This window comes from Saccopteryx leptura, chromosome 3, assembly GCF_036850995.1.
Source record: "Saccopteryx leptura isolate mSacLep1 chromosome 3, mSacLep1_pri_phased_curated, whole genome shotgun sequence".
In the NCBI taxonomy this organism is placed as follows: Eukaryota; Metazoa; Chordata; class Mammalia; order Chiroptera; family Emballonuridae; genus Saccopteryx; species Saccopteryx leptura.
In genome coordinates this window covers 142,466,320-142,538,408 of record NC_089505.1, presented here as the reverse complement: position 1 = coordinate 142,538,408, position 72,089 = coordinate 142,466,320, and the positions used below count along the sequence as shown (strand labels likewise).

Sequence of the window (72,089 nt, the reverse complement as noted above, 5' to 3'; positions counted from 1 at the left end):
AGTGGTCCCCAACCCCTGGGCCGCAGACTGGTACCGGTCCGTGGGCCATTTGGTACCGGTCCTCAGAAAAAGAATAAATAACTTACATTATTTCCATTTTATTTATATTTAAGTCTGAACAATGTTTTATTTTTTAAAAATGACCAGATTTCCTCTGTTCCATTCGTCTAAGACTCACTCTTGACACTTTTCTCAGTCACATGATACATTTATCCATCCCACCCTAAAGGCCGGTCCATGAAAATATTTTCTGACACTAAACCGGTCCGTGGCTCAAAAAAGGTTGGGGACCACTGCTATAAGGTATTTTCCTGCCGAGGAAGAAAGAAGGGCATATTTACCAAGTGTGGAATAAGAAAAGCTTTATTCAGAGCGCATCCTGGGTAAAGTTCTCTGGTCCACGAGAAAGGCCAGAGAAGTTGCAAAGGCTCCCCCACCTGGGGGGTAATTTATAGCTTCGGTAGGGTGGTCGGGTTAATATGACATGGCAAAATTCATTGGCTGACAGACAGTCGTTCTTTTTCAAAATGCTCCTGGGAAGTTTCTTTTGGCAGGCATGGGTGTGGGTGGTTCCAGCCAAAGTTCCCGGACCTGGTTCCTCATGTGACCTTCCCCCATTGCCAACGGACCTCACATTCCGACCTTTTATGTTAGATAGGGGCGCCGCTATTCATCTGGCTACTTCCTGCTGGTTAGAGGCATCGTGGGGAAGGGAGGTCAAAAGGTGATGGCTCTGAGGGGAGTTGCGTATATAGGTGTAGGAACATCTGGATGATCGTGACTCGAGAAACCTCGCAGATGCGGCCCTGTAAGAATCTAAAAAAGAGGAGCAAATATGAGTAATATGCTGATAATTAAAAGAGGACCTAGGCCTGACCAGGCGTTGGCGCAGTGGATAGAGTGTCGGACTGGGATGCGGAAGACCCAGGTTCGAGACCCCAAGGTTGCCAGCTTGAGCGTGGGTTCATCTGGTTTGAGCAAAAGCTCACCAGCTTGGACCAAGATCGCTGGCTCGAGGAAGAGGTTACTCAGTCTGCTGAAGGCCCACAGTCAAGGCACATATGAGAAAGCAATCAATGAACAACTAAGGTGTCGCAACAAAAAACTGATGATTGATGCTTCTCATCTCTCTCCATTCCTGTCTGTCTGTCCCTATCTATCCCTCTCTGACTCTCTCTCTCTCTCTCTCTCTGAAAAAAAATAAATCAATCAATCAATAAAAGAGGACCTAGGGTGGAGCAGCCCAGGTGAGGATGGGTGGCTGCTACCAGGAGTTAAGCAGGTTGTAGGAGGAGAGGTCCTTGTGCAGTTTCTCTTGTGGACAGTGAGGACATTTATTTTTTCTTTCATCAGGCCAGTCTCATTGAACAGCATTGCTCCCTGCTTTAACTCACTCTGGTGGCAGGTTTCCAGTGGGAGGGACAGGAGCAACCGGAGGATCTGCAGGGCCCAAACTTTTGGTGAGCCAGTGAAGTGTCAGGTCCAGTGGTTCCGACTGCCAGCAGTCCTGCATGGGGGCAGGCATGAGGCGAGAGACATGGTACCAAGGTGTCTGCCCTAGGAGCTTGGCTGCAGTGGGAGTAGTCAATATTACTGTATGGGGTCCCATCCACCTGGGCTGTAGGGCGCCAGGCTGGAGCTCCCTCAGAAGAGCCCTGTCTCCTGGTTGGAGGGGACCACTGGCTGTGTTTCATCTGGACCCCCTATGGGAGGAAGGGTCCGGTCCGCATGTTCCCTGAGAAGATGGTGGAGTAAAGACAGAAAGGGGAGGTAGGTGGCAAGAGGAGGAGGGTTGACAGGTAAGTTGTGATTGATTAGGAATGGTCTACCATAAACCAGCTCAAAGGGGCTGAGTCCAGTGGGGTTTCACGGGCTTGCTCTGATTCTGGTGAGTGCCAGGGGGAGGAGGTTCAGCCAGGAGAGTCTGGTCTCAATGGAAAGTTTAGTTAGTTGACTTTTCAGGATGCCATGGCCCCTTTCCACCTTACCCGACAGTAGAGGGTGATAGGGTATGTGGAGCTTCCAGGTGATGTTGAGAGAGGTGGCAACCTGCTGGACTATTTAGGCAGTGAAGGCGGGCTGTTGTCTTCGGCGGTCCAAAGCGTGGGATGATGTTTTCAACAAGAATGGAGGCAGCAGTGCCTGCCGTTTCTCAAGAGGTGGGAAAGGCTGCTACTCACCCTGAAAAGGTGTCAACGAAAGTTAAGAGATAACGGAGTTTTCTTGTGAGGGGGCATGTGAGTGAAGTCAATCTGCTAATCCTGGCCTGCACGTGCCCCCTCAGCTGATGAGTAGGGAAGCAGGGGCGAAGACTCCCTTGCGTAGAGGTTTTGGAACAGACAGCACATGCTGCGTGTACCTTTTCGATAGTCTCCTGGAGGCCTCGGAAGAAAAAGAGTGGTTGCAAGAACCGATAGAGAGCTTTTGGCCCTATATGTAAGGAACAGTGGATATCAGAAAGAAGAGTTTCAGCCTGTGCTGTTGGTAACGCAATTCTATCTCCGAGAAATATCCATCCCTGGTTGCATACATCCCCACCCTTTCTGAGGAGGGTCTGTTCTTCCTCAGGAGTGTAGGAAGGTTTCAAGGAGGTGGAGAGAAACATGAGAGGGGTGGGGGAGGCTCCCAGGGTGCAGTTTTGAGCCCCCATGTCAGCCTGAGCATTTCCCAAGGCCATTGGGTCCTGAGAGGTTTGATGGCCCCTACAATGTACCACAGCGGGAAGCTGTAATGCCTGTAAAAGTTTAGAAATGAGGGTAGCATTGATTATGAGGGAGCCCCTGGTAGTGAGGAAGCCCCTTTCCTTCCAGAGGGCAGAGTGGCTGTGGGTGATAAGAAAAGCATATTTAGAGTCAGTATATAGGGTCACGCATTTTCCCTGGGCCAGAGTGAGTGCCTGCATGAGGGCAATCAGCTCTGCTTTCTGGGAGGTGGTGTCCTCTTGCAACTGTTGAGCTTCTAGGGTGGAGGAGGTGGTGACTATCGTGTAGGCCACCCATCGTCATCTGTCTGGTCCCTGTCTAGAACTCCCATCTACAAAGAGTATTAGATCTGGATCTTTTAAAGGAGAATCTAATCATTCATCTCGGGGTCTGTTGAGGAAATTTATTAGCTCTCTACAAGAGTGGGTGGGTTCCGGAAGTGTCGTTGGAGCTGGCAGTAGAGTGGCTGGGTTGAGTCGGGGAGATGACAAAAGAGTGACCGAAGGGTTTTTGATGAACAGGAGGTGAAATTGTTGTAGGTGAGAAGGACTTAACAGAGAAAGAGATTTGTGCGAAAGGAGGTCGGTGAGCCTGTGGGAGGAGAAGACAGTGATGGGTTGGGAAAGGGTGAGTTTAGTAGCCTCCTTGGTGAGTTCAGTTGCCGCCCCCAGTGCCCAGAGGCAGGGCTGCCAGCCTTTGATGGTGGTGTCCAGTTGTTTACAGAGGTATGCCACGGGGCGGTATGTGGGCCCCACAGGTTGAGTTAACATGCCAACAGCATTGCCATGTTTTTCATCAGTAAAAAGGAGGAAGGGGCATCTGGGATCAGGTAAAGTGAGAGGGGGAGGGGAGATGATGGCATCTCAAAAGGTAAAGAAAGCTCTTTTAATAGTGTTGGGGGATGTGAGAGGTAGGTCCCGTGGGAGTCTCTTTTGCAGCCTCATAGAGGGGTTTAGCCAAAAGAGCAAAATTGGAAATCCAGTGTCTAAAGAAGCCCATCAGACCCAGGAAAGAAAGAATCTGATCTGTGCTGGTAGGTAATTGGAGACTGCGGAGGGTCTGAGTTCGATCTAGAGTGAGACCTCGGGAGGTGGGGGTTAAGGCGATGCCCAGATAGACTACAGACTGAGAATGAAATTGAGCCTTAGTAGAGGAGACATGATATCCCTTCATGGTGAGGAAGTTAAGAAGGGTGGCAGTGTGTTTCCTTGAGGCAGGCAGGGAGGGGCTGCAGAGGAGTAGGTTATCTACATATTTTAAGAGAGCACTAGTCTCCTGCAGCTAGATCCTGAGCTAGCGCCTGCCCAAACAGGTGTGGCTGTCTCTGAACCCCTGGGGTAGAACAGTCCATGTAAGCTGTTGGGCTGCATTAGTGTCCGGGTCCATCCAAGTAAAGGCAAAAAGGAAATAAGAGTCAGGGTGTAGAGGAATGGTAAAGAAGGCATCCGTGAGATCTAGGACTGTGAAGTGAGTGGTGTCTGATGGAATGTGTGACAGTATGTGTAGGGATTAGGGACTACTGGATGGAGGGGAGCTACCACCTCGTTGATTAGGTGTAAGTCTTGTACAAGGCAATAAACCCCTGAAGGTTTTTGAACAGGAAGGACGGGGGTATTGCAGGGAGAGTCCGTGGGGATGACTAAGCCTTGGTTCAGGAGGCGGGTAATTATTGGTTTAAGGCCCTGGCGGTGACTTGCTGAAATAGAGAATTGGGATCTAGATGGGAATTGGGAGGGATTCTTCAAGAGGATGTGAACGGGTGGGTGGTGGGCAGCTACTACAGGGGTAGAAGTGTCCTAGACTTGAGGGTTGACAATGTCTGGTGGAATAGGGGGTGCAACCAGGTTAGGGTGATCTGTAGTAGTGGGAGAGCCCTCGGTAAGGAGTGGTAGAAGTAAGTGGAAAGATGCTATCAGCTGGATAGTGGCTCAAAGACTTTGTAGAATGTCTCAACCCAGAAGGGGTACAGGGCATGAAGGCATAACTAAGAATGAATGCAGAAAGAGGAATTCATCAAAACTACATGTCAAGGGTGGTGTGCAAAGGGGAAAAGAAGGGGTCCCAACAACTCCTATAACTGAGTTTACCAGAGTATGATGGTAAAACAGAGAAGGTAGCCCCATGTCCACAAGAGATGAGATGGACTTACCTGCTATCTGCAGCATTACCCTGGGCTCGGTGAGGGTGATGGGAGTCTTCGAGTCTAGGCTGCGTCAGTCATCCATGAGGCCAAGAAGTTCTAGTGTTAGGCCCGCCTGGCTGGCTTGGCTTCCCATTTGGGTAGCTTGTCCTCCACATAGAGGCGCTGAGGAAGAGCCTGTTGCCCAAAAGGGGCAATTGCTCTGCCAGTGACCGGGCTGCTTGCAGTTAGCCAGGGCTTAGTGGGCGGCCTCGGGCAGGGGCACTGCAGAGCCCAGTGACCCTCTTTGTCACATTTAAAGCAAGCTCCTGGTGGGGTTCCTCTTTACGGCCCAGACTTGGGTTGGGCACCTTCTATGGCTTGCCCCTGTTGCTCTGCCAGCCTCAGGGCTGCCACAAGAGCCTGGGTTTACAGTGTCACCTTTTGCTGCATGCGGGCCTGGTGAACAGCCTCAGCCTTTTCCTCCTGACCATTAAAAACTTTAAATGCCATGTTCATCAGGTCTCAGATAGGTGTTTGGGGGCCCTCTTCTGCCTTTTTAAGTTTCTTCTGAATGTCTGGGGCTGATTGGGAAATAAAGTGAGTAGCTAATACAGTGGCCCCGGCATCGGAGGCAGGGTCTAGACGGGTATAGAGGACCATAGCGTCAGTGAGGCGATTTAAGGAGAGGGCCAGATTTTCCTCAGGTCCTTGAATAATTTCCCTTAATTTGTCATAGTTAACTACTTTTTGTGCTGTGTTCTGCATGCCAGCTATAAGACATTCAATCAGTTGGTCTTGTCGTCTCCTACCTGTTTGTCCCGTCTGGTCCCATCTGGACCCCTAGTTGGGGTTTGTGTCAGGGACTGCCTCTGGACCCGTTGGCATTTGAGGGTTTGAGAGTTGGACCTTATCTGCATGAACTCATGCTGCCTTCTGGATCTGGTGACGTTCATCAGGGGTAAGGGTAGAAGACATAATAACATAGAGATCATGCCAAGTGAGGTCATATGCCAGAGTTCATATTAGAATTCCTTGGTATAGGTGGTAGGATTAGAAGAGTAGGAGCCTAAAGGCTTTTGATTGTAGACAAATCAGAGAGGGAGAAAGGAAGATGAACCCTAATAACTCCTTCCTTTCCAGCCACCTTGCAGAGAGGGCATATAAGGTTGTCTCCTTCTTGTGGCTCAGAACGAGTCCTGGTGTGAGCACTGACTGGGGAGGAGAAAAAGGGACAGGTATTTGCAGGTGAATGAAAAACAGGATCTGGCGAAGGGAGGGGTGGAACCCAATAGGACGGAGGGAGTCATGCAGGAGGGGAAGAGAGTTCCTCAGGGGAGTTGGCAAAGGAGGAAAGATCTGGAGCGGAGGGTTTAGTTGAGGTTTCTCTGGCCAAAAGGACCTGCACCATAGAGCAGGTAGCACAGAGATTAGGACGGGAGTGCAAATGTCAGAAGCTCTGAATGTAAGGGATCTCTGACCATTTCCCAGTTTTGTGGCAGTAGTTCCATAAACTAGTAAGGTGTTAAAATTGAAAGTCCCTTCAGGAGGCCACCTGGTCTAGTTATCCAGTGGGTATTGTGTCCAAGCCACATTGGAGAGGAAGATCAATGTTTCTTCTTCTTTAGGGAGGGATCAATGTTTGAGAGATTCTGGATAAGGCACCCCAGGGTGTTTTTGAGTCAGGTTTAGATTCCTTTGCCCCCATGGCCACCCTCAGCCTTGGAGTGATCAGAGATGTGAATTGGCATCCCGCAACTCCATCTCTGGCCACTGGATGGTTAGGTAGAGTGGGTGTGTCCGGGACATCTCCATGGGCACACACGAATTGAGAACAGATCAGAGGTCCCTGATGCAGCTGCAATTACGGACAGAGAGTCTCAGCGGAAAGAACTAAGGAGAGGCCAAAGTCAGGGGACTTACCGCACCATGTGCTGAAGTGGGTGGGAAGTGAAGTCGAAGATCCTGGTTCTTCCTCGAGAGGGAAGGGGAGAGGAGAGGCTCCGGTGGGCTTCAAGCTCCTCCCAGGTTTCAGCAACAAATGTAAGGTATTTCCCTGCTGAGGAAGAAAGATGGGAGTATTTACCAAGTGTGGAATAACAAAAGCTTTATTCAGAGCACATCCTGGACAAAGTTGTCTGGTCCACGAGACAGGCCAGAGAAGTCACACAGCCTCCCCTGCCCGGGGGTAATTTATAGCATCGGTAGGGTGGTTGGGTTAATATGATGTGGTGAAATTTCATTGGCTGACACACAGTTGTTCTTTTTCAAAGTGCTCCTGGGAAGTTTTTTTTGGTGAGCATAGGTGTGGGCGGTTTTAGTCAAAGTTCCCAGACCTGGTTCCTCACGTGACCTTCCCCATTGCCAACCGACCTCACAAATGCAATACTCAGACCTTCCCACAACCACATCAAAATTACAACTAAGCTACAAAACATCCCTCAATCAATACCCCCTGAGATCTAGCTGAATGAAAGTCCTACAACTGCCCTGGCTGTTTGGCTCAGTGGTAGAGCATCAGCCAAGCATGTGGATATCCCAGGTTTGATTCCCAGTCAGGACACACAGGAGAAGTGCTTATCTACTGCTTCTCCTCTCCCCCTTTGGCTCTCTCTCTCTCTTCCCCTCTTGAAGCCATGGCTTAATTGGCGTGAGTTGGCCTGGGGCACTGAGGATTACTCCATGACCTCCACCTCAGGTGCTATAAAAAGCTCATTTGCTGAGCAATGGTGCAACACCCCAGATGGGTAGAGCATTACCCCCTAGTGGGCTTGCAGGTGGATCCCGGTTGAGGTGCATGCAAGAGTCTGTCTGACTGCTTCCCAGCTTCTAACTTTGGAAAAATACAAAAAAACGGGGGGGACCCAGCAATTCCACCTCTGGGTTTTTATCTAAGAAAACTCAAAATACTATGTTCAAAAGACATACATTTACATGTTCAATGTAGCATTATTTACAATAGCCAAGATATGGAAGCAACCTGAGTGTTCATCAATAGATGAATGGATAAAGAAGTGGTAAATGTATACAATGGAATATGACTCAGCCATGAAAAAGAACAAAATCTTACCATCTGCAACAACATGGATGGATCTAGATAGAGAATATTGTGCTAAATAAAAGAAGTCAGACATGGAAAGAAAAATGCCAGATGATTTCACTTATATGTGGAATCTAGAAAATAAATGAATGAGCAGAACAAAAATAGACTCATAGAACAATTTGATGGTTTCCGGATGGGAGGGGCTTGAGGGGTTGAGTGAAAAAAAAGAAGGGATCAAGAAGTCCAAATCACATAGTAAAGTATAAGGATAGTAAAGCATAGGGAATATAGTCAATAATATTGTAATAAGTATGTATGGTATCAGACGGGTACTAGATTTATTGAGGTGGTCACTTACTAAGTTATATAATGTGTAATCACTGGATTATACACCTGAAACTAATATAATATTGCATGTCAACTATAATTGAAAAATCAAAAAAATTATTTAAAGTAAAAAATTAAAGTATGAAGATTAGAGATTAAAATAATTTTAAGACCAGAGTGACATCAGAGAAATGGTGCCATGAGAAGTGCTCCTGACAGCTCTCCCCAAAATTTCAACAAGTTCTTCAACCAGTGACAGAAAAATCTATCCTCAGAGCACATGGAAGTCCCACACACTGAAGACGAAGGCAGAGGTAGTGGCAACCTCATAGCTGGATCATCAGGCTGCTAATTCAGGAAGGAAAGACTAGGAGAGAGGCTCTGGGAAAATGGACTTTCTTGTTAGCAAATGCTAACAAGCCCTGACTACCAACGAGATTGAAGCCTAATATATGACATCACCATAGAGACTCATCAACTGCAAATCTCTACCTAAGTATGTCACAGGGGCAGAGCCTGGGGTACAGAGCCACAGACCAGGAAGAGGGAGAGGAAAGAAAAAGGAAGAAGATAACCTCTCAAAATCAAGAAAAATCCACAGACTTTATAATTTTTTCCTTCTTTTTGTTTGTTTCATCTTCTTGTCTTTATTATTTTTTTTCTTCCACCTTGGTCCTTTTATTCTCTGCCCATCTTATTCTTTACTCTTCTTGATCTACATTACCCATAAGTGTTACATTTCCCATTTTCTTTCTTTTCTTCTTCCTTTCTCTCTATGAGGGTTACACTCCAAAACCCTTAACTCTCTCTTTCTTTTTTCTTCTTTTCTTTTTTCCCTTTTTCTTTTTTCTCCCTCTCTATTAGTTTTTCTTTTCTCCTTTACTTTTCCTCTCATTCAATCCTCACTCATGAATAAATTATTTTATTTGGGACTCAAATTTTTTCTTTGTGGCATTTTGGGTGCTTTTTACTTTGCTTTTTAACTCATTAGCATTCCCCCCAACCCTGGCTCTTCATTCTATCTAGTTTTTGCTCCACTTAATAAAATAGTATTTTTTTCTTTTGCCTGTTTCCCTCTTATCCCTTTCATTATATCTCTTAGTCAACCATCACTTACAAACAAATCATTTTATTCTTGACCCAATTTTTTTCCTTTTTGCATTTTGTGGGTCCCTACCTCCTTTTTTGCCCCTTTATCACTTCTCCCCAACTCAGGCCCTGTTATAGGTAGTTTTTGTTCCATTTAGCACAATATAATTCACAGTTTATTACAATATTTTCTCAAGAAAGAGGGGAAAGGCAAAAAAAAAAAGAAATAATAAATTTGATTTTTTTCATTTTTTTCTTTTTTTACTTTTTATTCTTTATTAATTCTCATTAGTACTATCAACAAAACCACACTCATATGCCATTAGGGAAAAGGAAATCGAATATCATGGATACAAAAGATGTAGCACAGATAGATGAGGAAAAATCTATGAAGAAAAAATTTAATATATTGGAAACCTTGGAGCTAAATGACAGGGAATTTTAAATAGAAATCCTTAAAATACTCAGAGATATACAAAAAAGCAAGAAAGGCAATTTAGGAAGCTCAAAAAACAACTCAACAAACACAAAGAATATATTACCAAGGAAATTGAAACTATAAAAACAAATCAAACAGATGAAAAACTCAACTCATGAACTGAAAAATGAGGTAACAAGCTTAGCTAATAGAACAGGCCAGAGAGAAGGTAGGATTAGTGACATAGAAGACAAGCAACTTGAGGCATAACAGAGAGAAGATGAAAGAGACTCAAAAATTTAAAAAAATGAGAAAGCCCTAAAGAAATTGTCTGACTCCATCAAAAAGACTAACATAAGAATAATAGGCATATTAGAAGGAGAAGAGAGAAAAAATAGAATGGAGAACATATTCAAACAAATAACAGATGAGAACTTCCCAAGCCCGTGGAAAGAAATAAAGCCTCAAATTCAAGAAGCAAACAAATCACCGAGTTCTCTTAACCCCAGAACACCTACACCAAGGTACATTATAATGAAATTGGCACAAAACAACAACAAAGAAAAAATTCTCAAGACAGCTAGGGAAAAGAAGAATACAACATATAAAGGAAGGTCTATTAGATTATCATTGGATTTCTCAGTAGAAACTCTACAAGCTAGAAGAGAGTGGACCCCAATATTTAAAGCCTTGAAAGAGAGGAACTCTAAAGGCAAGGGAAGTGAAGGCAAAGATAAATGAATGGGACTACATCAGACTAAAAAGTTTTTGCTCAGCAAGAGAAACTGATAACAAAATAAACAGACAGCCAACTAAATGGGAAATGATATTTTCAAACAACAGCTCAGATAAGGGCCTAATATCCAAAATATACAAAGAACTCATAAAACTCAACAACAAACAAACAATCCAATAAAAATATGGGAAGAGGACATGAACAGACACTTCTCCCAGGAAGAAATACAAATGGCCAGCAGATATATGAAAAGATGCTCATCTTCATTAGCTATTAGAGAAATGCAAATCAAAATCACAATGAGATACCACCTCACACCTGTTAGATTAGCTATTATCAACAAGACAGGTAATAGCAAGTATTGGAGAGGCTGTGGAAAAAAAGGAACCCTCATTCACTGTTGGTGGGAATGTAAAGAAGTACAACCATTATGGAAGAAAGTATGGTGGTTCCTCAAAAAACTATAAATAGAACTACCTTATGACCTAGCAATCCCTCTACTGGGTATATACCCCCAAAACTCAGAGACATTGATACGTAAAGACACATGTAGCCCCATGTTCATTGCAGCATTGTTCACAGTGGCCAAGACATGGAAACAACCAAAAAGCCCTTCAGTAGAAGACTGGATAAAGAAGATGTGGTACATATACACTATGGAATATTACTCAGCCATAAGAAATGATGACATCGGATCATTTACAACAAAATGGTTGGATCTTGATAACATTATACAGAGTGAAATAAGTAAATCAGAAAAAACCAGGAATTGCATTATTCCATACGTAGGTGGGACATAAAAACAAGACTAAGAGACATGGACATGAGTGTGGTGGTTATGGGGGGGAGGAGGAGAGGGAGGAAGAAGGGAAGGGGGGGGAGGGGCACAAAGAAAACCAGATAGAAGGTGACGGAGGACAAATTGACTTTGGGTGATGGGTATGCAACATAATTGAATGACAAGATAACCTGGAGATGTTTTCTTTGAACATGTGTACCCTAATTTATTGATGTCACCCTATTAAAATTAATAAAAATTTATAAAGAAAAAAGACCAAAATTATCTGGATAGTTGTTTCTATTGCACACAACTGGGACAGATGTTTCACTTAGCTAAAGAAAATTTATGAGAAATTTACAGTGGGAAAAAATTCACAAGCAAATCTGACTGTGAATTTCTGCATTTATGATTGATGCCAAGAAAGACATTGTAACAGCTTCATGGGAAATCTCACAACTCTAATGCACATTTTGTGCCATTATCAGCAGTTTCAAACTAATTGACGAAGCTTTTGAGGAAAGCTATTAGAATTTAATGATCTGCTTTTTTACCTCCTCAGCTCCCCCCTTCCCCATATACAAGATAAGCCATCTGGAAGTAAGTAATAGTGCAAGTCCGATTTAGGCATCTTTAATGGTTTCTTTTCTGATATGTCACCTTTTCATAATTATATTTTATGTCTTATCAAATGTGTAGCCAAATGTTTAATTATAAAATATCACTAAATCCCTATAACTTATGCATGACCATACCAGATTTTCTTTTGTGGGAGGCTTTTCTTCTTCTGTTCCACTTTGTGCCCTTGTCCTATTCTGCTGATTACGTAGAAGGACCTTCTGAAAAGCAATTTAACTATGACAGAGGTTTTTCTTTGACATCTCATTTTATAAATTTGATTGGAATTCATGGTATTGAATCATGGCTTGGATAGCTTGGCCTAAGTTAAAGCATTATATTCTACAGATATTCTTAAAAACAATCCGCTTGCCCATTTGTGCAGTGGCGCTAGTCTATTTGGTTATGAAATATCTACTTTATTGAATAGGCAGCTTTAGAAGAAACCCTTTAGAAAATGGAAATTCTCTTCATAAACCATAAAAATAGTATTCTCATCAAACGTAGATATTATCTTGGTAAATGGATTTATGTTTTTCAGCTATTCTCTCAGAGTCATTGCTAATTGTGAATTAACTGTGAAAAGGATGAGTTGTTCATTCATCTATTTATTCATTCATTTCTAGGTATTTTTCTAGATACTAGAGACATATACAAGGATTCTGCTTCCATGGACACAGACCACAGTTAACTACTACTTTTTTTCCCCTTACATTGGGAGATCACAGAGCTATCTTTCCCATATTGTTAAGTAATGCTCAAGTGGACACATAATTAACTTCTGAGTCCTTGGAATTTAGAAAGTACTACTGCCTATTTTTTTTTATTTGAAGGCAAAATACTTAAAGTTTCCAATAAGAAGATTAGTACTTACACTTTAGAAAACATATAGTGAGTACTTAACCTATTGCTATTATTACGCACCACCTTCAGTTAGTCTTGTGAGTAAATATGTTGGCCATTTTGGTAGATAGGTGTTAAGGCAGTGATCTAAAAGTCACCAAAAAAAAAAAAGTTTATAAAAAATAACTCCTTTGACAGTCAACCCTAATACAAATTAAAAAATATGTATCACTCATTCACACATCTATTTATTTATTCACTCACAAATACCTTCTATGTGCTCTACAATGCTAGACAGTGGGGATAAAAGACTAAATAACAGACACTCTACTTTTGATGAAAAGAAGCTCACAGACTTGTTAGAGAAAGAGACAAATAAGTTGCCAGTTATATTATTGGAATGAAGTTTGATGAAGTGTAGGGAATAACACATTTAACCTTGAACCCTCAAACTTTAGCTAAGAGCTATGAGTGAATGTCTCTTGGATGTAAACACCAAGAAGTTGTGTGAGTGAGTGACCTTTGTGTAGACACAAAGGAATGCATGTGAACGGGCTTTTGAACATTAGCCTAGAGGTTCTAGATTGCCCCTTCCTTTGTGCTTGTTAATTAGCAAAAGAAAAAGAATGTACTGACCAAATTAGCCCTTTCTCCATATCAGCAAAATGGCCATTAATTATTCTTTCCCTTTATCACCTGGATCTCCCTTCCCTGTAATCCTGCTACCTTTGTTCTGCTTCTGATCAATGAAAACTGAAGAAAAAGAAAATTCAGGTCTTCTTTGCTTCCCTTGGCAGGCCTCCCCCTCTTCCTCTTGACATAAGATTGTGTCTTGAGTAGGTTTCTTCCACATAACACTGGTAGTTCCCAGAAGGTTAGAGTACTACAATGAAGAAGAAGATATTGGCCCTGGCCGGTTGGCTCAGCGGTAGAGTGTCGGCCTAGCGTGCGGAGGACCCGGGTTTGATTCCTGGCCAGGGCACACAGGAGAAGCGCCCTCCGCCGCGCCTTCCTCTCTGTCTCTCTCTTCCCCTCCCGCAGCCAAGGCTCCATTGGAGCAAAGATGGCCCGGGCGCTGGGGATGGCTCTGTGGCCTCTGCCTCAGGCGCTAGAGTGGCTCTGGTCACCTCTGGTCGCAACATGGCGACGCCCAGGATGGGCAGAGCATCGCCCCCTGGTGGGCAGAGCGTCCCCCCATGGTGGGCGTGCCAGGTGGATCCCGGTCGGGCGCATGCGGGAGTCTGTCTGACTGTCTCTCCCTGTTTCCAGCCTCAGAAAAATGCAAAAAAAAAAAAAAGAAGATATTGTCCTTCTTTTTTTTTTTACTGCCATATATATAGTATATGACACTACTTATTTTGCATAAGTCTTAACAGTAGTTTTTTTTTAAGTTTCCTGCCTCTCACATTATCCAACCACATATCACACCTAATGCCTCCAATCATAAAATTCTGTAATCTCATTTTTCCAACTCCAAAGATGCACAGCACAAGTTCTCCAGGCTGTTTTATATGAAGCTCAGGAAGTTCTTTGAGATTTATTTCAAAACAAATGTCAGTTGGTGAAATTCAGCTCCCACCAAAATTAACCACTAAGTACCAAATTTACCATCTTGCCTGAAATAATAAAAAAATAAAACAAGATATGGGATATCAGCCAAGGAAGAACAAGGACCACTAAAGAAGGTAAGCCATCTGATTGCACCAGCTTAATGATGTGAAATTTCTAAGCTGTGATGCCCAGGAAATGAACCTAGATAGAGCCCGAAAAATTCCTTGAGTTGAAGACATAGAGCTGAGAATGTGAGGAGCATGTTCCCTTGAGTATTCAGCTGAAATACTTATCAGTTCTTCTGTGTTAGCAAATTACTCATGGCCAAGAGAACCACTGACAGGGATTAGGGGTAACAGTGCTGGCACCCACACAGAGCTGAGACTAGTACCTGTTCCCACCATCCAAAACATTCAAATGGTAGAAAACCTCATGATTCATGAAGAATTCCATAGACTACACAGAAGAATCTTGACTCAGTTCTCTAATAGTAATACTATGTTAACTGTTAATACAGTAATACTGTTAATACATTATTACTATTATATAATACTATTGTATAATACACTGAGCACTGCTTTAATTTGATCTAATAAATCTTAAAAGCAAAACACCAAATGATCAAACTGTTTCTGATAACACTGAGTTCCAGAACAAAGCTCAAGAATATTTAAAGGAGTAGGGGGAGGTGGAGGAGAGTATAGGAGGATTAAATGGTGATGGACAGAGACTTGACTTCAGGTAGTAAAACACACAATACAGTGTATGGAAGATGTATTATAGAATTGTGTACCTGAAACCTGCATAATTTTGTCAACTCATATCATCACAATAAATTCAATATTAAATTTAAAAATATGTATGTTTAAAAGAATACAATTAATCTTGCACCCAATGAGATGAAATTTTAAATTTCTGGTATCTAATCAAAAATTACCAAGCATGCAAAGCAGAAGAAAAATATAAGCCATAACTAAGACCAATTGACACCAATCCAGAACCAACACATATGTTATTAGCAGAAAGGTGCATTAAACATTCAAAAAGTTAAGTAGAGATATGGGAAATATTAAAAAGACCCAAATAAAAATTTTAGAGGTAAGAACTACAAAGCCTGATTTGAAAAAATATATCAAATAGGATTAATAACAACCAAAAATTTGATTAATCCAAAGATGGCAGAAAACAGGAAAGGGGAACAACAACAAAAAAAAACACCAGAAGAAATTAAAAGAAAACAAATAAAGATGATAAGTTGATAAATTTAAATTTATTTACATTAAATGTAAGTGGTCTACATATCTCAATTTAAAAGCACATGTTCTCAAATTTTATTTAAAAGAAATAATAACCAAACTATATGCTGCCTACAAAAATTAGAAATAGAAACACAAGTAGGTTGAAAATAAAAAGATGGTTCTTTGAGAAAATTAATAGAATTTACAAACTTCTGGCCAGAGTTATTGGTAAAAAAAAGAAAAAAGGTACAATTGCCCATACCAAGATTGAGAGACAACATAACTACAGATTCTACAGATATTTAAAAAATAATATGGAATTATTACGAACACATTTATACCAGTATATTCACTAAGTAAAATAGATAAGACAGCCTGACCAGGCGGTGGCGCAGTGGATAGAGCGTCATACTGGGATGCAGAGGACCCAGGTTCGAGACTCTGAGGTTGCCAGCTTGAGCACGGGCTCATCTGGCTTGAGCAAAAACTCACCAGCTTAGATCAAGGTCGCTGGCTTGAGCAAGGGGTTACTCGGTCTGCTGAGGGCCCACAGTCAAGGCACATATGAGAAAGCAATCAATGAACAACTAAGGTGTCGCAATGCGCAACGAAAAACTAATGATTGATGCTTCTCATCTCTCCGTTCTTGTCTATCTGTCCCTGTCTATCCTTCTCTCTGACTGTCTCTCTGTCTCTGTAAAAAAAAAAAATAGATAAGACAGAAACTAACAAATCTCAAAGATAAAATAGATAACCTAGAGTTGTATATTTATTTTAAAAATATAGAATTTGTAGTTAAAGCCCTTTCAAAAAATAAAGTTTCAGTCCCTAACGGCTTGACTGATTACCTCTAACAAGCATTTAAGGAAGACATAATATATAGTTAATTCTACACAAAGTTATACAGAAAAGTTGAGTTGATAACAATTTCCAACTGTAAGCCATTATTACATTGATATCAAAACCATACAAAAGTAGTGCAAGAAAAAATATCCTATAGCCCAATACCCTACATGAACATAGATGCAAAAATTCTTAAAAATTTTATCAAATGGAATCTAAAATTTGATGAAATGATAATATTATATGTTTCTAGTTATCCCATAAATACAAAGTTGGTTTAATATTCTAAATCAGTCAATATAATTCACTATATGAACAAACTCTTAGCAATATCCATATGACTATCCTAATGGATACAGAAAACCATTTGATATGATCTAGTATCCATTCTCAATTAAAAAGCCTCAAAAAGTAGATGTTTTCTTTAATCTGATAATAAAATTTATTTAAAAATATCACCTAACATTATGCTTAATGGTGAAAAACTCATTACTTTCTACTGAGATCAGGAACAAGAATGTTCTTTCTTTTATTCAATATTGCATTGAGGATCTGGCTAGTGCAGTAAGCAAGAAAATAAAAGAAAAGGTGTTCAGATTGTAAAGACAGAAGCAATCTTTTTATTCATAGATAATATGATCTTCTCTGTAGAAGATATGACGGAATCTATAAAAAAGCTACTAAAACTAATAAATGTGTTAGAAAGATTTCAGGATAAAAGATCAATGTAAAAATATGAAATTTATTTATACACACTAGTATCCAGTAAGCAGACATTCAAATTTTAAAAAGCAATACTATTTACAATAGCCTAAAATACTTAATAACTATTTAATAGGTGCTGGACTCTATGTTATAATGACAAACAGGGGCACTGCCTTCAAGAAACAAATAAGCCCTGACCAGATAGCTGGTTAGAGTATCATCCCTATGCAGTTTGCTGGTTCAATTTCCTGTCAAGGCACACACAGAAACAGAGAGTTATTCCTGTCTTTCTCTCTCCCCCCTTCCTCTCTCTCTAAAATCAATAAATAAAAGTTTTAAAAATAACAAAACAGATAATACACTCTGATAAGTAGAAGAATAGAGGTAAGTGTGGATATTCAATTATTATTAACTTTCTCCTATTACGAAACCTGTTCTATTATCTGAGAATGACCCACAAATAATCTAATAATTCTGTAAACTGGATCAGCACAAGCAAGATTCCTTATGCTATTAGAATAACATTTTTCCTGATGTCCATGTGCCTGTAGTTAAGAGGATAAGTCATTCCTCATTCACATTTGAGATTCTTTTGTCTAATAAAGCAGTTCTCTGGCCCAGAGAAGGGGTCAAAAACCTGTTCTAAAAAACTTCAGCTGCCTATTTCTCTTTGCAATTGCACCAACTGGCAGAACCTGAGAACTTAAAAGTGCACTGAGGCCCCCAATAGCTGAGACATCATTAATCCTATAGGGCTAGCCCGGAATCCTCTTTTGTTTGTTTGTTTGTTTTTTGGTTTGTTTTGTTTTTGACTCAAAGCTGATTAATTAAAATAAGAATGTAATTAAGATTTTAAGTAAAATTTTTCAAATTCTTTAGAAAAAAATAAACCCAAATCCTTAAGCACCCATTTATAAGTACAGTCCTAGGATTATTCTTGTACTCAGTTAATTAATGCAGTTTTTCTAGTGGCCTCTACTAACTTGGTTGAACAAACAAGTTTTATTGAGTTATCATACTGAAACCTGAACATAATGTTGCATAAGTGTTACAGAAAGGCTGCTGTCAGTTTCTAGCTTTTTAAGGTATCAGAGTCAAAATACATCACACTCAAGCCAGAGACCACAAATAATTTAAATGTTTATTACTCACACTGGTATGTGTAAGTCAAGGGGGTTTCCCTGAATGAGTGGTAGGGCCAGCAAGATAACACTGATGTTCCACTGGAGGAGAAAAGAGAAACAGTATGCATGGTCAAGGGGATATATATATATATATATATATATATATATATATAGAGAGAGAGAGAGAGAGAGAGAGAGAGAGAGAGAAACAGAAAGAGAGAGAGAAAGGTAGGGGGAGATAGAGAAAGGGAAGCATCAACTTATTGTTCCACTTAGTTGTGCACCCATTGATGGTTTCTCATATGTACCCTGACTGGGGACTGAGCAGGCAATCTTAAGGTGGAACCAGCACCGTCAGGATGGAGCTGGTGACCTCAGGATTGAACTGGCAACCTCCAACCTCAGCACTCCCAGACCACCCTCTATCCACTGTAGCACTTGCACCATCTACCTCCCCATGATACTTTTTAATGATGCCAGGGCAAACTAAGTTCTGGTGGAGGATAGGGGAGAGAGAGGGGCTGGATGTGTTATCTCACATGTAATTTATTGGACTGCAGCAGAAGTGAGTGCAAAGCTTTTGCTAGCCTGTTGGTTTTCACCTTGGGGGAGCTTCTGGAGAGACTGCCAGTTTCCATCTTGACAAGTATTGAATGATTTAGCCAAATGCAATTGTGCTAGAGTGATTTAACTCTATCTCTCTACAATAAGCAATAAGTAAAGACAGGCATGCTAACCAATCAAACAACATAGTGTGATACAGACAAAAACAGGCATTATGTAAGTTTCCAAAAACCAGTGCAAAGAAGAACATCCTTTCTGAAGCATCACAGAAAGGCAATGCTCTATCAGGGTTGTGAGAAAACTGGGCATTTACCAGATGAACAAGAGAAGGAAGCAAGTTTCAAGAGAAGGATCTGGACTCTAAGGAAAGAAATGTTATGAAATCAATAAGAAGCAGTGAATGACTTGGGGGTGCTGGAGTTCAAATGAAAAGGAAGAGCGGCAGGTAATGATACAGAGAAGTAGGCATCTTATAGGTGTGCCAAAGTACCTGGACTTTATCCATGAAGTAATTCATACCTCTTGAAAAGTCCAAAGAATAGGAGGGACATGGTCTGACTTGCCTTGAAGAGGTTGGACTGACACTGTGGTTGGGGAATAATTGAGGCACAAAATAGAGGGAAGTCAACTGGAAAGTTTCCAGGAACATACGTCTACAAGGAGCACTAAAACATCCTTGAGTATGTAGTAAAGAAAATTACATTTACCAGACTTCCACATGTGGATGGAAGTAATATTTATAAGAATGCAGGCTCTGGAACCAAATGGCTTTGGTCTGAATCTGACCTCCACTGAGCACATGCTTTCAGGGTAAGGAGCATCAGAGGTGCTATAGGAGGGAAGAAGAATGGACAAGTACATCTCATGAAACAGATAAAAATCTTAAAGCATCTCAGATTTAATGGGGAACTCTTGATATACCCATTTCTACTAAGCCATTTCTCTTCTCATCTTAAAGAATAATATGACATTCTTTCAGTTGCTCAAGCAAAACCTTACAAACCCTATTTGGTTCTCCTATACACCACACTGTAAAAATGCCCCCAATTCTTCATCCTTTATGTATTTATGACATTTGCTATGGGACACTGTAGTTTTCACTAAAGACTAAAAAAGTCAGAGGCCATTTTCACACCCCTTGAAGTATGGACTGGCCTTATGAATTGTTTGGTAATAGCAACGTGTCAGTTTTAAGCCCGGGCCTCAAACTGCTTCTGTGTTTCTACTTACTCTTTCATCTCTGCCATTGCCAGGAGAGTGTTCCCAGATTACCCTCTTGGACAGGAGACCTGTGTAATAAACACAAATTACACCTCATCCTATCAGAGTCCTACACCAGCCGACAGCCAGGCACAGTCCAGCTATGAAGTAAAGCCCAACCAAAACCATTAGATCCACTAGCCACCCCAGACTCTTCTTCTTTTATAGCACTGAAGTCTGGTGTTTAATTTTTATGCTACCATATTAGCAATACATAAATTATACACACTATTACCCCATTTTCTTATATGCCAGACATATTAATTATATCACACAAGTCCTATACTTCTACCTACAAAACAGATCTTAAATCCATTTACTTTTTTCCTATCTGCATTGCTCCATTCTAGTTTAAAAAACCTCATTACCTCCCCTGAGCTACTGCTTTCTCTGCTTCCACTCTAGACATTTTATAATCCATTTTTCAAATGTCAAGGAGAGTAATTTTCCCCCAAAAATAGAAACCAGATTACGTCAGTCATTCCTCAGCTTAAAACCCTTTAATATCTTCTCATTGCTCTCAGAATACAATCCAAACTCCTCACTGTGACCTCTAAGCCTTGCATGGTCTGCCTAATATCAGGATGAAAAAGTGGCTTGGGTTATACTCTCAAAAATAGTATCTTCAAAGAAATGTGAAATCAGTTCCTATTTAAAAATCTTGGCTTGAAGAAACATATTTTACTATTTTAATTCATGGAATATTATTTTGGTAAACATACCAAATTATATCAAAATGAAAGTTTCTTTGGTAAACACTGAAACTAAACATGAAGATCTGCTTTTACAAAATTACCAAAAGATTTTAAGGGGGTCATAAGAAGAGAGGATAAAAAAAAGAAAGTAAAGATACATTGGAGGTCCAGTGCATCACACTGAAACAATGGGAGGTTACATTAGACCTGAGACAGAAGTCTACATTTGGGGCCTTTGGATCTAGGGGGTAAAATGTTGCTTTGGAAAAAATATAGACCAGCTTTGCTCTCATTTCATACCAACTGGACAGTGGAGAAATGGGTTTCCCCTATGTAAGAGGTAGTAGCTGCAAGATTAGACATGAAATCAAACTCATTGAGAATGGGCATAGGTAACTGTTGCTTTTTATTTTTATAGAGAACTGTTGGCTACTAAAAAAAAAAAAAGAATGCTTTTGCCTAATTTCTCTGTTTTATACCTGAAGAACTCTGGGTTCAGTAAGGTTTAATGCACAGTGATTAATTTCCATCTGACTTGAATCAAGTATGCTAACCTGACAACTCACCATTCACAACTCTAAACACCTTTCAGGGATGAATTGTCTTGAATTGTATTTTTAAAACAAATAGCCCTCAAGCAGTTGACCTCTAGGATTGAAATAGGTTGAAAAATAAAGGCTACTAGGATGGCAAGATGGTAATGGAGTAGGCAGATGTACCAACTTCCACCTCCCAGAACCAAAGTGGATTACAACTTAATTTTAAGAACCATCATCTGGAAAAAACCAATTTTGGACTAAACTGAGAGGACTCTTTAACCAAGGAACACTGAAGAAGCCACACTGAGACTGGTAGGAAAAGCAGAAATGAGGAGAGGTCTGCCCAGCTCCCAGGAGCAAACGGTAGCCCAGAGAGACTTGTGTGGCGGGAAGTGAGTTTAGCAGAGGGGAGGGCCCTGGGCTCCAGGAACAAAGCCCCAGCTTACAGCCCCAGGGCCCAAAATAAGTGTATGGACACTATTTAGCTATGAAACAAGTCAGGATACTGTTTGTGAGAAAGAGACAGATTTCTCAGACCCAGGATTCTTCTTAAAGGGACAGCACAAAAAACCTCTTTCACAACCACAAACCCGGGTCTCTGGGGGATGGGGAGAGATGAGAGGACCAGAGTGGCAGGAAGAAAGAGTAATCTAGGAGGCATAGGGAGAAACACTTTGAGGGACAGCCACCCTAACCCCCGGGCTGAGTCACCCCCCCAAATCTGAATTGAATATTTCCCCTGGAACCAGCAAAGGGAAGCAGGACAACAGCCAAACAAGCTCTTCTGCAGCACCTAGAGCACAGTCCATTAGAAGGAGGGAGCCTTAAGGAATACAGTATTGAGTGCTAGGGTCTATGGTGTATGCCCCAACCACACTACTGAGGGCTTGATGAAGGGTGGGCACGGAGGGACGCAGAAGCGCGGTCCTGTCAGTGGGGGTGGGAGCTGGGCCAGCCATGACTGAGGCACAGTGTGAGCTCAGTCTCACCTGGCGAGGGCAGAAGGGGTGCACAAAAGTGGTCCGGCCAACTGCAGCCTGCCTGCAATGCCACCTGCAGGGGAAAGGGGAAAGGCAAAAGCCTGGGATCTGCAGAGACTCATGGCTGAGTGTGGGCATGCAGCCCTACCCAGCCTGTAGAGCCGGGGCTTGTCCCCTACACTCAAGTGCAACTCCGCCCACAGGGGCAGGGCAAAAGCCTGGGAACAGATGGAGAACAGCAGCTGAGCGCAGGCGCACAGCCCCACCTGGCCCGTAGAACCCTGGGCTTGTGGCTGACAAAGGAGCGCAGCTACACCCATGGGGGCAGGCAAAAGCCTGGAAATAGACAGAAACCCACGACTGAGCAAAAGTGCTCACCCCTGCCTGCAATACCAAGGCTTGCGGCCCCAGATGTGGCGTGCAGCCCCACCTGTGGTGGTGGGGTGAAGGCCGAGGCTTGTAGACCTGGGCATGTGAACATAGCCCCTTCTGTGGAGGAGAGAAGGAAACTGCAGCAACAGCCACAGCGAGCCAGTGCCGGCAACGCCCACACCAAACACCAGAGGCAGTGGCAGAGGGAATGTTGGGCCTGCAGACAGACCACACCTAGGGAACACAGAGGCCATATCCATTGGACTACAGTGGCCACACCCCTCTTATACACAAATAAAATGAGAAGGCAGAGAAATGCAACCCAATTGAATAAAAAGAAATCCCCAGAAAAGGACTTGAATGAGTCAGATATAACCAAATTACTGGATGCAGAGTTTAAAGTAATGATTGTTAGGATGCTCAAAGATCATAGAACAACAATAGATGATCATAACAAACAACTAAATAAAGAGATAGCAAGTATAAAAAACAACATTGAAATAATAAAAAAGAATCGGTCAGAAATGACAAATACAATATCAGAAATGAAGACCACAATGGAAGGAATTAAAAGCAGGATGGATGAAGCTGAGGATTGAATCAGCGAGTTAGAGGACAAGATAAATGAAGGCACAGAAACAGAGCAGCAAAAAGAAAAGAGACTCAAAAAGACTGAGGAAACTCTAAGAGAGCTCTGTGAAAACATGAAGAGGAATAACATCTGCATCATAGGGGTTCCTGAAGAAAAAAAGAAAGAACAAGGAATAGAGACTTTGTTCAAACATATCATAGCTGAAAACTTCCTTAAATTGATTCAGAAAAAATTCACACAAGTTCAAGAAGTACAGAAGATTCCATTAAAGAGAAACCCAAAGAAATCTACACCAAGACACATCATAATTAAAATATCAAAGCTAAGTGATAAAGAGAAAATATTAAAAGCTGCTAGAGAAAAAAAGGCTATTACCAACAAAAGAGCTCCATAAGGATGACATCTGATTTCTCAACAGAAACACTTGAGGCCAGAAGGAAATGGCAAGAAATATTCAAAGTAATGCAAACAAGAGCCTACAACCAAGACTACTTTTTCCAGCAAGGCTATCGTTTAAAATTGAAGGAGAAATAAAAAGTTTTCCAGACAAAAAAACAACAACAAAAACTTAAGAAATTCATTACAACCAAACCAATGCTACAAGAAATGTTAAGGGACCTGTTGTAAACAGATCAAAGGGGGAAAAGAATATAGCAAAAGAGGAATATAGCTTTAAAGAATAAAATGGCAATAAACAACTACATATCAATAATAACCTTAAATGTAAATAAAGTAAATGATCCGATCAAAAGACATAGGGTAAGGCCCTGGCCGGTTGGCTCAGCGGTAGAGTGTCGGCCTGGCATGCATGGAACCCGGGTTTGATTCCTGGCCAGGGCACATAGGAGAGGCACCCATTTGCTTCTCCACCCCCCCTCCTTCCTCTCTGTCTCTCTCTTCCCCTCTCGCAGCCAAGGCTCCATTGGAGCAAAGATGGCCTGGGCGCTGGGGATGGCTCCTTGGCCTCTGCCCCAGGCACTGGAGTGGCTCTGGTCTTGGCAGAGCGATGCCCCGGAGGGGCAGAGCATCGCCCCCTGGTGGGCAGAGCGTTGCCCCTGGTGGGCGTGCCGGGTGGATCCCGGTCGGGCACATGCGGGAGTCTGTCTGTCTCTCCCCATTTCCAGCTTCAGAAAAATACAAAAAAAAAAAAAAAGACATAGAGTAGCTGCGTGGATAAGAAAACAGGACCCTTACATATGCTGTCTACAAGAGACACACCTTAAAACAAAAGATGCTCATAGACTGAAGGTAAAAGGATGGAAAAAATATTTCATGCAAATGAAAATGAAAAAAAAACTGGCCTAGCAATACTTATATCAGACAAAATGGACTTTAAAACAAAGGCTATAGTAAGAGATAAAGAAGGTCACTACATAATGATAAAGGGAGTAATTCAACAGGAAGATATAACCATTATGACCTAATATAGGAGCACCTAAATATATAAAGCACACTTTGATGGATATACAGGGTGAAATCAATAGCAATACTATTATAGTAGGAGATTTCAATACCCCACTAGATAGATCCTCAAAAAAGAAAATTAACAAAAAATAGCAGGCGTAAAGCACACACTAGATCAACTCAATTTAGTAGATATCTTCAGAACCTTTCACCTTAAAGTGGCAGAATATACATTCTTTTCAAGTGCTCATGATAAATTCTCTAGGATAGACCACATGTTAGGGCACAAAAGCGTTCTCAACAAGTTTAAGAATATTGAAATCATATCAAGCATTTTCTCTGATCACAATGAAACTAGAAATCAACCACAACAGAAAAACTCAAAAATACTCAAACACTTGGAAACTAAACAGCATGTTATTAAATAACAAATGAGTTAACAATGAGATCAAAGAAGAAATAAAAAAAATTTCTAGAGACAAATGATAATGAGCATACAACAACTCAAAATTTATGGGACACAGCAAAAGCAGTACTAAGAGGGAAGTTCATAGTATTACAGGCATACCTCAAGAAGCTAGAAAAAACTCAAATAAAAACTTAACCCTGCATCTAAAAGAACTAGAAAAAGAACAGCAAGTAAAGTCCAGAGCTAGTAGAAGGAAGAAAATAATGAAGATCAGAGTGGAAATAAATGACATAGAGGCTAAAGAAACAATACTGTGGACCAACGAAACAAGGAACTGGTTCTTTGAAAAGGTAAACAAGATTGATGAACCTTTAACCAGACTCACCAAGAAAAAAAGAGAGAGGACTCCTCAAATAAATAAAATTAGAAATGAGACTGGAGAAATAACTGACACAAAAGAAATACAAAAGATTGTAAGAAAATACTATAAAGAACTGTATGCCAAAAAATTAGACAACCTAGATGAAATGGACAAATTTCTTGAAACATATAATCTTTTAAAAATCAGTCTAGAAGAATCAGAAAACCTAAACAGACCGATTACAACAAATGAGATCTAAACAGTTATCAAAAAACTCCCAACAAACAAAAGCCAAGGCCTGATGGCTTCACAAGTAAAATCTATCACATATTCAAAGAATGAACTCCTATCCTTTTCAAGCTATTTCAAAAAATTCAAGGGGAAGGAAGACTTCCAGGCTCTTTTTATGAGGCGAGCATAATTCTGATTCCAAAACCAGGCAAAAACAACAGAAAAAAAGAAAATTATAGACCAATATCCCCGATGAATCTAGATGCTAAAATTCTCAACAACCAACTGGATTAGCCAACCGGATCAAGCAATATATTAAAAAAATCATACACCATGATCAAGTGGGATTTATTCTGGGAAGGCAAAGCTGGTACAATATTCGCAAATCAATCAATGTGATTCATCACATAAACAAAATTATAACCACATTATAATTTCAATAGATGCAGAAAAAGCATTTGATAAAATCCATCATCCATTCATAATCAAAACTCTCAGCAAAGTTGGAGTACAGGGAACATACCTCAACATGATAAAGGCCATCTATGACAAACCCACAGCCAACATCATACTCAATGGGTAAAAATTAAAAGCAATCCCCTTAAGATCAGGAACAAATCAGGGGTGCCCCTTTTCACCATTCTTATTCAACATAGTCCTGGAAGTCTTGGTCATAGCTATTAGACAAGAAGACAAAATAAAAGGCATCCAAATTGGGAAAGAAGAAGTAAAACTATCATTATTTGCAGATGATATAATATTGTATATAGAAAACCCTAAAGTCTCAGTCAAAAAACTACTGGACCTGATAAATGAATTCAGCAAGGTGGCAGGATATAAAATTAATACTCAGAAATCAGAGACATTTTTATGCACCAACAATGAACTGTCAGAAAGAGAAGTTAAGGAAACAATATCTTTCACTACTGCAACCAAAAAAAAATAAAGTACCTAGGAGTAAATTTAATCAAGAAGATTAAAGAATTGTACTTGGAAAATTATAAAACATTGATAAAAGAAATCAAGGAAGATACAAACAAATGGAAGCATATACCATGCTCATGGTTAGGAAGAATAAACATCATTAAAATGTTTATATTACCCAAAGCAATTTATAAATTCAATGCAATACCGATTAAAATACCAATGACTTACTTCAAAGATATAGAACACATATTCCAAAAATTTATATGGAACCAAAAGAGACCACGAATAGCCTCAGCAATCTTGAAAAGGAAGAATAAAGTGGGAGGTATCACACTTCTTGATATCAAGTTATACTACTAGGCCATTGTACTCAAAACAGCCTGGTACTGGCATAAGAACAGGCAGATCAATGGAACAGAACAGAGAACCCAGAAATAAACCCATACCTTTATGAACAACTGATATTTGACAGAGGAGATAAGAGCATACAATGGAGTAAAGACAGCCTCTTCAACAAATGGTGTTGGGAAAATTGAGCAGCTACCTTCAAAAAAAAAAAAATGAAACAAGACCACCAACTTACACCATTCACAAAAATAAACTCAAGATGGATAAAAGACTTAAATGTAAGCCATGAAACCATAAGCATCTTAGAAGAAAACATAGGCAGTAAGCTCTCTGACATTTCTTGCAGCAATATATTTGCTGATATATCTCCATGGACAAGTGAAATAAAAGACAGGATAAACAAATGGGACTATATCAAACTAAAAAGCTTTTGCACAGTTAAAGACAATAAGAACAGAATAAAAAGACAAACTACACAATGGGAGAACATATTTGACAATACATCTGATAAGGGGTTAATAACTAAAATTTATAAAGAACTTGTAAAATTCAACACTAGGAAGATAAACAATCCAATCAAAAAATGGGCAAAAGAAATGAATAGACACTTCTCCCAAGAGGAGATACAGTTGGCCAATAGGCATATGAAAAAAATGCTGAACATCACTAATGATTAGAGAAATGCAAATTAAAACCACAATGAGATATCACCTCATACCAGTGAGAATGGGGCATATCAACAAAACAACACAGAATAAGTGTTGGCAAGGATGTGGAGAAAAGGGAACCTCCTGCACTGCTGGTGGAAATGCAGACTGGTGCAGCCTCTGTGGAAAACAGTATGGAGATTCCTCAAAAAATTAAAAATGGAACTGCCTTTTGACCCAGCTATCCCGCTTTTTGGAATATACCCCAAGAACACCATAGCACTGTTTGAAAAGAAGAAATGCACCCCCATGTTTATGGCAGCATTGTTCACAATAGCAAAGATCTGGAAACAGCCCAAGTGTCTGTCAGTGGATGAGTGGATTAGAAAGCAATGGTACATATATACAATGGAATACCATGTCACCTTTTGTGACAACATGGATGGACATGGAAACTATTATGTTAAGTGAAATAAGCCAGGCAGAAAAAGAAAAAATATCATATGACCTCACTCATTTGAGGAATCCAATGAACAATGTGAACTGAGGAACGGAATTGAGACAGAGGAGAGATCAAAGGGACCAGAGGGAAAGGGGATGATAGGATGGGATAAACCTGAAGGGGAGGGTGGAAGGCACTGTGGGGAGGGGGGCAAGGGAGATGTTGAGGGGAATAGGGGGGAGAGGGGATGCATTCAGGGCAACAGTAGAATCTATGTAAACACAATAAATTAAAATCAATTTAAAAAAAAGTAAAATAAAGGCTACTAAAACTATAAAAATCACTAAAATTAGATCCTGTTTGTAAATGTGGGTATAGCTCCAGAATACCAAAGGCAGCCCAGGGAAACCCAAGAGAGGCATTAGGTGTAGTGTTGGGCTCCAGTAGGAACGTTTTTCACCTCCCAGGAAATAATTTTCAATATGAAATGCAGTTTGTCAATGCCCCATCACACTGCGAGTGTAGATTTCCTGGCACCTGGCTGCCACAAGGCCTTTTCCCTTGGCCCCTTGCAATGAGAGGTGCAAGTGAGGAAAAGCTGCTTTGATTTCTCCTTGGCCAGGGTACCCATATTACAACATGGCCCATAGTTCTACTCCAGTTAAAGAAACTCTTCTGCAAAAATAAAATTCAACAGAAATGGTACAGGAGATAAAAAATAAAAAGTCACTCTAACATGAGCCTCCGAAACTACCTAGTCTGCTCTCTCTCCAGCTTCTGTGTCTGCTCCTTCCAGTCCTTCAGATCCCAACTCATTCCACTTCCCTTTGAAGTCTTTATGCCATTACAGCCCTCAGTGATTTCTTTGTTTCATAAATATACAGTCAGAATTCATTCTCTCTACATCACTGAAACATCTCTCTCTCTCTCTCTCCCTCCCTCTCTCTCTCTCCCTCCCTCTCTCTCTCTCTCTCTCTCTCACACACACACACACACACACACACACACACACACACAAACACACACGCTCAGTCAGTGTGAGCTACCTCAATGAACTGTACTATCTTTCAAGCAAAAAACCTAGTGGTCATCTTTTTTTGCCTTTTACTTCCCCAATCCATTCACCAACCACAAGGCTTGATCAGTCCTTCTCTGAAACATCTCTTGAATCTGGCCATTCTATGTCCATCCCTGACATGACCCCTCAAAACAGCTACCTTCAGTTTTTTGGTCCCTCTCTAATTTTTCTTTCCCAAGTCACCCATTCCAACATATTATCTAAAATTTAATCAAAGTGCTCTTCATAAAATGCAAATCAGATCATATTGCTCTCCTGGATTAAACATTTCAGGGGTTCCCTTTGATCTCATCATATGCATCTCAATTTCTTTACCTGGTTTACAAGACTGCAAAATCTGGCCTATGATTTTCTCTAAGTAGCTTCATCTCTTGCCATTTTTCCAAATCACATTTACTTCCAGACTTGTAAATTCTGTAAGCTGTGCCTGAAAACTCTTCTCCCTGCCCATTAACAGGCCAACCTTTACATATCCTTTCTAACACAGTTAAGATACTCCCTCAAAAATCCTTTGGGAGCCTTCATATACCAATATAAGATGTTCTTCTTCTGCAATACTACAGTCTTCTCTATTACCATCATTCTATAGAGACAGAGCTTTTAGTTGCAAACAATGAAACACCTTTAGTCAATCAAAGCAGCATTAGGTAGCTACCAGAATCTCTGAGATGACTGAAGAATTGGGTTTGGAAAGGACCAGGTCAGTGATAATGTTCCAGGAGGCTCCACTGTAAAAATGGAAACAGTGCAGAAACAATTGCCTTGGGTGAACAGAGATGCCACTGATGCTGGGCATGGGTTTGCTACCACTAGGACCACAGCACCTGCCTCAGGTTGGTGGGGCTTAGATCACAGGTTTGCACCCTCACTGCAAGACAGGCTGGGAAGATAAGTTCCATCTTCTATCTTGAGGAGTGCTCAGATGAATTATACAGTTCTGTTGAAGAACCCCAGAGTGAGGAGCCAGAACCACTTATTAATTTTAAAATGTTTAATGAGTTTCTAAAAAAAAAAAGTGTTAAAGTTGTCAGCTGATATAGTATATATCTTTTTTGTTTGTTTCTGGGACTACTTTGGGCAAGACCATGTCTGTGCTGGCAAACAATTTAGGTCTAGTAAAGAGTATGGAAATATAAGTGAAACAGTGCCATATACTTTCTGAGCGCAGAACACAGACAAATGGACAGAAAGGTGAGGTGGAGAGCAGGTGCGCATTAGTGACAGCAAGGATGTGAAAAGGGTTTTATCCTCAGCAAACCTAGAAAACATAGCTGTAGTCTTCAACCCGGTTAGAACTGGGGCACTGAATGGGGTCAGTAAGGTGACAAGAGAGGGTTAGACTACAGTGTGCTTCCATAACCCTTCCCATTTCTCCAATCATAGAACTTACAAAATTTTATTGGAGTGTTGATTAGTTTTCTATTACCCCTGCAGAGCTACAAGATCTGTGAAAAGAGGGACTGTGCCCTTCTCTGGTCCATTGACAATGGGTAACTTATATCTTTTTAAAATAAGTGAAGGAACAAGTGAATGAGGGAGAAGGTGAGAGCAAAGAGGTGGTAGAGGGGCTGGGCACCAGAGCACAGTGCCAGGTTCCTGGGGGGACCTGGGTCAGCTCAGGCCCCTTGCTAGCCACTCCCATACAGCGCCTTTCTTTCTAATCCATTTTTCGTTCTCTTCGGGAAGGATTGAGGTCACTGGAAAAGAGCCAAAAAAATAAAAAATAAATAAAGTTATGGGAATGGCAAGTCCAAAGAGTGCTGAAGCATTAGGAGGATCTGAGTGCTGAAAGCCACTTCTGTTCCCCTTTCCTCAGCCAAGGGGGTGGGAAAGGGTTCTCAAAGCCATCACTCCTTGTAGGAGGATTTAGAAGGCATATAAAGGGCCTTGGCTCAGGACTTGCTTCCTCACTCCGTGGTTGGTACCACAACTCTCAATCCTCCGCTGAGAGAAGATGTCCATCCAGTAAGTGTCTCTGGGAGATTTCTTTCCAGTGTTGTAGTGGGTTGATGGTAAATGAGCTATTTCAAGAGCTCCCAAAGAGGACCACTGGTCTGTTTAGGGAAGGTCTTGGGTCTTAATGAGGGAGTTTCTTCCTATTTATATATTGAAGTAAATATCTAAAATGCAAGTCTAAATTATAGTGGGATCTGTGTGACTTAGAATGGCCCTTGGGAGCAGCTGTGAGCTGAGGAATTCAACAAGGCAGGTCTGGGCTCCACTGCTCATTCAAACACTTCCCAGCTATGTGATTTGGGGCAAATTACTTAACATGTTAAAGCCTAAGTTTTCTCCATATATAAAATGAGTATAACAATAGTACTTACCCTGCTGTGTTGTTGTGAGATTTAAATGACCTAATAACATACAAAGTTGTTTTTAAGGTATATGGCACATAGTAAGTGCTTAGTAAAAGATAACTATCATAATTAGGAAGTCTGGTTAAAAGCCCTACTCTAAAATAGAGCCAAAGTGAGGAAGCAGGAAATAAGAAAAAATATTAAACTATATTTAAAGAGTACTGTAGGTCTTGGAGATTGGCAAAGACCTAAGTGATGTTGGTATAACATGGGTGAAGAATGAAGGACAAGATCTAACCCAAAATCCTGTCTTCTGTAAACTCCCAGGAGGGAGAGATAAGACTGTGAGGTAAGAGACACAAGACATGGTAAGGTGAGCATGTGGACGAGATAGCAATTCTGTGGGAAGGACCCAAGAGATGTTAACAGCAGGTTTAGTTGATTTATCTTAAGAAAAATGGAAAACTGCAGAGAGCAGGACTAAGTCCACTAGGACATTAAAATGGAGGTCATTTTCCCTAACGTTAAAGAAGGAACACTGACCTGGGCCCTTCTTGCAAACCTGATTATGTTTCTGTCCCCCAAGTGCCACGTGCTCCCTGAGCGGAAGCTGGACTAACAGCCTGAATTGGCTTTGAGCCGGAGAACACCTTTTGTCCTGGAACTTTGCCTCTGCCTCTGCCTTCACGGACTTCTTTGAGTATTAACAGGGGCTTCTTCCTCATTGTTCTGCATTTCAGAGTCGAGCATCCTGCTGGTGGTTACAAGAAACTGTTCGAAACTGTGGAGGAACTCTCCTCGCCGCTCACAGCTCACGTTACAGGTTGGTTTCACTGATCTTGAAGCCATCCTCTTTTTCTTCGAGATCTGTCTTCTTCCTCTCTTTCACTGGCCCCTCTCTGTAGTGGGTCCCTATTGGTTATTAAAGGGAATCTGGAGGTTCAAGATTTCTATACCCAGAACCCATTTCCTCTCATTTACCTTTTCTTTATTTCTCTAACATTGGAAATGCTACCTAACAGGAATTTCTTGAGGACTAGGACTACACCTTTGTCATCTTTAAACTGCCAGTGCCTAGCTCAGTGCCTGGCACATAAGAAAGGCCCTATAAATATCTGTATGTCTGTGTCTGGATAGATAAGGGCCTAGTGACAAGCATGTAGAAATATTATATTATGGGGTGGTAGGTTTTATGTCCACTATACTGGAAGAATCTTGGTTCGGGATTCGGGCCAATGCTGGTGATAATGACAGCTTTATAATTTTAGTGCCTATGAATCCTACAAGTTACTTAAACTTTCTGAGGCTCAATTTCTTCACCTACCAAAACCCAAATTTTGCCTCATGGGGATGTTGTAAAGATGAAACAAGATAATGTATATAGAAAGATTCACCCAGTATCCAAAACAGAGTGATCAGTAGGTAGTAGTACTATTGTTATCATTATGCAAAGACATCATATAACCCACATAGCACACTTGCTTGGACATGGTGTTAGAGCCATGTCCAAAGCCTGGGCAAGTCTTTTTTCTCCCAGTTTCCTATTCTGTAAAATAGAAGGGATAAGCTAAGTGTTCTTAACTAAATTCTGATGTTAACAATTTACATTCTAGCAAGTAAATGAATGTTGTGCCTTTCAGTTAAGTCGTGCCTTCTTAAATATTTTATCAGAAATATAGATCTGTATGAAGTGGATTGCTGAAATTGAGCCATAGAAAATAATCCATTTGTTTAAAGAAAGAAAAAATAATTGGTAAGATTAAGCAAACACTGCCAAATCCTGCACTTTTCAAAGGATAAAAGGGCACAAACGTCATGGCTGAAACTGAAACACCGCAAGGTCTTTCCTGTGTACCCCTCATTTTGCAGATGAGGACACTGAGGCCTAGAGATGGCACATGGTGAATCTTCAGGCGGAATCCAGGCCCCTAACAGCCAGCCCTGTGTGTGCAGTTTCTGTTACAACAGGTTGACTTTCACCTGGGCAGCAACACATACCCTCAAGGGAACATAGCTCTAGATTTTAAAAGGCCAATATTCTTCTTGTTGCATTTAACTGATCTTTTTTCTATAGACCATCATTTTTAGTGTCTTGACCTCTACTCTTAATCCATCCTTCTTACCCCTACTTAATTATATCAAGAAATTTGAAATTCTTCTTAAAAGTGAGAGGTTAGAAAAAGGCAAATCTATTGGTATCTGGGGAAATCTGTTAAGTAGAGAATCCCATTCTCCTCAAGATGTTTTTCCCTGTCTCCTTCCAACCCCATATTCCTGCTATGAGACATTGTCACATTGTTTCCCCTCCCTCTCTCCCTTCTTTCTTTCTTCCCCTATCACGTGGCTTGGTTGGTCCAAGCATCAGCCTCAGGCACTGAAGATAGCTTGGTTGATTTGAGCGTTGGCCCCAGAAGGGAGTTGCCAGGTGGATCCCGGTCAGAGTGCATGCAGGAATCTGTCTTGCTATCTCCCTGCCTTTCACTTAAAGAGAGAGAGGGAGGGAGAGAGAGAGAGAGAGAGAGAGAGAGAGAGAGAGAGAGAGATGATCAGCAGGCATTTCCTAAGTGCTGCCCAGCATAAGAGCCATGAAGGAAAGTCACTGCCTGCTTTGAAAGAAAAGGCTGCCATTCAGGCTCCTAATGTAGTCCCTGTGCCTCACCAGGGACAACCCAGTCAAGGGCAGGAAAGAGAAGCAACGTTCTGTATCTCTTATTCATCACAGGCAGGATCCCCCTCTGGCTCACGGGCAGTCTCCTTCGATGTGGACCAGGACTCTTTGAAGTTGGATCTGAGCCATTTTATCACCTGTTTGATGGGCAAGCCCTCCTGCACAAGTTCGACTTTAAAGAAGGACATGTCACATACCATAGAAGGTAAAAGAACACTAGACTCCACTCCCCCTACTAAGGGTGGGGCTTAGATCAGCTCCTCTTCCCATGGGCTTTTCAACCTCCAGAACCCAAGAGGGGACTTATAAACTCACTTTCTCTCAGAAGCCACTTGGGCCATTGTATCGGCATGGACATCTGGGAATTGTGTTATACAATAAAGGAGAAACTAAGAACTAGGCCTTTGGGGTCTAACATACCTGGCTTCAAATTCTATATCTACCAGATACCTATGGCAAGATGTTAATATCTAGTTCTTGTTTTTGTTGTCTCTGACATGGGAAGTAATAGAATCTACTTTAGGGTTCATTAAAGGAGTAGATAAGAGCACAGTACCTAAGCAACTGTATTCAGTAATAATAATATTATTATAGTTATTGTTATTATTAGACCATTGGCTCTCTTGACTTCTTCCCAATTTTTATAATTAAAAAGGTCACAAGGAAGGAGATGGGGTGCCACCAAGGAGGTAAAGACCAAATATGTGCTAATGATACAAGAATGAGAAGTTTTATAAAAATAAGAGATTGCTGCTAACAGGCTTGAAGTCCTAAGCCATCACTCAGAAAGCACCTATAACTACCACAATAAATAGTTTGTCTTATGCTTTAATATTCTGCCCCATTAGAGACTTATTATTATTATTATTCTATTTAGAGAGTGGAGAGAAAGAGAGAGAGAGAGAAGGGGAGAAGGAGAAGAAAGCATCAACTCCCATACATGCCTTAACCAGGCAAGCCCAGGGTTTTGAACCCACGACCTCAGCATTCTAGGTTGACACTTTATCCACTGTGCCACCACAGGTCAGACCCCATTAATGGCTTTCTTGATCACCACAGACGTTAGGCACTCTAAAGAGATATCAAATGAAAGAGAAAATGGAGACTTAAAGTAGTCAGGATAACTTGGACTGTAATAAAAGAGAAGCTGATGAGACCAAGAAAAAATTTAGCTAATAGAAGTATGTTTTGAAGGTCAGACAAGGCTTTCATATGCCTTCTGAAGACTGGGTATTTTTTTTCCTCTTTATGATTTTGTTTCTTCATCTATGAAATTTTAAACACTTATTATATAGATTAGACTAGAGGAAGGGTAAGATTAGACTTTAATTGGCTCTGTACATGAGAAATCCCAGGCAACATATACCATCTAGTCTGGGGTATGGTTCAGGAGGTCTGCCTGTTCAAGAGACTATATTAAAAAATACTTACCTTTAAATTAGCAAAATAATATTTAAAATTGAAGAACAACACAAGAGGAATATGAGAGAGATGGAAAGGAATAGAATTTAGCATATCATGTCCTATATTTCCCACTAGGTAGGCTGATGGGTTATGGGCTACAGAAAGTCATAGGACATATGTCAGCTACCATGGGACCTGCACGGTGCAATATGGGAAATGCATAATTCCCATCTCTGGCCAACTTGAGTTGTAACCCAGCTTGGCCACAAATGCCAATCACTTAACTTCTCTGAGTCTGAAGTTCCTTATCTGTCATTGTGAGATTTATAAGACATAAATTTAAGCTCATAGCCCATTGTTTCTTTCTCCATCAGTCACCAGGAGAAAGTGACTTGACAATACTCTTCATTCTTTATGTTGTTGATTTATGATTCTGACTCAGTAAGGACACCCAGGCCATTCTAAGCTCCACATGAACTGCACTGATTGCTCTTGTCTATCATTCTTTCCCATGTCTTAATGTCCTTCAGGTTCATCCGCACTGATGCTTACGTCCGGGCAATGACTGAGAAAAGGATTGTCATTACAGAATTTGGCACCTGTGCTTTCCCAGACCCCTGCAAGAATATATTTTCCAGGTTACTGAAACCCAACTGCATGTTTTAAAAGACATTTCACAATAGCATTTTTTCTCTCATGGTTTGACCATTATTGGACTAAAAAACTGTTTCCTTCTGTAGGTTTTTTTCTTACTTTCGGGGAGTAGAGATTACTGACAATGCCCTTGTTAATATCTACCCAGTGGGGGAAGATTATTATGCCTGCACAGAGACCAACTTCATTACAAAGATTAATCCTGAGACCTTGGAGACAATTAAGCAGGTAGGATACATATGCAGATGACATTGCTCAAGAATTTAGGATTCCAACTTTTAAATCAGCTGTGCAATTTGGTTGAAAGAACATGAGAGCCAGATTTTGAAATTTTAGCTTTGTCCTCAACTACTAGCTATATGCCATAGGGCAAACTTTGTTTCTTCATCTATGAAATTTTAAACACTTATGATATGGATGGAAGGAAACCCTTAAAAAGGGCCTAACATATTCATTCATTAGCGACACGAATACTTTTTTGAGTTCTGCCATGTACCAGAAATTATGCTGGGTGCTAGAGATACATCAATGTATAAGACAACACAGTCTCTGCCCTTGGATTTTATAGGCTAGCATGGTCCTGGCACATGTCAGATGTTCCAAAAAATTTAAAGCTATTAACATTGAAAACACTGCTGTTCATGATTCAAGGCATGAATAGGCTGCACCAATTTGTCCCTTATAGATACTTCTTATTAGAAATAGAGCTATATTTTAAATGAGATAGCATAGAGAAAAATATTAGCATTATTAGAAAGTAACAAATTTTGCTGAGAACTTAATCTCAATCCAAATTCAGTAAAATAGATTAACATTTTCAACCAATATTCATTAAGATGTAACTTTGAAGGTGTTGTTCCTGTCTTCAGAAAGCTTAACAACTCAATGGAGAAATCAAACAAATATACAACTTAACTCTAATGGGACACATAATGTGAAGAGTCCTTTAGAAGAGAGGAAACCCTCCATGAAAGCCCAGAGAAGAGATTAGTTTTGGTTGCAGTTGGGGGATGCAAAGTGGCACAGATCAAGGAAGATTAAAAAGGCTTTTATTTGAGTTAGAAGTTAAAGGAGAGGAACAACTTCAATAACTTTGAAGAAAGGGTATTTCAGGTAAAGGGAGTGACATTAAGATATAGAGAAAAGAAAATAGGAGATATGTTCATGGAAACTAAAGAATACTTTCTTTGGCTAGATCGGCAGTATTTCTCAGTAGAGAAGCTAGTAGCATTGGGCAAGAGATAATTGATCACTGTCCCACATATTACACTGGTTTGGCAGCCCTGGTCCCATCCATTAAATACCAGTCATGTCCTCAATCAATGTGTAAACCTAAAATGTTCCCCCAATATTTCTAATTCCCCCCCTAAGCTGCAATACCACTCCCATTTGAGAACTAGTGATCTAGACCAGCAATTTTCAACCAGTGTGCTGAAAACCATGTTGTACGTGACTGTTTAGTTAGGAAGCACTGACCTCTTTCCCTTTAGATCAGCGGTTCTCAACCTGTGGGTTGCGACCCCGGCGGGGGTCGAACGACCAAAACACAGGGGTCACCAAAACACAGGGGTCGCCCAAAGCCATCGGAAAATACATAATGCATATATTACAGTTATGAAGTAGTCACCAAAATTATTTTTTGGTTTGGGGTCACCGCAACATGAGGAACTGTATTGCAGGGTCACGGCATTAGAAATGTTGAGAACCACTGCTTTAGATTGTTAAATAAAAAAACAGCCAACACAACAAGAGTCGCCTGGTGTGAATGAATCAAAATTATATCTAAATTTTTTATCAGATCAGCAAAAAGTATATTTGTTGGTGTGCCACAGAATTTTAGTAATTAGTTTTATGTGTTCCATGAGATTAAAAAGATTGAAAATCACTGATCTAGAGCATGCAATGTCAAGGGAAATAGTAGGACATAGGGTACATGAAATTAAAAGTTTGAATAATGGACAAAAATTTTAAATGTTTTTTTTAGCCAATGGGAAGCTGCCAAAAGTGTTTTGCTCAGTAAAATGACATAAGCAGAGCTATGCTTTAGGATATTTAACCTGCCACATGTAAACTACTACATATGGGAGGGCAAAGATCTAAGGGAACAGGAGACCAGTTACATGGAATTCAAGACCAGAAATTTAACATAGTAAGAATAGAAAGAAAAAATTGTTTCAATGCTGGGTCTTAATGTCACAGCTGATTTACAACTCTCAACAGATTACTAAGGCTTAACATACTCTCAATATGTCTTTCTTCATTTCTTTTTTTCTTTCTTTCTTCTTTTATTATGTATATTTGTAACCACATATGAGTATGTGTGCAGATCATTTAAAGAAGAACTGAAAGGGACTCTGATAGTGAGTTTGCATTACAACTGCCATGGTAATTTAATTGGAAATATAAATTCATGATATGATTCCAGAATAAACTTTATTAGTGGTCAGGCTCCATTGTGAAAACAGTGTTGTATTCTGACTTTACGTAAAATTATAATTTTTAAAAGTAGAGATTTTTATCTTTACTGTTACTGAAATAGTCTCCTAATCGGTACCTTTGCTTCCTGACTGATTTCTTAAATACTAATTCCCTATATCAGTAGAAGCAATATTTCCAAAACGCAAGTATGAGTGCATTACTCCCTCTAAGACACACATAGCTTCCAAGATAAAGTACAAACAAGAGCCTTTGTGGCTGGTCCATTCTTATTTCCACTTCTCCTTGCATGCCCTTCATGGTCACCAAGATAGTCCCCAAACAACACATGCTCTTGCACAACTCTGGGCCTGTACATTAGGGCTCCCTCTCTCTGGAACACACTGTCACCTTCTCCACCTGAATAACTTTTATTCATCTTTCAAGCATTAGTTGGAGTCATCATCTCTGAGAAGCCCTGCCTACTCTCACAGTCTAGGTTAGATGACCTTTCTCTACAGATACCGTTTTACACTCCCAGAACTACAAGACCAGCTTATTGGTCTACCACATTGCTTACAAATAGAACTTCCTATAATGATGGCAGTGTTCTCTGTCTGCATTTTCCAAGTGCAATTGTGCATTTGAAATGTAGCTAATATGACTGGGGAACTGAATTTGAAGTTTTATCTACTTATAATTAATTTGTATTTAAATTGCTATGTGTGACTACAATATTGAACAGCAGAAGTCTAAAATGAAGTTCTCAAAAGCATGGACCATTCTTGTTTTTCTAAACCCTAGCACAGTACTTGGAATATAAGTTCAAAGAGTACATGATGAATGAATGAATGAATATCTCAGATATCATTAGTAAAGATGCTAAAAATTCCCTATGCTTTAATAGGTATTCTCCTAATCAAATCGAAAAAAAATTGGTTAGACAAATATACACTCCATCAATTATTTATTCAATAAATCTTTACCAAACAGGTCCCTGGTAGAAATTCTAGTGCTGACTTTGCCAACATGTGGATCTGTCTCCTTGAACAAGTCACTTGACCTCTCTGGGACCTCATGCTCTCCTTCTGTACACCAACAGTTTTGTGTTAGATTTTTGGTTTTGAATTTTTTATGAGATTCCAAATTGAATTAAAGCACTAAATTCTCTCTTCAAAAACATTTATTTGTACTAAATTCAAATTTTTACTAAATTCAAAAACCAGGAAGTTCATGGTTCCCCTGAAATCTATTAAAACTTTCTATAATAGATGAATCTTGGGGTTCCTTTAAATTTTAATTTCATAGTCTGTGCAAGACCCTGGATTTGATATTTAGGTTATGCCATACAAAATTACTATTTTTATAAAATGAAAAAATTTAAATATCAGCTATTTCATACAATTTAGCTAATACAATGAAGAAGAATATAAGAAGTTCCAGGATTCAAATTTACCGTTGTTGGAGGACAACCTGCATGTGCAAAAGGAAATGATCTAACTAGAACAGTGTATGATACACATCAATGAAAGAGCACAGTCAAGAAGAATTCTAAGATTTCAGAGGCACATGGGGTCAGTATGGCGGTCAGAGGAGAGCTCTCCACTGAGAGCTCTCCAAGAGGGTAGGACCCAGAGAGATAGAAAGAGAAAAGGCATTTAGGTGAGGATGCAAGCAGTAATGGTAAGGTCAAAACTAGGGACCAATGGTGCAACATAATCTTTCTCTTAACATGGATGATATTTGCTCCCCTTCACAGGTTGATCTTTGCAACTATGTCTCAGTCAATGGAGCCACGGCTCACCCTCACATTGAAAATGATGGAACTGTTTACAACATTGGAAATTGCTTTGGAAAAAATTTTTCAATTGCTTACAATATTGTAAAGATCCCTCCACTACAAGCAGGTCAGTTTACCAATTTGACTCTTCCTAAAACTAGTAATTATATTATATGATAGTTATAGGAAATACAAGATGCCAGACTACGTTATCAGATAATTCTATACGCACAGTTAAATTACCCTCAGATTTCAGGACAATTGCCCTCAATCTTACATTATTAATGGCCAAAGGCACAATAGCAGGAAATAACAGTTTGAAAATAGCATGTGGCCAATTTCTATTTCACAAAGTTTCAAAGACGTAGTGTCCACACGTCTTATATGTGAACTTGGTCATATAAGAAATAGAATCAAATGTAGCAAGCATTTATTGAGCACTTATTCATGGGTCAGGCAAAATTAAATTTTTATTCAAACATATGCATATGCACAATAGCATACACACACATATGAGACGTACTGTTATTTTGTTTATGTTTCATTCACAGAACTGAAAACAAATCTATTACCTCAAATTAATACTGTAACTAAAGAGTATTAAAACAGGATGGAGTACTCTTTAGAAGTCTCCATTCATCTTCCATTCATTGCCAAACATTTGATAACCATCTTGATGACAGAATTATCTAAATATATATGGATTTTTGTTTAGTATTACTTAATATATTTCTCAAAGTATAGTCCTACCAGCAGCATCATCGGGGAACTGAATAAGTAATCCTGGGAGTGAGCCCTCAATTAGTATTTTAAGAAGCTCTTTACCTGACCTGTGGTGGAGCAATGGATAAAGCGTTGACCTGGCACACTGAGGTCGCTGGTTCAAGACCCTGAGCTTACCAGGTCAAGGCACATACAGGAAGCAACTAATACGAGTTGATGCTTCCTGCTTCTCGCACCTCTTTCACTATCTCCCTCTCTTTCTCTCTCTTTCTCCTCTAAAAATCAATTTAAAAAGAAAAATAAGTTCTTTGTTTGATTTTAATACACAATAAGGTTTTGAAGACTACTGAGTAGTAAATGAACTTTAATGTGCATAAGAATTACTGTGCGGGGCTAGTGACATAAACCCAAATATACTATCCTCTGTAGGCATTGTAAAAGGCATTGTGAGCATACTGAAGTTTTGCTTGACTTAGAACCCACCTCCAGCAGTGAGACGTTACTCCACTGACTCTGCCTGCCACAATGCTATTGGAGTGCACCTTCCTAAATCTGCTGCTATTTGGATTTTCCTGGGATTGCAGCTTCACATGACTAAGAAAATGAACATAAGCTCTGAAAAATGAAGATCTGAAAATGTACTTCTTTGCTTGCATAAGCTGTTCTAAGTGTTTGTGTATAAAAAAAATAATAAAATAAGAGCCTGTTCCAAAGGCTTTTAAAATCATTTTATTTCAGACAAGGAAGATCCAATAAGCAAGTCAGAGGTCGTTGTGCAGTTCCCATGCAGTGACCGATTCAAGCCATCTTATGTCCATAGGTAACTTTGAAAGCCTGCTATGAATCTTCAGGAAAAAATAATTCTAAAGATATGCTTTGCCTACCTTTGATACTAATCCTGATCAACTTCTCTTGCAGAAACCTAAATTTAAACATAATTAATTTCATGTAGGCACTGTTGATTCGTGTAAGCAAGTATATTTCATGAGTATATATTTCTCTGTGGTTTGAGAATATGCCTGTCTCATTCACAAGTCCATTTGTGTTTCTGAACAGTTTTGGTTTGACTCCCAACTACATTGTTTTTGTGGAGACACCAGTCAAAATTAACCTGTTCAAGTTCCTTTCCTCATGGAGTCTTTGGGGAGCCAATTACATGGATTGTTTTGAGTCCAATGAAACTATGGGGGTAAGTGATACATTCATTTGTCAGGTTTGTGATCCTGAAAAAGGTGTGTTTCATAATGCACACTCTTTTTTTTTTCAATGCATCAAAATATTTTTCTCATTTTCAAGGTGTGGCTCCATATTGCTGACAAAAAAAGAAGAAAGTATCTCAATAACAAATACAGGACCTCTTCTTTTAACCTATTTCATCACATCAATACCTATGAAGACAATGAATTTCTGATTGTGGATCTCTGTTGTTGGAAAGGGTAAGAAAGGACAGTGGATAATTGTTACATCTTTCATTGCTACTAGAAATTATGTTCCTTTTTGAGAGATGCTGCTTTCAATATTTAACCTGAATTATATTCTAAAATGCAGGAAGTATGTTTAAGTTGCAAGATATCACTGAAAGAGCTGTAGAGAGGTTAGGTAATCGCAAACACCCACAAACAGAACATCAAAGCCATGGTTAATAATTAAAAACTGAGCAGGATGTCTAAAAACAGATCAGGTCTATGAACTGGACCTGAAAACATAAGATTCTGTTACTTTAAGCTTGACAAGATTCCCTGGGGGGGCCTTGAACTCCATCCACTCTGGGTTTAGGAAAAAGAGGTTCACTTTCTTCAGATTTGCCAGATCACTAAAGACAGTAGCACCCAAAGACACAGACAGAGTGGTAATTGAGGAGCAGAACAGAATGTATCCAAGGCTGCTGTTATTTAAATATATCCATGAGGCAGGTTTCTTTTTTTTGACCCAGCATGGGCAGGAGGAAAATGGCTTTAATATATCTGGGTCAGTAGCAGTTTCTGGGGTGGGGAATAAAGAACAAGCAGGCATTTGTGCTTTTAAGTATGCTGAATCATCTCTCAAAAATCATTTGTAATTGTGTGTGTTCATGTTTGACTTCTTATCTTTGCAGATTTGAATTTGTTTATAATTACTTATATTTAGCCAATTTACGTGAGAACTGGGAAGAGGTGAAGAAAAACGCCAGAAAGGCTCCCCAGCCTGAAGTTAGGAGATACGTACTTCCTTTAAATATTGATAAGGTAAACATCCTCTACATAGACTTCAGATATAACTGAAATGTTTCCTCTCTCCTGGAATTTGTTCTCCTGTTTTATGTTCATACCTACAGTCCTACAATTTCAGAGCTGGAAAGAACTTTAAAAATAAACTAATTCAACTCCATTTTACAAATTAGCAAACCGAAGCTCAGAAAAGTGATAGGACTTAGCCGAAGCCAGCTGCAAGCAGGGCCAGAGTGAGAATCAGGTTTATGACTGAAGTCTGTAGCTCTTTCATTTACAAAATCCTTTTAGAATACACTTGCTCAGTAAATAGTACAGACTGCTGATTCCCAGGATTCTTTGTCGATAATATACATAATCTAATTTCAATGCTTTGAAATTCTAGAGAGATGAAGCATCAAAAAGGGTTCTTGTAGGGAAATCAGCCCATTATTTTGGTTTTCTACAAATCTTCTGAAAACTTTATGAGAAGATAAAAATCATTAGTAGCCTTCAACTGTCATTTCTTTATCTCTAAATTTTCTTTTATTTCATCAGAGATTATCTTTTTGGACTATTAGAATAACATAGAGAATCTTCAGTGTAATAGTAATGCCAAAGTTAAGAAAAAATATAATTTCCACAACCAATACATAAATATACATTCTCATTTATGTATATATGAGGTCTATATACAAAAGTAGTTGAGGCAACTATAAGGAATTTATAAAACATTGTATCAAGGCTTATTTAGATCAGATGTAGTGGGAAATAAACCTAATTTAGAACAAAACCCAAATCCTCTTGAGCAAGTTTATAAGCTCTACAAAGAATGCTAAAGAGGTAGGATATTGGTGAGGAACATTACAGTTAGGTGAAGGAGCTTCTACAGAGGCAGGAAAGAGTTAAAAAAACAAAACTTCATATAGAAAGGTAAAGGAGTTGCTAGGTTCATTCAGAGCATAGGGGAGATGGGCATTAAGCAAAGAGACTAGAAAGTAGGTTGGAGTGATATTATATGGAGCGTTACAGCCTTTGGGTATTACATAAATAATAGGGAGTCACTGAAGTATTTGCAGTGTGGGGGGTACGACATATTCAAATCTATATTTTAGAAAGGTCACTCTAGTAGTACTGTGGAGGAAGATTTGGAAGGTGGAAAGTCTACATGCTAAAAGCTCTATTATAAGACTAATGCAACAGGGCAAATAAAAGAGAGTAAATGTCTAAATGAAAGAAAATGGTAATGGAGAGATAGAGGAAGGTACAATGTTCAGAAATATTTTGGAAGTAAAGTCATCAGAAGTTGGTGACTCATTGCATGTGAGAGGTTAGCGAAAGAGGAAGGGGCTGAAGACAACTTCCAGATTTCTGCCTTGAGCAGTTGAGTGAACGGTGGTATAATTAGCTGAATTGGAAACACTGGAGTAGAAGGAGCTGATTTAAAGGAAAAAGAGTAAGAGTTATTTTATACATGTTAAGTTTAAGGTACCCAGTGGCCATCCCAGCATAAATGTTCACTAGGCAGCTGGTATATACAAATCTGGAGCTCAGAAGAGAATCATGGTGAGAGATCGGTCTAAATACTTTAATAGGCACTCTTACTTCCCCTTATCTCGTCTTCCACATATAACTCTCTCCACATTACAAAGTGAAGAAAAAGGATTTTTCTAAGAATCATCATTGCCTGAAGAAAACCCACCTAATTATAGAACGGTGAACTTCAGTGATGATGAAAAGTGTCACCCTGGACACCACCTTCTCTTTCTTCCAATAGTTATTAAGTTACCACTATAACACTGTATTGTGCCCACTGCTTCAGTTGGAACATCAATAGGATATGCTTCTTATTCTCCTGGAACTCATTACATTGTTTAGTAGGGAAACAAAAATGATTCAGTAATCATAACGCATGTCTGTGTTATGGTGAGGGAGGGGTAATTGCTTTGGTTATTTAGTTGTTTGGAGAGATTCATGCATCATAGTCATTGGCAGTATTTTGGCAGAAGAGATGAGATTGAAGCAGACCAACTGAGGACAGGAGGAATAGGTTGAGGAAAGACAGAAGTAGGAAAAGCTGAGGGAACTAATTATGATCTAACTGGTTAGCAAAAGTAGTGGAATAAATGGGGCATAAAGGCTACAAAAGTAGGTTGATAATCTTCAAAGCCTTTAAGGACAAGCAGTTTGTTTGGCAGGTGATAGGGAGACAGTGAAAGTTTTTAAACAGAAGAAAATCACATTCAGAACTGGTAGACTGGGTATCAATGTACTAACTTTCATGACTGTCTCTACTACTGCCTTCCCTGAGCAAGTCACTTGATCATTCTAAAGTTCAGTTGCCTATTCTGAAACCTTACTAAATTGTTAGAAATAATAACTAAGGTCATTTGCAGCTTTAATATTTTGATTTCCTAAAATAAAGCTGTGTTGTATGTAAGTAATAGTGGAAGTTCAGAAGACTAGAGACCTGGGTTAGGAGACAAAGTTACTCAGGTGAAAGAAAAATGAAATGATAGGCACAGAGAAACACAAGCAAAAATGAGAGCCCTTAAAGGTAAAATGAAAACAATCTGGCATTTGATTGAATTGCAGAATAAATTAAATCTTAGACATGCAAAAGACCATAGAGATCCTTTAAGTCTACCTTTCTAGAACAGTGACACCTTTGGAAATAGGGAATGTAACAGGCAGAGCAGGTAGGGAGATGAATATAAATTGTAGAAATATGAGGAAGGTGAGATAATGAGAAAAAGTGCTTAAGTCAAACAGACCCTGGCTTGGCCATGTCCACTACTTACTGTGCACTTTGGGGCAGAACTTTAAATCTTTTTAAATTTAATTTTCTTTATCTATATCAGCCCTATAGGGTTGTTGTGATCAATAAATATGGTAATATATGTCAATTAGTGAATATAGTCTTGGCAGAATGTTAAGTGTTAATTAAATATTTATTATCATCAGCAGTAACAATAAAATCAACATCAGCAACATCTTCATAAAGGCTTTTATATGTAAATGTAGGTGCTTGTGAGACAAGTTCAAATTGGAAGAAAAGAACTGATAGTTGTTGATATTGAAATTATCAAATATGAGATAGGTGAGACTGCTAACAGGAAAAAACTTTAGAGAAAGTTTTCTAAACATACAATTTTTTAATTTAAAAAATGAGAAAATTGATAGCTATAAAACACTGACACAAAAGAAAATATGGCCAAACACAGAAGTTTGGAAACACCCAGGTACAGAAAGTGGGAGAAAAGGAGAAGCCAGAAGAAGAAAGAAGGAAAATCACCAAAGAGCCATAGTTACATCTAAGAGAGGGTGATGCCACCTAGGATAGTGCAAGTGAGGGTTTCCTGGGTACCCACTGCTATAGACAAGGTGAAAAGGATAAAGACTCAGAAGAAAACACCAGATTTGGCGATCTGATCTCCACGGGAATAGAATGAGAGAGGCAGAAATCAGTTTTCATGGCACTAAAGAAGAGCAATTGGTGAGAAAGGGGGAGCAGTCACTGTAGACCACCTTTTTAAAAGTTTGGCAGCAAGGGAAACAATAAATTAGGGGAAGGAGAGACAACAAACAGATTGAGGGAAGGACAAAATGAGAGGGAAGAGTCTAAGATGACTAACGCTTCCAATTTACCGATTAAGATAATGGTGATAGCTTTAAAATATATCTTTATTAATTTTGAATGGTGCATTAAAATGGTCAATCAAAATGATATAAAAAGCTATAAACTGAGAAGTCGCATTCCAATCTCTGTCTGCACCCATTTCATTCCATTCCTCTTCATGTCTATAAGTAACTTTTAATGTTCCTTTTACTCTGTTTGCTTATGCAAATAAAAAAAAACAAATGTGTGTGTGTATACACACACAGAACACACACACAGAATTATTCCCATTCTCTTCCACAAAAAGCAACTTTTTATATTTTTATACCCACTGCTCTGTTTCTTACTTTTTATTTACCACTATACATGAAGATCTTGCCCTTTCCAACTGTAGTTGTATTGTTGTGAGCATCCCTCACTGTTTAGCAACAAAGTTGTTTGCAGTCTTTGGCTAGACAGATAATGCCATTAGGAATATCTGTGGGTGTGATTTCATACGTGTACAGATATATAAACAGGATAGATTCTGAGAAATGAGATTGCTAGATCAAAAAATGAATGCATCTCCTTTTTTATTTTGTTTTGTTTTAAGGTAGGATAAGAATCAAAGGAAGAGCTAGCTTTTTGAGGAAAGCAAAGATAATGTTATAGATTTCTTACATTAAAAACCTAATATAGCCTGACCAGGTGGTGGCGCAGTGGATAGAGCGTCAGACTGGGATGCAGAGGACCCAGGTTCGAGACCCCGAGGTCGCCAGCTTGAGTGCGGGCTCATCTGGCTTGAGCAAAAAGCTCACCAGCTTGGACCCAAGGTCGCTGGCTCGAGCAAGGGTTTACTTGGTCTGCTGAAGGCCCACAGTCAAGGCGCAAATGAGAAAGCAATCAATGAACAACTAAGGTGTCGCAATGAAAAACTGATGATTGATGCTTCTCATCTCTCTCTGTTCCTGTCTGTCTGTTCCTGTCTATCCCTCTCTCTGACTCTCTCTGTGTCCCTAGGTCTGGAATTGGGGTAGGTTTCCTCTTTGTTCTACTTTGCTGTTTTCAGACCATTTTTCCTTTCATTCATCCTTAAAATCCCCCAATTTTAAATTTCATTCTAATTCATTATGTAGCCAAGGCGTATGTACATGTATACATATATACACTTATTATTGTTGTCATCTACTAACCACCAGTCTCTCTCCCTTCTGGCTCAATGTCACACTTCCCAGTCCACTCCTGACTTTCTGTGACTTCCAGATATGCATCAGAGTTGATTCTTCTAACAACCTGGTGTTTCAGTTCCTTGACCTCTTCCATTGATCCTATCTTCCATTCTGTCTCAGCCATTCATTCCCTATAGTCATGGCTTTGACATTGGCATTGCCTAAGACTTCTATGTACTCCATCAATAATCTTAAATTCATGCATGAAACATCTTACTACCACCTCTTCACCAAGAACCTTCAATCTCCTAAATTATTATAATCCCACACTCTCTTGAAGACTTATCCTTCCCTCCTTACTTAATTAAATTTCCATGATCAATAATTCAACCCCTTGTATATAGATCTTTATTTCCTGTGCCTCTGTCTTATTTTATCAAACTCATTTTTCAAAACCACAAGCCTAATTAAATTATATTCTCTACCCACTCCATGCTTATACCTCCGAAGCTCAAATTAAGTGTTGAAAACACACAGTCATGTTAATTGGTCCATTTTAAAAATACATGACCACAAATCCTGCCTCTACATTTCCCAACCTCATTTACTCTCCCATTTGCCTAGTTAAATATTTCACACCCTCCTCTCTTCAAACTTTTAACACCTCCCACCTCCACATTCAAACTCAGCTGATGGCTCTGCTTCTTATTCTACTGAAACAAATGAAAGAAATTGGAAAAGAACGTAGACTTCTGCTACCACATCTACCCACCCACCAGCATCTGTACTCACACTGAATTATCCATCATCTTATCCAGAACTAGTTGTTCCTACCCTCCCTCACCCACTCCAGGACTTCACTCTAGCAGTCCTCCCTCTTTCTTATACTACCACTCTCCTCCCCTTTACATTGGATCACTCATATCATACTATTGTTCTATCCTCTTACAAAGTCTTTCTCTTGACTCCTCTTGCCCCCAGCAGCTACTTCCTTATTTCTCTTCTTGTAGACCTCTTAATGTGGGAGAGCACCAAAACTCAGCCTTTTGCTCTATTTTTTATCTGTATATTCACTCCCTTTGTAAAGACTCATGGTTTAAAACAGCTCACATTTACGTTTTCAACTTTCCTTTCAACACAAGGTTCACATATGTTACTGTCAACTCCATGTTTCCATTTGGATATCCAACAGACATCACAAACTTAATAAGACAAAAACCTAAATTTCTCCTTTTCCCCACCAAAAAACTCATCCCACCTTCAACTCACCCCACCTTCAATAGCCTTCATCTTTTTGTGACAACATTTAATTGTTTAGGCCAAACGCCTTGGGGTCATACTTGACTCCTCTATTAATTTCATGCCATGGCTTATATATCAAAATCACCCCTAGATTCTCCCCTTCACTTCTCACTGATTCTAGTGTTACCAGCCTAGTTCTAACCATTGTTTTCTTTTGACCTGACTACTGTACAACATGCTGGTTTCTCTGAGTCCATTCCTGTATCCCCTCTTCTCCCAAGTCTAACAGAACAGCCAGAACACTGCTAACTTCCTCATCTCTTACAAACTTTGTCTCAAATGTCACCTTTTCAATGAGACCCACCCTGACCACCTATTAAAATTACAACTCACCTACCCATCACACTTCTGATCCTCCATACTCTTCTCTATTTTTTTCTCCCCTTATTTATGATATATGATACACTTTTTCTATTAATTATATTTATTGTGTATGTTCTGAAACTGGAATGTAAGCTTCATGAGGACAGGGACTTCACTCTCTGAAATATCCCAAATGTCTTGAATAGAGCCTAGCACAATACATGTACTCAAATGCTTGATACAGGTATCATTGAATGCGTATGTTCTCGGAAAGGGCTGATGGTATCAATGTCTTCCATAAGTAATCTGAAAAATCACTTGTATTGGTGGGAGGTGGTAACAAGAGATCACAGAAAACATCTGGTCCAGTAGTTTTTCTATTTTATTCTTTTTAACAAAAGACTGTAAAATATTTTTCAAGCAAAATCAAAATATTCCCTATCTATAAAGGAGATGAACATTATAAATGGATCCCTGGGGGGTTGAAACCTTTGTTGTTCTGCAGAAATATACTTTCTTATTTTTCCAGAGGCCTTTTTCTTTGAGAACAGTCTCCTTTTACAGTTGAAAATGGAAGACCTAAGAAGTTATATGACTTTCCCACTGACATAGACCCATACAGCTTTGACAGCCATGTTCCTGACCTGCCCCTTCTAGAGTTTTCTGTACTGCTCCTCCCTACATTTTAATGTAAGAAATAAAAAACTCAGGAGACAGCCTGACACCACTCAGGTGGTGCAGTGTATAGAGTGTCGAACTGGGATGCAGAGGACCCAGGTTTGAGACCCCGAGGTCACCAGCTTGAGCGCAGGTTCATCTGGTTTGAGCAAAGCTCACCAGTTTGGACTCAAGGTCACTGGCTTGAGTGAGGGGTTACTCGATCTGCTGAAGGCCTGCAGTCAAGGCACATATGAGAAAGCAATCAATGAACAACAAGGTGTCGCAAAGAAAAACTGATGATTGATGCTTCTCATCTCCCTCCGTTTCTGTCTGTCTGTCCCTATCTACCCTTCTCTCTGACTTTCTCTCTTTCTGTCCCTGTAAAACAAAACAAAAAACTCAGGAGACAAAACTTGGCAAGACTGTGCATCTATAGCTACTTGATTTTTCTTTCCTGCTCACTGAGGTTTCTGTTATCCTTTCTTAGGCTGATACAGGCAAGAATTTAGTCACACTCCCCAACACAACTGCTACAGCAATTCTGTGCAGTGATGAGACCATCTGGCTGGAACCTGAGGTTCTCTTTTCAGGGCCTCGCCAAGGTGAGATGATACAGAGAAAACCTCATGTGAGGGGGAACAAAATGTTCCACTCAAAGAGATTTCACTGGGTTTTCCTAAGCATGTGCTCTATTTTGTAGCATTTGAGTTTCCTCAAATCAATTACCAAAAGTACGGTGGGAAACCTTATACTTACGCATATGGACTCGGCTTGAACCACTTTGTTCCAGACAGGGTAATTAATCCCTCTCATTGCTATTAGAACAGTACTTGAAGTCATATGCTCGTTAAGTGAAGCATATTGACCAACTGATTGATTTTTCTTTCTTAACAAACAGCTCTGTAAACTGAACGTCAAAACTAAAGAAACTTGGGTATGGCAAGAGCCTGATTCATATCCTTCAGAACCCATCTTTGTTTCTCACCCGGATGCCTTGGAGGAAGATGATGGTAATGAAAGCATTAGATGTAACCAAACATTCTTTTTTTTACTGGAGTTCATGTTATTAGTTCGCTAAGAGGGGAGTCACAGTAATTGTTCTCTAATGTTCAGAAATGATGCTTAGTACTACTGAATGTAAGCTTATTTGAAAATGAGTTTCATTTTGTAGCCAGGTCTCCTTCATTATTAGTGCAAATAAAATGCTAAAGCACCACCTGGTGTCACGATGGACCACCAATGACTGCTCTAGATGACAGGGGAAAGGAGGGAGAAAGAGCAGTGTGAATTCAGGGCTTTGCCTTTCTTGACCCAGATGCATTTATGAAAAAAGAATACAGTTCTAAGGAAGGAAATTGAATATTTTAACAGATCAAAGAGAATGACTGTGGCTTTGTGACTCTAGTTTTGTTTATTTCTTTTAGTAGGCTGGGGCTAGAAAGCGATGCAGAGATATAGCCTGTAAAACAGCAACTTAATTACAAAGCATCAGTCTTAGTTAACTATTGGTTAGCTGGACTTAAAATATGGAAAACCACAGCGAAATGAATAAAATAAGGAATTGTAGAGCCATTTCACAACTGATTTTACACATACACCTCATCCAACTAAAACTGCAAAAAGTTTGTTCTCATTTTGTTTGAAGGAAGTAAGCTTCCAGATAGGTCTTGGAAATTATAGGAATAACATACGTTACTATTGTCAAAGTCTTACAGTACCCATTTTTCATTTATCCCAAGCCTCTTTTTGAAGTAGGTAGAGCAGATGGTGTATCTTATGTTACAAATAAGAACACAAATCAATTCATTCAATTAATGAACACCTTCAATGTTCTAAGTATTATAATAAGCTACCAGGCTTCAAACAGAGGGCAAGAGCGATATGGTCACCCCCTTCCTAGAGTTTATAGTATACACAACAAGAAGAGTTTAAAAGACCCTTTCAGAGTGGTCACCCAGTGAAGTGGTGGAAGAGTCAAAGCAACATATCAAGTCATATGTTTTGTTTTGGTTTTTTGTCAATGTAATACTTTCTATATCATTTCAGTGACTTTTAATCTATGTCCCTGGGCATTTTTTAAAAATTCAACGTTGCCTTATTTACTTCTGATTAACAGGTGTGATTCTGAGTGTGGTGGTGAGCCCTGGAGCAGGACAAAAGCCTGCTTACCTCCTGATTCTGAATGCCAAGGACTTGAGTGAAGTTGCCAGGGCTGAAGTGGAAATTAACATCCCTGTCACTTTTCATGGACTGTTCAAAAAATCCTGAGTGCATTCAAGCAAGATATGGTTCTGATGACAAAACCAAGAAAAAGCATAGTCAGGTCTGCAATCACATTCTGTTCAGTTTTAGCCTGCTACATTATATGGTTTTAACTTGCAAATGCACACTATTTTGCAATGTTTTACAGAAAGCACTGAGTTGAGCAAGAAATTCCTTTTGAAATAAAGTATATATTTAGAAAATCAAACTCTCTGTGAGACAGACCATAACTAAAAAATCCTTTATATAGTTAGAAATCAAATAGAAAATGAATGTGAATTTATTTAACTGTATTTTATTCTTATTATAAAAGTATATTTTAGGTACTTACTTGATTCAATATTTTTTTAATATTTAAAAGCTAAAGTCCTCTACCCTTGATTGAAGCTTTGCTGAGTCAAGGGAGTATCATGCAAAAAAAGCTTAATTAGCACATGTCAAACAAAACTCTCTTTTTCAAACCAGGGACAATCATCTAAGAGGAATCATTGTAATTATATGCATATAGTATCTGCACAAAGATTCTCAAGTTTTGTGAACTTTAACATTTTCATTTAATATAAGCAATTATTACTCTTTCTGATTTTACAATGAGGAGACTTATTTCTAATCAACTGAGTGTGCTCCATCAAATAACATCAGAGATTATTGAAAGCTTATATAACATCAAAACAATTATATATATTAGTGATTGTAATTTTTGAGAAACAGAACATAAAATACAAATATAATTTCTACTTAAAATCGGAGTATGGGGTAATGTTAGAGAGTTTTATTCTCTATTGTTTCTTCTGCTTAAATATATTTGAGTACTATACAACCACTCGACTGAAGAGAGAGAAAACATTAAATCATTAACATTCAGATATATATAACACATTCTAAGCACTTTTGTTTTTAACTTATTGTCTTCTGTGCTACATATTGAAAAGTGGAGATTGACAAAAATTGTTATTCTATACTTTAGTCAAGGTTCTATTTTATACTCAAAAATATTATATACTGTATCATTGTATTTTAAGTGATCAGCATTGTGTTTGAGTAAAAATAGCTTAAAGGAACAGACCACCCCAGGTACTTGATGTATCAATTTGATTTCTTTATTTTTTTTCCCCAAGTTAGAAGCAGGGAGGCAGTCAGACAGACTCCACATGCATCTGACCAGGACCCATCAGGCATGCCCACCAGGGGGTGATGCTCTGCCCCATCTGGGGCATTGCTTCTTTGTAGCTGGAGCCATTCTAGCACCCGAGACAGAGGCCATGGAGCCATCCTCAGAGCCTGGGCCAACTTTGCTCCAATGGAGACTTGGCTGTGGGAGGGGAAGAGAGAGACAGAGAGGAAGGAGAAGGGGAAGGGTGGAGAAGCAGGTGGGTGCTTCTCCTGTGTGCCCTGACCAGTAATTGAACTTAGGACTTCCACATACCAGGCAATGCTCTACTGCTGAGCCAACTGACCAGGGCCTTGATTTCTTTATTTAAATCAAATGCAAATTCGTTTTTAAAATTATAGATATTCATTTACTTTTCAAAGAAAATGTATTATTACAGAAAAGTGGAAATTATAATGTAAAATCATACAGAACTCAACTAAGCTCAACTACTATTAAAATTTTGGTATTTGCCTTTTACATCACCCCCACCCCTCCCCTATGGATTTTTAATTTAATCACTATTTCTCTAGGAGTAATTGCTAAATAGAACTAGAAATCTCACAGAAAAGGAATAAATGCCCCACACTAACATGGGATATGTGAATGTAGATAAACATTAGTCCATTTTTTTTTTATCTCTGGACATGGAACATGAACATAATTCCACACAAAAAAAGTTATGTATATACTTATTTTAAAAATGCATAAAATAAATTAGTAAACAATTACTGTTTTACACTTATCAAATAGTCCAAATTTAACAGAATTTCTAAAACTTCTATTATACTTTCTACACTTGCCAATTACTCCTTGCCTTCTTTCCATTTTTTCTCCATAAGCAAGTCCTGTAATTTGGTATGCCCACCTCGTCTCCTGCTGTAGGATCCCATTCTGAGCAGAGAGAGAGGCAGATCTGATTAAAATAACATTCTACCAATGCCATTTCACCAAGATTGCCATTCCCTTTATAACCATTGCTAAGATTATACAAAGAAGGCTTAGGAGCCGCTTTTTAAGTCCAAGGATGAAATGTGAGCTTTAAAAACGTAATATAAGGGAGATTTGAGTAACTTGGACATTTATATTAAAAAATTAAGAAACCTGTTTTCTAAGATCCAGAGCTACCCATTTTGGGGAACTAGAGAACTATGTGCCATCTAAAAACATAAATCTATATCAAGGAGAAAATTCAATTGAATTAAAACAAACCTAAAAATAAAAATTTATTTTTAAAATAAGTCCTTTTATTTTCCATTTTGGGCACCTTGTATTTGTCACAGCCAAGAGGGAATGATAATAAAAACTTTGACAATATCAAAAGGTAATTAACAACTGATAATTGCCTCATGGCAAACAATCTAGACAGAGTCCCTGCATTAGATTCTAAACCAGAAAAGAACAGAAGACCACAAAGGCAGCCTGCCATTCGGGAATTCTGAGGCAGCATTCCATTGTTCCACAGTCTGGCTGGAGAATAAAATGCAGTGCTTTCTTCTGTAAATCTGATAGGATCAATGATTAGGATTATAGAGAAAATATCCCCTAAGGCAGTGGTCCCCAACCTTTTTTGGGCCACGGACCGGTTTAATGTCAGAAAATATTTTCACAGACCGGCCTTTAGGGTGGGACGGATAAATGCACAAAATAAAATTATGCGACCGGCGTAAAAACTGTGGTGTTTTTAAATATAATTGTCGAACTTATGAACAAGCGTCAAGAGTGAGTCTTAGATGGATGTAACAGAGGGAATCTGTTAAAAATAAAACATCGTTCAGACTTATATATAAATAAAACAGAAATAATGTAAGCTATTTATTCTTTCTCTGCGGACCGGTACCGGTCCACGGGCCAGGGGTTGGGGACCACTGCCCTAAGGGGCCTTCTAAGGAATACCAAATCTCATAAAATTCTGTCTCAATTAGAAAATAATTTCTGAACACAGCAAGAAAGAAAACTCACATTTATATAGTACCTTCTACTTTTATAGAAAAGTGGAAATTACACTTAATACTACACTTACCATGATACTGTTTTCACTATTTTGAAGATGAGGAAAGGGAGGTCAAGTTACTTTTCCTAAGAGTAACTTGAAACTTAAACTGAAATCTAAACCTAATAGTTTCCCCCACTTAAATTTTTATTTCTGATAACTTTTAAAATATTCTGACTAATTTAAAACTTTATTTCAAATATAATCACTCTCATACTACTTTGTCAATCAAGTCTGGGTGCAAATAAAATCTTCGACTACTCAGTAATTTTAGTGGGCCAAAATGTTTTTTGATAAAACTGACCATGTACCAAGTATTTATTTTGCAAGGCGTTGTTCTAATTAGCCCTTTTAATATTCTGAATGTAGATTTGATGACTGTACTTTGTAGGTGAGAAAAAGGAAGTTCAATAAATTTAAATAACTTGGCCAAGTTAACCTAAGAATGGGGATCAGACTCCAAATACTATCTGCACCTGTGAGACACTGGAAACTACTACTTTGAGGTAGTTCACAGTTTCAGCATTAGAACACTCTATTCCTTTTGATGATATCATAAAAGGCTAAGTTTTCAGCAGTTGCTGTAAAAATGAAATTACCATGCAAAAATTAATGTGGAACATAAAATAATAATGGCTTGTCCAATCTGATTTCAAAGTTTGAGAAGTTCTGCAATCTCCAAAGGCGCTAGGTTGTTAGAACAAAGATACGTATTATGTCATTTGGATTTAACTCTGTGATGAACAGAAGTGTTAGGTATTTCTTTTGGAGTGCCATTAAAAATTTACTGAGACACCAAGAAAGTTGAGAACCTCTGTGCAAGACTTGGTAGGTAAAGCTCTAAATATATAGGACCTAATCTAAAGGTTTGTAATTTAAATAACTTAATAAATTTATCTTGAGAGAAAATAATATTGCATCAATTCTTACATTAAAGTTACATGAAAGAGCTTTACTTAATTAAGAAAAAGAAAAAGTCAGATGAAGGAATCATATCTAATATTTTTTGTTTGTTTATACAATAGATGTTTCTTATTCTAATATATTCATAATATTATACTAGATGAAAGATAAAATATGTTTAACAAACTAGCAAGAAAAATCTCAAAACTCATTATTTCTCAAGTTCCTTTAATATGGATTCACCCATAGACATATTTTCATCTTTCAGAAAATTAGCAAAAGGGTATTTCTTATCTACTTTTGAGAGCAACCTTTGTATTGGGCATAGAAATAAGAATTCAGGATCAAAAGATCTCTTAACTAAAAAAAGAAACATTGTTAACTGTTAGGGAATTGTAAAAAATAGTAAATTTGTAATGGAATTATTAATGATCAACTAATCAAAAAAGCAAAGAATATATATACATTATAGCTGAAGCAATTACAATTAAGAGTTGAGTAAGTACTGTATGTAAAAGCTTAGATGAGATGGCTAAGCTGATGTGGAATAGAGAAGGGACATAAAGATTCTTCTTAAACATGGCTGGTCATGAGTTATTCTTTCAGTGGTAAAACAGGAACTAGTAATGAACCTGACTTTGAATCGTTTAAGGAGATATGAAGCACCCAACATAGTGCCTGGCACATAGTAGCTACTCAACAAATGATAGCTAATATTTTTAATTTAGGGTTTCAAGGAATTTGACAGCTTTCTTTGTTACATGATTTGCTATAGTCATTAATATTTAAAGTGTTTTATGATATCTTACAAGGGAAATAGTATAAAACAATTCTCAATCTTATACAAGAACAGAATCCTTTTGTATTTGAGCATATCGTGAGATATATGTTCCAAAAATGCATTAGAATAATAATAAACATCTAATGCTTTTAAATTGAGATGTTAATTTTACTCACCCAGGCAACAACTAAGTAAATGACTCAAAATATATAGTAAAAGAAATAACAAAGGAATTTAAATAGTAAACTAGAAAATATTTAACACAAAAATAACACAATATGGAAGAAGAAAGGGAAAAAAGACAAAAGATATATAAAAAACAAATACCAAAATAGAATACAACACTAATATCTCACCAGTAATTATATTATATATAAATGGATTAAATATTACAATCATAAGGCAGAAATTGTCAGGTTTTTTAAAAATTATCTAGTGGTATTTTGTTGCTTCTAGAAAGACGCAATGCACGTGATTTTATTTTTTTATTTTTTTAAATTGAATTTATTGAGGTATAGGTGTCCAGGTGTGAAACTCAGTAAAACACCATCTGTATACCGCATCATATGCTCATCACCACAAGCAAAGTCTCTTTTATACCCATTCCCCATCCTTTGCCCACTTTCATTTACCCTTCCATCCCCCTTTCCCTCTGGCTATGACCACACTGTTGTCTGTGTCTTTGTGTTTTATATATATATATTTTATATATATATATAAAAATATAAGTCATATGTTATAATTTATTTTATATTTTATAATTTATAATTTATAAAATATAAAATATATATATATATAGTTTGTTTATTTATTTGTTTAATTCCTTTATTTTCTATCATCAAGCCTTCCATCCCCTCCCCTTTTAGATCTTTCAGTCTGGTCTATGTATCCAAGTTTCTGTTTCTATATTGTTCATCAGTTTAATTTGTTCATCAGATTCCATATATAAGTGAAATCATATGGTATTTGTCTTTCTCTGACTGGTTTATTTAACTTAGCTTAAAAATTTCCAAGTCTAATCATGCTGTCATAGAAAGTAAGATTTTTCTTCTTTTTTACAGCTGTGTAGTATTCCATTTTAATGACTGAATAGTGTAAATATACCACAACTCTTTTATCCACTCATCTATTGAAAGGTACTTAGACTGTTTCCAGATCTCAGCTACTGTAAATAATACTGCAATGAACATAGGGGTGTATGTATATTTTTTAAATTCGTGTTTCAGTATTCTTAGAATATAGTCTCAGAAGTTGGATCACTGGGTCAAAAGGCAGTTTTATTTTTAATGTTTTGAGGAAACTCCATACTGTTTTCCATAGTGGCTGCATCATTCTGCATTCCCACCAACATTGTACAAGGGTTCCCTTTTTGCTATATCTTTGTCAGCACTTGTTGTTTGTTGATTTGTTGATGGAAGTCATTCTGGCAGGTATGAGATGATATCTCACTGTATTTTAATTTGTATCTCTCTGATGACTTAGTGACATTAAGCATTTTTAAATATGTCTATTGGCTATCTGTATGTCCTTTTTGGAGAAGTATCTATTCATGTCCTTTGTCCATTTTTTAATTGGGTTGTTTGTCTTTCTGATGTTGAGTTATATAAATTCCTTATATATTTTGGAAATTAACCCTTTATTAGATATTTCATTGGCAAATATATTCTCTCATTCAGTGAGTTTCCTCTTTATCTTGTCGATGGTTTCTTCTTGAAATAGAACAAACTTGGAGGTATGACAGTACCTGGTATCAAACTATTCTACAAGTCCATTTTATTCAAAACAGCTTGGTACTGGCATAAGAATAGACAGTTTAATGAAACATAACAGAAAACCTAAGAATAAGCCCACATTTTTATGGTCAATTAATATTTGACAAAGGAGGCAAGAACATATGGTAAAGAGTCTTTTCAATAAATGGTATTGGGAATATTGGACAAGTACGTGCAAAAATAAATAAAGCTAGACTACCAAATCACACTATACATAAAAATAAACTCAAGCTTGACCAGGCGATGGTGCAGTGGATAGAGCGTTGGACTGGGATGCGGAAGGACCCAGGTTCAAGACCTCAAGGTCACCAGCTTGAGCACGGGCTCATCTGGTTTGAGCAATGCTCACCAGCTTGGACCCAAGATCGCTGGCTCGAGCAAGGGGTTACTTGGTCTGCTGAAGGCCCGCGGTCAAGGCATACATGAGAAAGCAATCAATGAATAACTAAGGTGTCGCAACAAAAAACTGATGACTGATGCTTCTCTTCTCTCTCTGTTCCTGTCTGTTTGTCCCTATCTATCCCTCTCTCTGACTCTCTCTCTGTCCCCATAAAAAAAATAAACTCAAAATGGAAAAAGACTTAAATGTAAGTCACAAAAACCATAAAAATTTTAGAAAACAACATAGACAGTAAAATCTCAGACATCTCTCACAACAATATTTTTGCTGATATATTTCCTTGGGCAAGAGAAAGAAAAAAATAAACAAATGGAACTACATCAAACTAAAATGCTTTTGCACAGCAAATAAAGCAACACACTTTAAATATAAAGGCACAAATAGGTAAAAAACAAAAGGATAGTAAAAGATATATATATATATATTATGCAAAAAGAAACCAAAAAAGAACTGGAATAGCTATACTAAGATCAGACCACACAGACTTAAAGAAAAAAATTATTACTAATGACAAAGAAAGATATTTTTTAGTGGTAAGACCAATCCATCAGAAACACAAAAGAAATCCGAGAAACAAGTTTATACCAACAAATTAAATAACCTAGGTGAACTAGTCAGATTCCTAGAAAGACACTAAAAATAAAAACTGAAAAAAATAAAAAATCTGAATATACCAATAAGAAATAAAGAGATTTAATTAGTAGCCTGACCAGGTGGTGGCGCAGTGGATAGAGCATCGGACTGGGATGCGGAAGGACCCAGGTTTGAGACCCCAAGGTTGCCAGCTTGAGCACGGGCTCATCTGGTTTGAGCAAAAGCCCACCAGCTTGAACCCAAGGTCACTGGCTCCAGCGAGGGGTTACTTGGTCTGCTGAAGACCCGCGGTCAAGGCACATATGAGAAAGCTATCAATGAACAACTAAGGTGTTGCAACGTGCAACAAAAAACTAATGATTGATGCTTCTCATCTCTCTCCATTCCTGTCTGTCTGTCCCTGTCTATCCCTCTCTCTGAAAAAAAAAAAAAAAAAAATTGTAACTCGAAAAAATTCCCATAAGAAATATCCAGTCCCAAATAGCTTTACTAGTAAGTTGTATTCGACATTTAAAGAACTAATATTGGCCTGACCTGTGGTGGTGCAGTGGAACAAGCTTCGACCTGGAACGCTGAGGTCACCGGTTCAAAACCCCGGGCTTGCCCAATCAAGGTACATATGGGAGTTGATGCTTCCTGCTCCTCCCCCCCTCTATCTTTCTCTCTCATTCTCTTTCTCTCTCTTTCTCTGTCTCCTCTAAAATGAATAAATATATAAAAATTAAAAAAAAATTTTTAAAGAACTAATACCATTTTTTTGCTAACTTTTCCAAAAATTAAACATGGAAAAAATACTTTCCAACTTATTCTGATATTACCTTGTATCGCCATGAGATCAGTATTACCCTAATAACAATACCAAAGATTTTAGAAGAAAACTACAGACTAATATCATATGAATTTATACAAAAAAATTCTCAACAAAATACCAACAAACCAAATACAACAATACATAAAGCTGATTCTACACACTGACCAACTAGGATTTCTTCTCAGAATTCAAGGTTGGCTTAATTAACATCCAAAAAATCAATCAATATAATAAATCATATTAATATAGTAAAGGACAAAACCACATGATCATCTTAGTAGATGCAGACAAAGCATTTAAAAACATTCAACAACCATTCATAATTTTTTAAAAAGGGAGAAAAAGTATTACAAATAGAAGGGAATTTATGCATCCTGATAAAGAATATATATGAAAAACTCACAGTTCACTTTATACTTTGTGATGAAAGACTGAATTTTTCTCCCCAAGGCAGGGACAAAAGAAAGCTGTCTGTTCTCCCCACTCCTGTTCAACATTGCACTGGAGGTTCTAGTCACTGAAGTTAGAAAAGGAAAAGAAAGAAAAATGAACACAATTGAAAAGGAAAATATAACAATATATTTACAGATGACATGATTTATATGAACAAAATTAAAAGAAATTCACTAAAAAAGAACACTAGAACTAATAACTTTAGTAAAGTTACAGGATAAAAGATCCATATAAAAGTTAGTTATAATTCTACACACTAGCAATGAACAATCTGAAAATCAAATTAAGAAAGCAATTCTATCTTTACTAGTATCAAAGAGAATATAATAGTTAAAATAAACTTAATAAAAGAACTTTCAAGATTTGTACACTGAAATTACAAAACACAGTTGAGAGTTGAGAGAAATAATTCTTAAAGAAGTGGAAAAACATCCTAAGTTTTTGAACTGGAAGGCTTAATAGTGTTAAGATGGCAATACAACCCAAACTGACCTATGGATTTAATGTGATCTACACCCAAATCCTGGCTGCTTTCAGTCAGAAATTGACAAGCTTATCCTATAAGTCATATGAAAATAAGAGAGCAAGAATAGCCAAAATAATTTTGAAAAGGATGAACAAAATTGAAGAACTCACACATTCCCATTTGAAAATTCACTACAAAGCTACAGTAATCAAAACAGTGTGGTACCAGCATAAGGACAACTATAAGAATCAAATAAACAGTCTAAAAATTAATTCTCCCATTCGGTCAAATGATTTTCAACAAGGTTACTAAGATAATTCAATGGGGAACAAATAGTCTTTTTAACAAATGGTACTGGGGAAACTAGATAGCCACATGTCAAAGAATGATTCAGGACCATTACCTCACATGATTCGAAAAAAATTAACTCAAAATTGATCACAGAACTAAATGCAATTGCTAAAGTTCAAAACACCTAGAAGAAACCATAAGGGTAAATCTGTCTAACCTTGGTTTAAGTGATGATTTTAGATGTGATACCAAAAGCATAAATAATAAAAGAAAAAAATTGAAAATTGGACTTCACAAAAATTTTAAAACGTGTGCTACAGAGAATATCATCAAAAAAGTAAAGAGACACCTTTGGAATGTGAAGGCTAGCTTTCACAAAGCTTATTCATTTAAAAATTGTATGTAGAGGTATGCCAAGATGGTGACAGAGTAAACGGATGTTCCAACTGCCACCTCCCAGAACCAAATTGGATTACAACTAAATTTAAGAACAATCATCTTGAAAAATCAACTTTGGGCCCTGGCCGGTTGGCTCAGTGGTAGAGCGTCAGCCTGGCGTGCAGGAGTCCTGGGTTCCATTCCTGGCCAGGGCACACAGGAGAGGCGCTCATCTGCTTCTCCACCCCTCCCCCTCTCCTTCCTCTCTGTCTCTCTCTTCCCCTCCCGCAGCCGAGGCTCCATTGGAGCAAAGATGGCCTGGGCACTGAGGATGGCTCTGTGGCCTCTGCCTCAGGCGCTAGGATGGCTCTGGATGCAACAGAGTGATGCCCCAGAGGAGCAGAGCATCGCCCCCTGGTGGGCATGTGGGTTTCCAGCTTCGGAAAAATGCAAAAAACCCCACCAACTTTGGACAAAGTGAAGAGGAGTCTATAACCAAGCATCACAGAAGAAGCCGCATTGAGACTGGTAGAAAGGGCAGAGACACAAAAAAGGCTGTCCCGCTCTCAGGAGTGAGCAGTGGTAGTGGGTCTGGAAGGACTCTTACTGCAGGGAGGTTCACTCTGAGAGGATAGGGGCCCAGGCCTCAGGCCAGGAGCCCCAGCCTAGAGCCCCAGAGCCTAGAAGAGACAAGCACACAGCATTTGGTGGTGAAAAGAGCCTGGCTTTTGTCTGCGAGAAAGACACGAGAACTCTGGGAGATGCAGGCTCTGTCTGAAAGGGCTCATGCAGAAAATTTTATTTATAGCCACTTACCCAGTGCTCTGGCAGAGGGAGAGCTGAAAGGACTAGAGTTGCATGAGGAGAGTATGAAATTGGTGGCCCAGGGACAGACACCATAGGGGAAGGCCACCAAAACCCCTGTGCTGAGTCATTCTCTAATACTGCATCTTTCTTGGGTGGAGCAGTCCCCTCCATGCTGCATCAGCCTGGAGAAAAGCAACTGCCTCACCCTCAGGAATCTCTTCTGACCCCCCCTATGCAGAGTGGGCCCTTCTAAGAAGCCAGGAAGCAGGCAGGCATCCGCGACTCAGTTGTCCGGCGTTGAGGCCGGAGCTTTCCCCTGCATTCTCTTGAGACTATGACTGGTGCTTCTGTCTCATGGGAGACAATAGAAACCATATGGACTGTGAGAAGACCACGTCTCTGGGTCTCAGAGTCCATACCCACTGGACTCCTGGGGACTACATCCTACTGGGGTCTGTGGAAAAAGTCTGGACAGACTGAAAACTGGAGCCAAGGGGCAGGTGCCACACCCACCACCCTTCTTAATCCCTGAATTACTGCAGGCTCTAGACTCCATCAGAGATTTTGTTTCAGATGCCAAGCCCAATAAGCAGCCAGCAGACAAAGGAACCTTGGCCTTTTACTGACATCCACCCAGGTCCAGTGTGGGCAAAAGCCAGTCTAAGTGTGTGGCTTAGTATTTTCATGAGCACCTGGGCCCAGCAGAAACAGCCACACATTCTGGATTGCTTGTAACTCCAAGGAGGTTACTGAGGCCCAGTCACAGGAAGTGTCTCCCATTGGTCTGTGCTGGGTTCCCTCTAGGGAGGCCCAGGGCTGGCACATTTAGTGGCCAGCTGTGGAAAACATTGGTTCAGGACCTAACAACCTGTGCTGGCAGCTTGACCAATGGGAGGGCTCATCGGACATTGGATCCAGCTGAGGCAAGTTCCACTTTCTATGGTTAGCACTAGCACAATGGCTTGCGTAAATTGAACAAAAAGCAATCTATAGGTTCAATGCAATTCCTATTAAAATATGTAGAAATATGCTCTGAAAACACACAGCGTTAGGATGACGATTAGAAGCAGAGGCACCCTAGGGCAAAAGCTCTGAGCAAATGAGTCCAGGGTCTCTCTGATCTCATGCTGGAAACAGCAAAACAGCAGGATAAGATTCAATAACAGAATTGTTTAGGCTCTCAGAACAGAAATAAGTAGTCAACATGTTCCTTGCACTTTAATTCACCCCCTGAAAACTTCCCCTGTCTGCGTCCTTGACTTATTTGTACTGGCTAATAAATATCTGAGTAAGGCTGGGGACGGGGGCTCGGTTCTTCGGTCTGCGGACTGGGCCATTGCCTTCCCTTGGCCCCTTGGAGCATCTGGTCTCCAGGTAGTTCATTGTCACTGCAACAAAAATATCAATGTCATACTTTACAGATCTAGAATAAATATTCCAAAAATATACAGTAATATTTTGGTTTTTGTTGATTTCAGTTATCGTTGGTTTTGGTTTTCATCGATTTTTTCCACAAAAAATTTTTCTTGGTTTTCCTCGTCAGTTGCCTCAGATTTTGAGGGCGTGCCCACATGAACTCGCTGCTAATTTTGTGAAAACAAAGGGCGACCCAAGCATTCTCCTGCTCAGGGTGGCATTGTTTCTTGTTGTGTGAGCATCACCTTGCACATCTAGCCAAACAATTCCATTGCTTTCCAGTGTTTTTTTTATTTTTTTTATTGATTGCAACTGCTAATACTACAATTATATGTAAGGAATTAATGTGTATACAGTTCCATGTAATGTGTTTATTTTGCGTTTCTCAGTTTCAAAATGTACATAACGCACGTAAGATAAAATCACATGTGCTCAAATCTCATTGTCCTTGTTAAGTGTTTCCTTTGCTAATAAGTTAACCTTTTCCTTTTAAGCTTCATCATGGGACCAAAGAAAGTTTCCAGAGCCAGCAGCCCTTCAAAGAAGGCCAGGATCACGATCAAGTTGAAGAAGAAAATCATTGAAAAATATGAGAGTGGCTTCAAGATTGCTGAAATCGGCCACATGTATGGGAAGTTACCATCCATGATATGTTCCATTGTGGTGAAAAAGGAAGCAGTAAAGGAGGTTAATGTAGCAAAAGGCGTGAATGTGCTAATGAAACAGAGATCACAAACAATTGAAGATGTCGAACAGTTATTATTAATTTAGATCAATCAAAAAGAGTTAGATGGTGATTCTGTTTCGGAGGCCATCATATGTGAAAAGGCCAGACTGTTGTATGCCGATCTCATTAAGAAAATGCCTGGGGTGAGTGCTAGTGTACTTAGTGATTTTAAGGCCAGCAAAGGCTGGTTTGAAAATTTCAAGAGGCACACTGGCATACACAGTGTTACTAGGCACGGCAAAGGTGCAAGTTCGAACAAGTCTGGGGCCAAAATATTTGTGTCCAAATTAAAAGATTATAAAGAGACTGTAGGACTCATCCCCCAACAAGTCTTCAACTGTGATGAAACTGGCCTTTTTTGGAAGGAAATGCCAAAGGGGACGTTTATTACACAGGAGGAAAAGGCACTGCCAGGACATAGCCTATGAAAGATAGGCTAACTCTTTTGTTGTGTGGTAATGCTAGTGGTGATTGTAAAGTGAATCCCTTACTGGTGTACCATTCAGAAACACCTAGAATGTTCAGCAGAAACAATGTGATTAAAAGTAAATTGTGTGTGATGTGGAGAGCAAACAAGAAAACATGGGTCATGAGGTCAATTTTCATTGGTGGGTGAATGAAGTGTTTGGCCTGAGTGTGAAGAAATACTTCCAGGATAATCAGTTGCCCTTTAGTGCCTCCTGGTAATGGACTGTGCTTCTGCACATCCTCCAGGTTTGGAAGACACATTGTTGGAGGCGTTCAGTTTTATCACAGTGAAGTTCTTGCCCTCTAATACCACACCATCATCCAGCCCGTGGACCAGAATGTCATTTCAAATTTCAAGAAACTGTACACAAAAGCAATGTTTCAAAGGTGCTTTGAGGTGACATCAGATATAGAATTGTCCTTAAGAGAGTTCTAGAAAAAGCATATCAACATTCTCAACTGCATTAGCCTCATAGATAAGGCTTGGCAGGGAGTGACATCCAGGATGATGAGCTCTGCCTGGAAAAAATATGGTCAGGATGTGTGCATGAGAGATTTTGAAGGGTTTGAACCTTCCCCTGATGATCCTACAGATGTGGTGCAGTCAGTTGTTGATTTGGGGAAGTCCATGGGTCTGGAGGTGAGTGGTGAGGATGTGGAAGAGTTGATGGATGGCCACAGTGAAGAACTCACCACTGAAGAGCTGCAAGACCTTCACCTAGAACTGCAACAGATAGCAGATGAAGAAATTGCTTCAGATGAGGAGGAAGAGACAGGGGAGAATGTGCCCTCTTCAGAGATTAAGGACATCTCCATGTGGAGAAAAATCACCCAGACAAAGCTGTGTCTGCAACTTGTTTAATGATACTTAATGCCTTGCCCCCTTTTAGGAAAATTTTAAAGAGGCAGCAGAAACATACTTCTTTGGGCAGCTTTCTTGTGTGACATTGGTCCACTGACTCTGAAGCTGGTCTTATTGCTAAAAGACCAAGAAGGGAAGTGGCCCCAGATAGTGCTTTGATACCTAAAGTCCTTATGGAGGGGATTCCCCTTCCAAACAATGATATCTGCACCTCTCTCTCCCCTCCTCGCCGTCTTCCATACGCCAAGAAGAGTCTTCAGAAAGGTAAATACCATGTTAAATGTTCACTTATTCTTTACATTAGTCTTTACCTTCATTTTATATTAGTTTCTTATTGTTTTTAGTATTAAACATTACATTTATTTTCTATAAAATGTGTTGTTTATGCATATTGGAGTGTCTAGAAAGAATTAATTGGATTTACATTGATTCATATGGAAATAATTGCCTCGGTTTTCATCGGTTTTGGATTTTTCCAATTGTTTTCAGACAGATTATTGACAAAAACTGAGGTATCACTGTATATGGAACAAAAAAAGAACCAAAATAGCCTCAGGAATCTTGAAAATAAAGAATAAAGTGGGAACTATCACACTTTCTGATATCAAGTTATATTACAAGGTCATTGTAATCAAAACAGCTTGGTACTGGCAGAAGAACAGGCACACAGGTCAATGGAACAGAATAGAGAACCTAGAAATAAACCCATACCTTTATGGTCAATTGATATTTTTACAAAGAAGGCAAGAGTGTTCAGTGGAGTAAAGACAGTCTAATAAATGATGTTGGGAGAATTGGACAGGTACATTCAAAAAATGAAACTAGACTACAATTTTACACCATTAAAAGCCTGACCTGTGGTGGCGCAGTGGATAAAAAGTCGACCTGGAACACTGAGGTCACTGATTTGAAACCCTGGGCTTACCTGATCAGGCACATATGGTAGTTAATGCTTCCTGCTTCTCCCCACCTTCTCTCTTTCTCTCTCTCTCTCTCTCTCTCTTTCTCTCTCTCCTCTCTAAAATAAAAAAATAAAAATAAAATCTTTAAAAAAAGGAAAAAAATTTACACCATTCATATAAACAAACTCAAGATGGCAAAACAATAAAAAACTTGGAAGAAAACATAGCAGTAAACTCTCTGATATCACTCGTAGCAATAGTTTTGCCAATATATCTCCACAAGCAAGTAAAATAAAGGACAAAATAAACAAATGGGACTATATCAAACTAAAAAGCTTTTGCACAGAAAAAGACACCATTAACAAAATAAATAAACAACCCACTCAATAGGAGAACACATTTGCTGATACTTCTGGTAAAGAGTTAATAACCAAAATTTATAAAGAACTACTAAAACTCTACACTGAGAAGGTAAACAATCCAATTAAAAAATGGGCAAAAGAACTGAATAGACACTTCTCCAATGAGGACATACAGATGGCCAATAGGCATATGAAAAAATGTTCAACATCTCCAGTCATCAGAGAAAAAAATTATGATAAAATATGACTTAAAATTTTTTATAACATCATTTCACAGTACTGTACATATAGCCTACTCAACTTACGACCAAATCATGTTACAACCAGTCTGTCGGAACCAGTGGTGGTCGTAAGTCGAGCACTAGCTGTATGTGGAATCTAATGAACACAGTGAACTGAAGAATAGAATAGAGGCAGAGGCAGAGTCACAGGGAGCAGAGGGACAGCTGTTAGGGGGAAATGGAATGAGGCGACAGGATTAGAGAAAGTGAAGGGGTTAAACAAATTATATATACATAACACAAAGATACAGATACCAGGATAGCAAGTCCCAGAGGGAATGGAGAGAGGGAAGGAGGGAGGGGGAGGGGGAATAAAGGGCACATTGTTGGGGTGGAGGGTGTTATATTGAGTGGGACACCTGAATCTATGTTAACACAATAATTTAAAAATTTAATAAAATATACATATAATAAAATAAAAAATGTATGTATATGGCCCTGTCCGGCTGGCTCAGTGGTAAAACATTGGCCTAGCATATGGATGTCCTGGGTTTGATTCCTGGTCAGGGCACACAGGAGAAACACCCATCTGCTTCTCCACTCTTCCCCCTCTCGCTTCTCTCCTCCTCCTCCTCCTCTTCCCCTCCTGCAGCCAAGGCTCAATTGGAGCGAGTTAGCCACAGGCGCTGAGATGGCTTCATGGCCTCCACCTCAGGCCCCCCAAAAAAATGGCTTTGGTTGCAGCGGAGCCACAGCTCCAGATGGGCAGAACATCACTCCCTAGTGGGCTTGCTGGGTGGATCCTGGTTAGAGGGCATGTGGGGGTCTGTCTCTGCCTCTTCTCCTCTCACTAAAAAATAAAAAATAAATAAAAATAAATTTTTTAGTATAATTTTATCTATTTCCCACCATATGTTTCATAGAATAGAAAATACAAAATGCTTGCATCCTTTTAGAATCACAGAATCTTAAAATAAAAAGGACTTAAGTCATCTGGGCCAGCTTTTATCTAAAGTATGTTTTCTTTATCACATTTTAGGGTAGGGATTATCTAATCTCTTTTTCAACCCCCAGGAAGAGAAACCCATTATTTCTGAAACAGTGTGTGTACTAATTTACTGATCTACCTGTGAGAAAGCCGGTCATTACTGAGACAAAACCTACTTTTTAAAATAATTATAAACAACTTCTGTACCAAGAGGAGCAGCAGAAAAATTTTGCTTTGTTCCAAGAAAGTTGGTGCTTGTAAATTTTTTTTATATATATATTTTTTTTCCAAAGTGAGAAGCCAAGAGGAGGCAGACAGGCAGACTCCTGCATGTCCCCGACCAGGATCTACCCAATATACCCTCCAGGGGGCGATGCTCGGCCCCTCTGAGGCGTTGCCCCATTGTAATCAGAGCCATTCCAGTACCTGAGGCTGAGGCTAGGGAGCCAACCTCAGTGCCCAGGCCACCTTGCTCCAATGTAGCCTTGGCTGCAGGAGGGGAAGAGAGTGCTAGAGAGAAAAGAGAGGAGGAAGGGTGGAGAAGCAGATGGGCACTTCTCCTGTGTGCCCTGGCCAGGAATCGAACCCAGGACTTTCACACACCAGGCCGATGCTCTACTGCTGAGCCAATTGGCCAGGGCCTTGTTAATATTTTTATATTAGCCTTAGATAACAGATATATTCAAAATATGTAAAGGAAATGTCTAAAACAGCCCAATAATAAAGAATCAATAAGATATTAAAATTTTATCATCTTAAGAGTTAAATGGTATGCCTGGTCAAGACTTTGTCTATCTTTCCATGATCCCAAAACAAAGTTATGAAACAAAACACTATACAGTGAAGGAAGGATAGCCTATTTGTTTCCAGGTAGAAATGTAGCTACTTACTGGAATCCTTCATTAGAATTGTTGTATCATGAAGTCATGAAATAAAACCAGAAAATTTAAGGTGATGTTGTAACACTTAAGAAAATAGCTTTAAAAGTATAATTTGCTTTATTGAATTGATATCAGTATATCTGACTTTAAGCAGTGGGTTGAAACTACATACTTTTTTATAATTAAAAAAATTTTTATGGATAGAAAAGTATATATTGAAACAGAAAATACTTGGAAATAAAGATAAAACTTTAGCTACTTTATTTGATTGTATATCTCTTTCTTGTTTGATTGTGAAGAAACCATGGCCTTAGAATTTTCTTTCTGATGCAAAAATTTTGAAATTAAAATTTTTATGCAGCTCTTCCATGGGCTAAGCTTCACTGTTTATTTTTTTGTTGCTGGGCACAATAAGAAATGGAATAGACAGGGGTTGTGTTTTTGATAATTTAGCTATAAAAGTTTTTTATGTTTATTACTACAAATGTACATTTTAATCCGTAGGAAAAAATAATAATTAAATTTTGTACTCTTATTTAAACCCTATGGATTTCTTTTGTTAACACTGATAAAAAGAAATTAAATGGTAGAACTATAATCTCACAAACTAGAAATGTGTTTGGTGACACATAAGACATATCCAGTGGGAACACTTTTTTCTCAACTTTAGGGAGCTTCACTTGCAACTAACAGACTTAGCACTTAAGAAAAATATTAGTAAATTAAGATTATGGTATAAATAACTAAATTTTGCATGAAGTTTTAAGCAATCTTAGAGCTCTGACAAGACTCTATTGCTATCCACAGGACTATGAGCAAGTCTCTTCACCTCTCTGCACTCCAGCATCATCAAAATCAGAGGGATTGGACCATGTGATCTTTATAGTTTCTTCTCGTTTTGAAAATTCTATATAGAATGGTAGAGCATGGTGGTCATTAGTTCTATATGAACTTAAAATTAAATAATAATATTCTCATTGTGTACTGATTATCTACTGTAAGCCAGGCTCTGTTTCAAGCACAGTGGTGAAACAAAATAGACAAATGTCCCTGGCCTTACATAGCTTACCTTTTAGTGGATTAAGCAGATCATGAACAATGTAAGTTAAAATATGTATGTTCAAGAATGATTAGAGTTGAGGGAGGGAGAGGAGTAAGGTAAAAGAAGTATATGAAATACTGGGAGGAGACTGAAATTCTAGATAGGATGGCTAAGGAAGTTCTTCCTAGGGTGAAATTGTAGCCATATCTGAGTGGTCTTGGGGGACTATGATGTTAAAGGCAGAGAGGTATTGGAAATTGAGAGGAGGTTGGTGAAATCATGCAACTAACAGGCCATGCAGACTTGTAAATAGAGGTGTAAGGTGATCTGGTTTACACTTTAACAGCATCTCTTGGGAGACAGGACTGCAGGGAAACAAAGCCAGAAATAAGAAGCAGAAGCTGGGGGCTATTAGGCTGTTAAGAAGCTACTGCAGAAATCCAAGAGAGAGGGAGTAGAAGGTTGGACTAAAGAAGTGGTGATAAAGGTGATAGAAATTAGTGGAATTCTGGATGTATTGTGAAGACAGAGCCAATAGGGAGTGAAGAATCAAAGATAACACTAAAATCCTGTCCTAAGCACCTGGAAGGATAAAATTATTCCTAATGGAAAAGTCAGCACGGGGAGCTGGTTTTAGTGAAAAACATTAGGAACAGTTTGGGGCATATTAAGTTTGAGATGTCTATAGAAATTCACGTGATATATCTAAACTGCTGGTTATAAGTTTTTGGAGTTGAGGAGAGGCCAAAGCTGCAGATACACATTTAGGGGTCATCATCACATAATAGTATTTAAAGCCATAAAATAAAAAAATACAACAACAACAACAAAAAACACCTAGGGAAGGGATGGAAAAAGAGGAATAAATAGTCTCAATGACTGAGTTCTGGGACATTCCAACATGTCAGAGATATGAGAAGGAATTAACACACAAAAAAAGAATAGATAAAAATATAGGAGACAGTGAAGAAGACAAGGTATGTGTTATGAAATCATGTGTAGGTTTTTTGTTTT

At 39.0% G+C, this 72,089-nt stretch overlaps 1 protein-coding gene across 2 annotated transcripts; it reads left to right on the top strand.

Moving 5' to 3' along the window:
* The first annotated feature begins 30,874 nt into the window (after positions 1-30,874).
* Positions 30,875-54,794, top strand: RPE65 (retinoid isomerohydrolase RPE65). Of its 2 annotated transcripts, XM_066376548.1 has the most exons (14): positions 30,875-30,948; positions 32,024-32,106; positions 34,006-34,156; positions 35,886-35,993; positions 36,096-36,237; positions 40,184-40,331; positions 41,666-41,747; positions 41,984-42,116; positions 42,224-42,363; positions 43,023-43,152; positions 50,633-50,747; positions 50,846-50,940; positions 51,044-51,155; positions 52,262-54,794. In XM_066376548.1, the coding sequence occupies exons 1-14, from the start codon at positions 30,938-30,940 to the stop codon at positions 52,411-52,413; spliced, it is 1,602 nt and encodes a 533-aa protein (XP_066232645.1). In that variant the 5' UTR covers positions 30,875-30,937; the 3' UTR covers positions 52,414-54,794. The 2 variants fall into 2 exon arrangements, with proteins under 2 accessions (XP_066232645.1, XP_066232646.1); XM_066376549.1 differs by lacking the exons at positions 50,633-50,747; positions 50,846-50,940.
* Positions 54,795-72,089: the final 17,295 nt, after the last annotated feature.

Coding starts and splice junctions, on each gene's coding strand:
- RPE65 (XM_066376548.1), top strand. Junction 41,748..41,983: donor AAGCCATCTTATGTCCATAG/GTAACTTTGAAA, acceptor GTTTCTGAACAG/TTTTGGTTTGACTCCCAACT. Junction 50,748..50,845: donor CTTTTCAGGGCCTCGCCAAG/GTGAGATGATAC, acceptor TCTATTTTGTAG/CATTTGAGTTTCCTCAAATC.